General features: G+C 40.7%; 1 pseudogene; it reads left to right on the top strand.

Moving 5' to 3' along the window:
- Nucleotides 1-24,937: 24,937 nt before the first annotated feature.
- LOC144308904 (putative G-protein coupled receptor 160) lies at nucleotides 24,938-26,097 on the top strand (annotated as a pseudogene).
- The last annotated feature ends 40,912 nt before the right edge of the window (nucleotides 26,098-67,009 follow it).

Below are 67,009 nucleotides of genomic sequence, written 5' to 3'. Positions count from 1 at the left end.
TCTGGATAGACCCTTTTAGCATGAAATAGCGTCCCTCTTCATCTCTTACTACAGTCTTTGGGATAAAGTTTAATTTATCTGATATGAGGATTGCTACCCCTGCTTTCTTTTGAGGACCATTTGAATGGTAAATGGTTCTCCACCCTTTCATTTTCAGGCTGTAGATGTCCTTACATCTAAAATGAGTCTCTTGTAAACAGCAAATAGATGGGTCCTGCTTTTTTATCCAGTCTGAAACCCTGCGTCTTTTGATGGGATCATTTAGCCCATTCACGTTCAGAGTTACTCCTAAAGATATGAGTTTAGTGTCATCACAATACCTATTCAGTCCCTATTTTGTGGATGATTTCTTTGGACTTTCTCTTTCTTTTGTGGGTACCCCCTTAATATTTCTTGCAGAGTTGGTTTGGTGGTCACGTATTCTTTCAGTTTCTGCCTATCTTGGAAGCTCTTTATCTCTCCTTCTATTGTGATTGAGAGCCTTGCTGAATAAAGTATTCTTGGCTGCAGGTTCTTCTTATTTAGGAGCCTGACTATATATCCTGCCGGCCCTTTCCGGCCTGCCAGGTCTCTGTGGAGAGATCTCCTCTTTATCTAATATTTCTCCCCATACAAGTTAGGAATTTCTTGTCTCTTGCTGCTTTAAGGATCTTCTCTTTATCTTTGGAATTTGCACGTTTCACTATTAAATCTCGAGGTGTTGAATGGTTTTTATTGATTTTGGGGGGCATCTGTCTATCTCCTGGATCTGAATGCCTGTTTCCCTCCCCAAGTTAGGGAAGTTCTCAGCTATGATTTGTTCAAATACACTTTCTGGACCTCTGTCCCTTGTAGCAGCCTCTGGAACCCCAATTCAACGTAGATTTTTCCTTCTGAGGCTGTCATTTATTTCCCTTAACCTTTCCTCACGGTCTTTTAATTGTTTTTCTCTTTTTTCCTCAGCTTCCTTCTTTGCCATTAACTTGTCTTCTATGTCACTCACCCTTTCTTCTATTTCATTAACCCTCGTCGTTAGGACCTCCAGTTTTGATTGCATCTCCTTTGATTAATTTTTAATTTCAGTCTGATTAGATCTAAATTCTGCAGTCATGAAGTCTCTTGATTGCTTTGCTTTTTCCAGAGCCACCAGTAGGTTTTTGGTTGTGCCCATGATTGCAAATCCGAGAAACCACCAAGGAGCCGACACCGATGCAAGTACATGAGGGTTTATTAACAAGCTGGAGCTTGGGTCCAAGTATACCCGACACAGCAGAGCAGGGACTTGGACCCCGAGGTGGGTTACAGCAGGGTTTTTATGGGCTGGTCTAGGGGATTTCCAGAAGGGGTTGAGGAATTTCTTCATTCCGATATGGGGGAAAGGGTGTGGGAGTTTCTTAAGCTCTGTTTTCATTCTGATATGGGACTTTCTGTCAAGGGTGTTAAACTCTGTTCTCATTCTGATAGGGGCGTTTCTGTCAAGGGCGTTCTGAGCTCTGTTGTCATTCTGATATGGGACTTTCTGTCAAGGGAGACAGTTTTTTCTGCGGTTTTTCCCGTAAAGTTCAGCTCTTATTCACAGGGGACTGAGATGGCTGTACTTGTGCTAATGCTTAACTTGAGGTGGAATGGACTTACTTTTCTCGGCCTCCACATTGTAATTGTGCTTCTGAATTGGCTTTCTGACATTGAATTGTAATCCAAATTCTGTAACTCTGTGGGAGAGAGTACCATTTCTGATTCTTTCTTTTGTGGTGAGTTCTTCTTCTAGTCATTTTGCTCAGTGAAAAGTGGCTAAAAACGAGTTGTACTGGAAAAACGAAGGAAAAAAAGAAAAGAAAGGCAAGAAAAAAAAAGGAGGGGTATCCTCTGGTTCTATATACTGTAAATACCTCTAACTTCCCCTGGAGTTTTCCAGCACTGCTCGGTGAAGAATGTGCTGTTCCCCCGTCTTTCTAGTTGGTCTTCTGGGGGAAGGGCATTCTGTGCTGATTGTCAGGTGTGTGCACCTGGGGGAGCTGCCCCGCACCCTGCCAGGTGCAGGGCTCAGTGGGAGCTGTTTATCCTGTGAGGCCCCTGTTCCCTGGCAGCCCTGCTCCATCCCAGGCACAGGGTTACACCAGAAGGAACAACAACACTGGTGGCGGCCAGCTCTCCAGCTCTCGTGTCAGCTCCTGTGGTAACTACCACAGTCTCCCAGTCCACACTGGCCTGGATGCTCTGGGGGTGGGAGTTGCTGATCTGCACAGCTTGGGGGTGCCTGGTGGATCCACGGCCTGCACTGCTGGCATCGCGCTCCCAGGCACAGCTCCTGAAGGCAGCAGGGCGCAGCCCCCTCTGCCCAGAGCCACCGCCTGAGTTTCTCCTGAGGCCCCACCGGGTGTGGCTCCAGCCCTTTACCGAGCTGGGCCGCGGTGTGTGGTGCACTCTCCCCCGGGGTGCACTTCCTCTTTTAGTGACTCCAGGAGACTGGAGGCTCCACTGCCCCTCCTGCAATTCTGCCCAATTTCCCTGCTGAGCGCCTTTCTGTCCGGGAATAATCCGGTGTAGATTTTTAAAGTTCCTGCTTCTCTGGGACTGGGCTTTCCTGTCCTGGGAGGCTTTCTCTGCCAGGCCTTAGACCGGCTCCTCGCCGGAGCCCCTCCCCCACTTGATTCTTTTTTATTTCTTTTTTTCCTGCCTTCTAACCTTGTTAGCAGTGCAAACTCTTCTCTCTGTAGTGTTCCAGCTGTTCTCTCTTTAAATCTCAGGTCGAATTCGTAGGTTTTCAGGATGATTTGAAAGGCATCTAGGTAAGTTGGTAGAGACAGGTGACTTGGGGACCCTACTCCTCCACCATCTTGCCCTGCCCCCCCCCCGAAAGAGACGAATTTAAAGTTTATTGAAACCTAAACAATAACAACAAAATAAGTATATTTAAACTTCTAAAAAATGTAGTACAAGTAGACTTAATTACACCAATCAGAGGTTTAAAATATCCCACAGTACTTAAAATTTATCAAAGTTGAAAAATTAGTTATCCAGATATTTCGAGGTGGTAATTTTTGAAACTTTTCCTGTATAGGATTGTATTTCTTTTGAATCTTTCTGCTACTGGGAATGAGTAATTAAGTTTATTATCCTACACAGAGAAGGCTTAGTAAAACAACAGTTTGGAAGCCTACTTTGGCAGGTTAAATTATAGAATTTTTATAAATACATACAGAAAACATCCCTGTCTGCCATTAAACCTTAGTTTTGATATTAAGAAAAAAAGATTAAAGGCTATTAAAATGAAAAAGGCCTCCATTCTGGACTAGGAAAACATGAGAAGAAGATAAAAAAGAGAGAGGAAGAGGTTGATAGAAAGTGACAAAGGCAGAGACAGAAAGATTGAGAGAGAAAGGAAGATATCTGAGGGACCTGAATCTCCTTCTCTTGGGAGATATTTTAATAGTTTTGAATAATTTTAAGCAAAGGGAGCCTTTTGTCCATTGCAATTTTTTACTCTACACCAGGTGGATCAAAACAATCTGGTATATTAACTATATCAGTAATTAAATAAGTATCTAATTAGAAAAAATAAACACTCAAAGATCATCAGAATCGTTTTTTTTTAATTGAACTCAAAACACACTTAGGTTAAAATTAAAAATTGGAAAACTGTTCAATTTGCCTCCAGAGACAAATTTCTTACTAGACATAGTAAGAAGTTGTGACAGCTAAGGTCAAAGGTATTACTATCACTGTTCTCCTCTAGATTTTGATGGTTTCCTTTCTTACATTTAGGTCATTCATCCATTTTGAGTTTATTCTTGTGTATGGTGTAGGAAAGTGGTCCAGTTTCATTCTTGCATACTGCTGTTCAGTTTTCCCAGCACCATTTGTTGAAGAAACTGTCTTGCATTGGATATTCTTTCATGCTTTTTCAAAGATTAGTTGACCATGAGGTTGTGGGTCCATTTCTGTGTTTCCTATACTATTCCAGTGATTTCTGTGTCTGTTTTTTCCAGTACCATACTCTTTTGTGACTACAACTTTGTAATAGAGCTTGAAGTCTGGAATTCTGGCATCTGCAGCTTTGCTTTTCTGTTTCATGGTTGCTTTGGCTATTCAGGGGCCATTGGGGTTCCATACAAATTTTAGGATTGTTTGTGCTAGCTCCATGAAAAGTTCTGGTGGTATTTTTATAGGGATCACATTAAATGTATAGATTGTTTTGGGTAGTATAGACAATTTAACGATATTTGTTCTTCCACTTCATGAACACGGAATGCTTTTTTCCCCCATTTCTTTTTGTTCTCTTCCATTTCTTTCATAAGGATTCTATGGTTTTTCAGAGTACAAATATTTCACCTCTTTGATTAGGTTTATTCCTTTGTAACTTGTGGGGTTTGGTGCAATTGTAAATGGGATCAATTTCTTGATTTCCCTTTCCTGCTGCGTCTTTACTGGTGTATAGAAGTGCAACAGATTTCTGTATGTATATTTTATGTCCTACAATCTTGCTGAATTCTGTGTCAGTTCCAGAAAACTTTTGGATGCAGTCTTTTGGGTTTTCTACATAAAGAATCGTGTTATCTGAGAATAGTGAAAGTTTTAATTTTTCTTCCTTACCAATTTGGATGCTTTTGTTTCCTTTCTGTTGTCTGATTGCTGGAGCTAGGGCTTCCAGTACTATGTTAAATAATAGTGTTGAGAAGGGACATTTCTATCTTGTTCATTACCAGAGAGGAAAAGCTCTCAGTTTTTCCCTACCGAGAATGGTATTTGCTGTGTTTTCTTCATGCATGGCCTTTATGATGTTGAGACATGCTCCCTCTGTCATTACTTTATTGCAGATTTTTTATCAAGAATGGATGCTGTATTTTGTCAAATGCTTTTTCTGCAACTGTTGTGAGGATCATACAGTTCTTATCTTTTATTTTATTAGTATGTGTATCAGGTTGATTGATCTGTGAGTATTGAGCCACCCTTGCAGTCCAGGAATAAATCCCACTTGAATGTGCTCAACAATTCTTTTTTTAACATTTTAATTTATTCATGAGAGACACACAGAAAGAGAGGCAGAGACATAGGCAGAGGGAGAAGCAGGCTCCTTGTGGGGACACTGTGTGGGACTCAATCCCAGGACCCTGGGATCATGACCTGAGCCAAAGGAAGATGCTCAACCACTGAGCTATCAAGGTGCCTGGTGAATAATTCTTTTAATGTACTGTTGGATACAGTTGCTAGTATCTTGGTGAGAATTTTTGCATCTATGTTCATCAAGGATATTGGCCTGTAATTATCCTTTATAGTGTGGTCTTTGGTTTGCAATCAAGGTAATGCTGGCATGATAGAATGAGTTTGGATATTTTCCCTCCATTTCTACTTTTTGGAATAGTTTGAGAACTCTTCTTTAAATGTCTGTTAGAACTCCCCCTGGGAAGCCATGTATCTGCCCCTGGACCTTTTTTGCTGGGAGATTTTTTTATTACAGATTCCGTTTCTTTGCTGGTAATGAGTCTGTCTAACTTTTCCCATCCCTCCTGCTTTAGTTTTGGTAGTTTGTATGTTTGTCAGAATTTATCCATTTCTTCCAGATTACCCAATCTATTAGCATATAATTTTTCATAATATTCCTTGGCAATTGTATGTATTTCAGTGGTATTCATGATTTCATTTATTTGGGACCTTTATCTTTTGTTTTTGATAAGTCTGGCTTGGGGTTTATCAATTTTACTAACTCTTTCAGTGAACCAGCTCCTAGCTTCATTGATCTGTCCTAGTGTGTCATTGTTGTTGTTTCTATATCTTTTATTTCTGCTCTAATATTTATTAGCTCCCTTCTTCTGCTGGCTTTAGACTTCACTTGCTGTTCCTGTTCTAACTGCTTTAGGTGTAAAGTTAGGTCGTGTATTTGATACTTTTCTTTCTTCTGGAGGTAAGCTTATATTGCAGATACTTCTCTCTTACAACCTCTTGACAGGTGTGTTCTCATTTTAATTCGTTTCTGCGTATATTTTTATTTCTTCTTTAATTTCCTGGCTATCCCATTCATTCTTTAGTGGGATGTTCTTTAACCTCCACATATGTGTGATCTTTCCAAATTTATTCCTGTGGTTGACTTCAAGTTTCATAGCATTGTGGCCTGAAAATATGCATAGTATGATCTCAGTCTTTTTATATTTGTTAAGGCCTGATTTATAAACCAGTATGTGGTCTATTCTGTAGAATGTCTCATCTGACCTTGAAAAGAATATGTATCCTAGTGCTTAAGAAGAAATGTTCCGAATATATCTGTTAAACCCATCTGATCCAGTATGGCATTCAAAGCAATTGCTTCCTTGTTGATCTTCTGCTTAGATTATCTGTCCATCACTGTAAGTAGGATGTTAATATCCCCTGCTATTACTGTATAGTTATCAATGGGTTTCTTTATGCTTGCTATTAATTGTTTTATATATTGGGTTGATATGAAGTTGAGGGCATAAATATTTACAATTATTAGATCTTCCTGTTGGGTAGACTTCTTTATGATGATATATTGCCCTTCTTCATCTATTGTTACAGTCTTTATTTTGAAATCCAGTTTGTCTGTTTGCATAATAAATCATTCTGCATCACCTCACTTTCAATCTGCAAGTTTATTTAGGACTAAAATGAGTCTTTGGTAGGCAGCATATGGGGTGGGTCTTATTTTTTTAATCCATTCTGACACCCTATATCTTTTGATTGGAAAACATATTGTCCATTTACGTTCAGAGTAATTATTGATAGATATGAGTTTAGTGTCATTGTTTTACAGATAAAGTTGATGCTTCTGGGTACTTCCTCTGTTCCTTTCTAGTCTTTATTTCTTTTGGTCCTTTTTTCCCACTCAAAGAACACCTTTAATATTTCATACGGGGCTGGTTTAGTGGTCATGAACACTTTATTTTGTTGTTGTTGTTTTGTTTTGTTTTTTGGGGAATTTATCTTTCCTATTCTGAATGATAGCCTTGCTGCATAAGGTATTCTTGTCTGTGTATTTTTCTCATTCAGCACGTCGAATATATCATGCTTGCCAAGTTTCTGCAGAGAGGTCTGCTGCTAACTTTATTTGTCTTCATTTATATGTTAAGGATTTATGTCCTTTGCTGTTTTCAGTATTCCTTATCGCTACATTTTGCAAATTTTACTATAATATGTCTAGTGTTGGCCTAGTTTTGTTGATTTTAATGGGAGTGCTCTGTGGCTTCTGAATTTGGATTATTTCCTTCTCCTGATTAGGAAAGTTTACAGCTATAAGTTCCTCAAATGAACCTTGTGCCTCTTTTTCTCTACTTCTTCTCATAATCTTATTATATATGAATATTTTTATGCTTTATGGAATTGATAAGTTCCCTAAATCTACATTCATGCTTCAGTATTTTCTTTCCCTCTTCTTTTCAGCCTCATTATTTTTCTCTAATTTTATCTTCTATACCACATCTTCATTCTTCCGTTTCTTCCATCCTTGTGGTTAGTTTTGCATCTCAGTTATAGCATTTTTTATTTCAGCCTGACTTGTCTTTATCTCTTTTATCTATGTGCTAAGGTATTCCCTGTGTCTTCCATGCTTTTCTTGAGCCCAGCTAGTATCCTTATGATCATTACTAGTATCTGTTTCAGGCCTATCACTTATCTGTTTTGATTAGCTCCTTGGCTTTGGCCTCTTCTTGCTCTTTTTTTGTTTTTTTTTATTTTATTTTATTTTTTTTTTGCTCTTTTTTTGGAATGAATTTCTCTGTCTTGGCATTTTTTTCTTGGTCTCTGTGTTCTGTACGTTAGGAAAGCCTGTTATGTTTCCAGATCCTGAGAATAATGGCTATATTAAGACAAGGTCATATATTTGTCCAGAGACTGACATTTCAGGAAGCTTTCTGTTATAGACTGTGTGTATTCTACTGTTGTGTTTTGTCTGCTCTTTCCCTGAAGTGTTCATGACCCCTAAACCAGCCCTGTAAGAAATATTAAAGGTGTTCTTTGAGTGAGAAAAAAAAAGATAAGTCCTCTGCAGAGTCTGCAGTGGGGAATATTTGGACCTTGTCCAATGTGTGGTGAGTTTTAAGTACGTGTGCATTGGTCTGCTTATTAAAGCAGGTTAGATCTATTTCCCCTAGAGCAGAAGCTTTGTAGCACTCTACAGTCAGTAGGCTTGGTGGGTGCAAGGGGTTTGTGCTGTTCTTCAGGGGGAGTGTCCCACTTCTACTCTGTATCTAAGGCACACTTACCCTAGTAAAAATGCAACTGGAGAGCCCAGGGGTCAGGGCTTGTTGTAAGGTGCTTAATCCCCCTCTGTGGGTGTTGTGCTGCTCACTGAAGTCTGTCTGTGCTGATGGGCACGTTAAAAATGGCATAAGCTGAAGGTCTTGTCCCCATGAATGGGAGATCACACTACCACTCTTTAGGAAGCCCTCCCAGAAGAGCTAACAATATCCCTTCTTTTGTCTCAGGCTTTCCTCAGATCCCTGCCTCCGCCCTGTCTATGTTCAAGCAATCTGCACACCCAACAGCACAGTGCTCTTGTGTTTTACCTCAGGAGTGCCAGCTGGGTTCCAAAATTCCAAATGTTAGATCCAATGTTGTATAGATTTATTATGATACCTGGGGAGGGTCTCATGGCACTGTATTTGGTGCTGGTTTTTCCTAGAAGAGCAGTGGTATGATTGTGCAGGAGCTTGGAGTTTATGGTAAAGTGCAACAAAAGGCCAATGTTCAGGTTAGCTGCCCTCATCTGCTGCCTCTGATCCTATGCTAATGAATGTGTCAGCTCAATGGTGCCTGCTGGCTCTTCTGTCTTCAGAGAGGCAGTGCCACCACTCCCAAATGCACTCAGAAGGGGAGATGTCTCCCAGTGAAACCCAGGGACTTCTCAGACCACACCGTCCATTCCTGGGCCTCTACCCTCCTCCACCAGAGCACCTCCATACTCACCAGGCTCCACCCTGGTGATGGCACAGGCTTCTAAAACTTCAGACTTTGAGCTCTTCTGCCTGTAAATCTTGTGACTGTCAGCTCCTCTCATTTTCCCCATCAATGGTTTTGGGGAAGAGTTTTTCTTGTGCAATGTCCTCTGCCCTGCATTCTCTGTCTGTCTGTCTGTCTGTCTTACTTTCTGCTCTCCATAATCAGGAGTCCATCTCCTCTGCAGCACTGGTGATTCTTTTCTCCCCCAAATCACATTTCTGCACCTCCTACCTTCATTGATGGTGCCATTTTTCTCCCTCTAGGTGTACAGCTTGTGCTCTCAGCCCTCAGATCAATTTCTTGGGTTCTTATAAGATTTTATATTTATCTAGCATGTTCTAGGGAAGAGGCAAACATAAGGTCCTCCTATGATCCCACCATCTTAAATTGGTTGGTCCTCCATCCCTAGTAATGAACTGAACAAAAGAGGTGAAGGACTTGTACTCTTAAAACTTAAAAACACTAGTGTTTCTGCCCAGGCAAAGACATCTGAGAAGCAGTGCAGCAGACTCCACCCACAGAACTTCTGGAAGAGGGATCCCTGGGTGGCGCAGCGGTTTGGTGCCTGCCTTTGGCCCAGGGCACGATCCTGGAGACCGAGGATCGAATCCCACGTCGGGCTCCCGGTGCATGGAGCCTGCTTCTCTCTCTGCCTGTGTCTCAGCCTCTCTCCTCTCTCTGTGTGACTATCATAAATAAAAAAAAAAAAAAAAAAAGAACTTCTGGAAGAACAAGGGAAAATCAAGGTTATCGAACAAGCAACACCAGAAATCCCCAGGACTAAAGGTAAATAGGAAAGAGAACTAGAAGGTCTGGATTTCATATGTTTTTTTTTCATTGCGACTCGTTTTTATATTAGGTTAAAAATTTCCAATATTTTCTCCCCTTTCCCGCCTTAACTAAAATATTTTACCAACTTCGTCCTTAAGCTTTTTTTTTCTTTTTGACTTTCATATTTCTACTATTACATGTCTTTGATATATTTTTCACTTCTCTATTCACTTTAATGTATTCAATTTAATTCTGGTAGATATACGAGATATGGGTATTTTGTATGTTTTTTGTTTTTTTCTCTGTCATGTTTTGTTTTAACGTGGTGAAAGTTAATACCTTCTAACACATGACCAAAATACACTAAGAACCAAGTGCAATACCATGTTAGTTCATTCTGTGAGACTATATTCTCTCTTGCTTCCCACTCTGTCCCCCTCTTTTATCTTGTTGATGTTTTTGTGGTCACTGTTGGGTCTTTATATAAGTATTTTTGGTTTATATTAATTTGGAACTTAGCCTCTTCTAGCATACAGAACAAAATACACTCAAAACCAAGAGGATCACCCTCTAGGGCCCATCGGAGAGACTATATTCTCTCTCCACCACCACTTCCTCAACACCATCATTCCCCCCCCCCCCCATTTTTTCTATTTTTTTCTTTTTTCTCTCCTTTCTTCTGGTTTTTGTTATCTTATTTTTACTATTTTATTTTAAAATTTGTTTTAAATGTTAGTGGTCCTTTTGTTTTATTTTGTTCTGTCCTTTTTCTTTTATTTTCTAGTCTCTGACCTCTTCAGAATCATGTAGGTGGATTTGACTTAGCTTGAGGTTGATATTCTTGACTCAACTCACTCATACAGCCACTCTGCACAGGAAAAAATGACTAGAAGGAAGAATGAACCACAAAAGAAAGAACCAGAAGCAATACTCTGTGCCACAGAGTTACAGAATGTGGATTTAAATATAATGAAATTCAATTCATAAGCACAATTATAACATTGCTAGTGGCTCTGGAAAAAAGCATAAAGGACTCTAGAAGCATTGTTACTGCAGAATTGAGACCTAATCAGGCCAAAATTAAAAATAGGTTAACTGAAATGCAATCCAAACCTGATGCTCTATCTGGTAAGGTTAAGGATGTGGAAAAGACAGTGAGTGACATAAAAGATAAGTTGATGGAAAGCAAGGAAGCAGAGTGGGGAAAAAAAAAGAAAAAACAATTCAGAACCCATGAGGAAAGGCTTAGGGAAATAAATGATAGTTGAGAAGGAAGAATATATGTCTAATTGGGGGATCCCTGGGTGACTCAGTGGTTTAGCGCCTGCCTTCGGCCCAGGGCATGATCCTAGAGTCCGGGGATGAGTCCCATGTCAGGCTCCCTGCATGGACCCTACTTCTCCCTCTGCCTATGTCTCTGCCTCTCTCTCTCTCTCTCTCTCTCTCTCTCTCTCTGTATCTCTCTGTATCTCTCAGGAATTAATAAATAAAATCTTTTTTTAAAAAAAAGAATATATGTCTAACTGGGATTCCAGAAGTAGCTGAAAGAGAGAGATAAGACCACAAAGTATATTTGAACAAATTGTAGCAGAGAATATCCCTCTTCTGGGGAAGGCAACAGGCATTCAGATCCAAGAAGTAGAGGGATTCCCCCCCCAAAAAAATCAATAAAAAATTCAACAAATTGACATTTAATACTGAAATTTTCAAATTTCAAAGATAAAGGGAAAATTATTAAAGCAGCTCGAGACAAGAGATTCTTAACTTATATGGGGAGAAATATCAGATTAATGGCAGACCTCTCCACAGAGACCTGACATGCCAGAAAGGGCTGGCATGATATACACATGGTACTAAACGAAAAAACATGCAGCTAAGAATACTTTATCCAGCAAGGCTGTCATTCAGAATAGAAGTAGAGATAAAGGGCTTCAGGATAGGCAGAACCTGAAAGAATATATGACCATCAAATTGGCTATGCAAGAAATATTAAGGGGGGGGATCCTAAAAAAAGAAACAAGGATTCGAAAGAAACAATCGACAAAAACAAGGACTCTCTAGGTAATATGATGACACTAAATTCATATCTTTCAATAGTTACTCTGAATGTGAATGGCCTAATGATCCCATCAAAAGATGTGCAGGATATAGGACTGGATTAAAAAGCAAGACCCATCTATATGCTGTCTAAAAGAGACTCATTTGGGACTTAAGGACACCCCCAGCCTGAAAATGAAAGGATGGAGAGCCATTTACGATTTAAATGGTCCTCAGAAGAAAGCTGGGGCAGCAATCCTCATGTCAGATAAGTTAGAGTTTATATCAAAGACTGTAGTAAGATATGAAGAGGGACAGTATATCATTTTAAAGAGGCTATCCAAGAAGACCTAACAATCATGAATATTTATTTGCCTACTGTGGGAGCCACCAAGTATATCAATAATAACCAAAGTAAAGAGATAGTTAAATAAAAATACACTAATAGTAGGGGACTTCCACATGGCTGTCTCACCAAATGACACAACTTCTAAGCAGAACATCATCAAAAGAAACAAGGGCTTTGAATGATACACTAGATCAAATGGATTTCACAGACATATATACAGAACATTCCACGTGAATGTAACTGAATACACATTCTTCTCAAGTACACATGAAACTTACTCCAGACTAGACCACATACCTCAGTGTCCATTGAAAGACGAATGGATAAAGATGATGTGGTATATGTATATAATGGAATATTACTCAGCCTTTATTTATTTTTATTTTTTTATTGGAGTTCAATTTGCCAACATGTAGCATAACACCCAGTGCTCATCCCATCAAGTGCCCCCCTCAGTGCCATCACCCAGTCACCCTCACCCCCCGCCCAACTCCCTTTCCACCACCCCTTGTTCATTTCCCAGAGTTAGGAGTCTCTCATGTTCTGTCTCCCTTTCCGATATTTCCCACTCATTTTTTCTCCTTTCCCCTTTATTCCCTTCCACTATCTTTTATATTCCCCAAATGAATGAGACCATATAATGTTTGTCCTTCTCCAATTGACTTATTTCACTCAGCATAATACCCTCCAGTTCCATCCACGTCAAAGCAAATGGTGGGTATTTGTCCTTTCTAATGGCTGAGTAATATTCCATTGTATGCATAGACCACATCTTCTTTGTCCATTCACCTTTTGATGGACACCGAGGCTCCTTCCACAGTTTGGCTATTGTGGACACTGCTGCTAGAAACATTGGGATGCAGTGTCCGGGTGTTTCACTGCATCTGTATCTTTGGGCTAAATCCTCAACAGTGCAATTGCTGAGTCATAGGGCAGATCTATTTTTCACTCTTTGAGGAACCTCCACACAGTTTTCCAGAGTGGCTGCACCAGTTCCCATTCCGACCAACAGTGCAAGAGGGTTCCCCTTTCTCCACATCCTCTCCAACATTTGTGGTTTCCTGCCTTGTTAATTTTCCCCATTCTCACTGGGGTGAGGTGGTATCTCATTGTGGTTTTGATTGGTATTTCCCTGATGGCCAGTGATGCAGAGAATTTTCTCATATGCTTGTTGGCCATGTCTATGTCTTCCTCTGTGAGATTTCTGTTCATGTCTTTTGCCCATTTCATGATTGGATTGTTTGTTTCTTTGCTGTTGAATTGAATAAGTGCTTTATAGATCTTGGATAGTAGTCCTTTATCTGATACGTCATTTGCATATATCTTCTCCCATTCTGTAGGTTGTCTTTTAGTTTTGTTGACTGTTTCTTTTGCTCTGCAAAAGCTTCTTATCTTGATGAAGTCCCAATAGTTCATTTTTGCTTTTGTTTCTCTCGCCCAGAAGCACAATTATAAAGCTACTGGTGGCTCTGGAAAAAAAGCATAAAGGAATCAAGAGACTTCATGACAGCAGAATTTAGATCTAATCAGGCAAAATGAAAAATGAATTAAATGACATGCAATCCAAAAGGGAGGTCCTAATGACAGTGGTTAATGAGGTAAAAGAGAGAGTGAGTGGTATAGAAGACAAGTTAATGGCTCAGAAGGAAGCTGAGGTAAAAAGAGAAAAGCAATTAAAAGACCATGAGGTGGGGATCCCTGGGTAGCTTAGTGCTTTAGCGCCTGCCTTAGGCCCAGGGCATGATCCTGGAGTCCTGGGATCGAGTCCCACATCAGGTTCCCTGCATGGAGCCTGTTTCTCCCTCTGCCTGTGTCTCTGTCTCTCTCTCTCTCACTCTCTCTCAGTCTGAGTCTCTCATGAACAAACAAATATTTTTTTAAAAAAATGAGGAAAGATTAAGGGGAATTAATGACAGCCTCAGAAGGAAAAATCTACATTTAATTAGGGTTCCAGAGAGCACCGAGAGGAATAGAGGGACAGAAAGCATATTTGAACAAATCATAGCTGAGAACTTCCCTAATTTGGGGAGGGAAACAAGCATTCAGATCCAGGAAATAGATGTCGCCCCAAATCAATAAAAACCATTCAACACCTTGACATTTAATAGTGAAACGTGTAAATTCCAAAGATAAAGAGAAAATCCTTAAAGAAGCAAGAAACAAGAGATCCTTAACCTATATGGGGAGAAATATTAGATTAATAGCAGACCTCTCCACAGAGACCTGGCATGCCAGAGAGGGCTGGCAGGATATATTCAGGGTCCTAAATGAGAAAGACACGCAGCCAAGAATACTTTATCCAGCAACGCTCTCATTCAGTAGAGAAGGAGACATAAAGAGTTTCCAATATAGGCAGAAACTGAAAGAATATGTGACCACCAGACCAGCTCTGCAAGAAACATTAAGGGGGACCCTGTAAAAGAAAGAGGAAGCCCACGAAATAATCCACAAAAACACAGACTGAAAAGGTATTATGATGACACTGAATTCATATCTTTCAATAGTAACTCTGAACCTGAATGGGCTAAATTATCCCTTCAAAAGATGCAGGGTTTAAGACTGGATAAAAAGCAATACCCATCTTTTTGCTGTCTACAAGAGACTCACTTTAGACCTAAGGAAACCTCCAGCCTGAAAATGAAGGGGTGGAGAACCATTTGCCATTAAAATGGTCCACAAAAGAAAGCTGAGGTAGCGATCCTCATATCAGATAAATTAAAGTTCATCCCAAAGACTGTAGTACGAAATAAAGAGGGACATTATATCATACTTAAAGGCTCTATCCAACAAGAAGACCTAACAATCATGAATATTTATGCCCATAATGTGGGAGCTGCCAAGTCTGTCAGTCAATTAATAACCAAAGTAAAAACATGCTTCGATAACAATACACTAATAGTAGGAGACTTCAACATGGCACTTTCTGCAAATGACAGATAATCTAAGTACAACATCACCCAAGAAACAGGCGCTTTATTTTTCTTAAAGATTTTATTTATTTATTCATGAAAGACATAGAGAGATAAAGGCAGAGACGTAGGCAGAGGGAGAAGCAGGCTCCAGGCAGGGGGCCTGATGTGGGACGCGATACTGAGACTGCAGGATCTCACCCTGAACCAGGGGCAGGTGCTTAACCGCTGAGCCACCCAGGTGTCCCAAAACAGGAGCTTTGAATGATGCACTGGACCAGATGGATTTTACAGATATAGACAGAACTTTGCATCTGAACACAACTAAATACACATTCTTCTCAGGTGCGCATAGAACTTTCTCCATTATAGACCGCATACTGGGTCACAAATCAGGTCTTAACTGATACCAAAAGATTAGGAATGGCCCTTCATATTTTCAGACCATAATGCTTTGAAACTGGAACTCAATCAGAGGAAGAAATTTGGAAGAAACTCAAACAAGTGGAGGGTAAAGAGCATCCTGCTAAAGGATGAATGGGTCAACCAGGAAAGTAAAGAAGAATTTAAAAATTCATGGAATCTAACGAGAATGAAGATACAACTGTTCAAAATCTTTGGGATACAGCAAAAGCAGTCCTAAGAGGGGAATACGTCACAATACAAGCCTCCCTCAAAAATTTGGAAAAAAAACTCAAATACAAAAACTAATCTCGCACCTAAAGGAACTGGAAAAAGAACAGCAAATAAAACGTACACCAAGCAGAAGAAGAGAGTTAATAAGGATTCGAGCAGAACTCAATGAAATAGTGACCAGAAGAACTGTAGAATAGATCAACAAAATCAGGAGTTGGTTCCTTGAAAGAAGGAATAAGATAGGTAAATCATTAGCCAGCTGTATTAAAAACAAAAGAGAAAAGACTCAAATTAATAAAACCATGATTAAAAAAGGAGAGATCACAACCAATACCAAGGAAATTCAAACGATTTTAAAGACATATTATGAGCAGTTATACACCAATAAATTAGGCAATCTAGAAGAAATGGACACATTTCTGGAAAAACACAAACTACCAAAACTGGAACAAGAAGAAATACACAACCCGAACAGGCCAATACCCGGGGAAGAAATTGAAGAAATCATCAAAAACATCCTGTCACAAAAGTCCCGGATAGGTGGCTTCCCAGTGGAATTCTATCAAATGTTTAAGGAAACAATACCTATTCTACTAAAGCTGTTCCAAAAGATAGAAAGGGAGAGAATGCTTCCAAACTCGATTTATGAGGCCAGCATCACCTTAATCCCAAAGCCAGAGAACGACCCCACCAAAAAGGAGAATTATAGACTAATATCTCTGATGAAAAGAAATGCAAAAATTCTCAACAACATACTAACCAATTAGATCCAACAGTACATTAAGGAGATGATTCACCATGACCAAGTGGGATTTATCTCTGGGATGCAGGGTTGGTTCATTACTCATAAAACAATCAACATGATAGATCATAACAACAAGAGAAAAAGAGGAAACATATGAGCCTCTCGATACATGCAGAGAAAGCATTTGACAAAAGACAGCATCCTTCCTGATCAAAACTCTTCAAAGTGTAGTTATAGAGGGAACATTCCTCAGCATCTTAAAGCCATCCACGAAAAGCCCACAGCAAATATCATTCTCAAGGGGGAAACACTGGGAACCTTTCCCCTAAGATCAGGAAGGCGCCAGAGATGTCCACTCTCACCACTGCTATTCAACATAGTACTAGAAGTCCTAGCCTCAGCAATCAGGCAACAAAAAGAAATAAAAGGCATCCAAATTGGCAAAGAAGAAGTCCAACTCTCCCTCTTTGCAGATGACATGATATTGTACGTAGAAAACCCAAAAGACTCCACCCCAAGATCGCTAGTACTCATACAGCAATTTGGCAGTTTGACAGGATATAAAATCAATGCCCAGAAAACAGTGGCATTTCTATACACGGACAATGAGACTGAAGAAAGAGAGATTGAGGAGTCAATCCCATTTGCAATTGCACCCAGAAACATAAGATAACTAGGAATAAACCTCACCAAAGAGATAAAGGATCTATACCCTAAAAAGTACAGAACACTTCTGAAAGAAATTGAGGAAGACACAAAGAGATGGAAAAATATTCCATGCTGATAGATTGGAAGGATTAATATTGTGAAAATGTCTATGCTACCCAGATCAATTTACACAGTTAATGCAATCCCTATCAAACTACCACGGACTTCAGAGAGTTTGAACAAATCATCTTAATATTTGTGTGGAATCCGAAAAGACCCCGAATAGCCCGGGAAATATTAAAAAAGAAAACCAGAGCCGGGGGCATCGCAATGCTGGATTTCAAGATGTACTACAAAGCTGTGGTCATCAAGCCAGTGTGGTACTGGCACAAAAACAGACACATAGATCAATGGAACAGAATAGAGGACCCAGAAACGGGCCCTCAACATACGGTCAACTATTATTCGACAAAGCAGGAAGTACTATCCACTGGGAAAAGGACAGTCTCTTCAATAAATGGTGCTGGGAAAATTGGACAGCCACGTGCAGAAGAATGAAACTAGACCATTCTCTCATACCATGCACAAAGATAAACTCAAAATGGATGAAAGATCTAAATGTGAGACAAGAATCCATCAAAATCCTAGAGGAGAACACGGGCAACACCCTTTTTAAACTTGGCCACAGCAGCTTCTTGCAACATACATCTATGAAGGCAAGGGAAACAAAAGCAAGAATGAATTATTGGGACTTCATCAAGATCAAAAGCTTCTGCACAGCCAAAGAAACAGTCAACAAAACTAAAAGACAACCTACAGGATGGGAGGAGATATTTGCAAATATATATCATTTGCAGCTAAAGGGCTAATATTTCTCCCCATATAAATTAGGGATCTCTTGTCTCTTGCTGCTTTACAGATCTTTTCTTTATCTTTGGAATTTCCAAGTTTCACTATTAAATGTCGAGGTGTTGGATGGCTTTTATTGATTTTAGCGGGGAGCTATCTATCTCCTGGATCTGAATGCCTGTTTCTCTCCCCAAGTTAGGGAAGTTCTCAGCTATGATTTGCTCAAATACACTTTCTGGTCCTCTGTCCCTTTCGGCACCCTCTGGAACCCCAATTCAATGTAGATTTTTCCTTCTGAGGCTGTCATTTATTTCCCTTAACCATTCCTCATGGTCTTTGTTTTTGTCTTTTTTTCCTCAGCTTCCTTCCTTGCCATCAACTTGTCTTCTATGTCACTCACTCTTTCTTCTACCTCATTAACCCTTGTCATTGGGGCCTCCTGTTTGGATTGCATCTCATTTAATTGATTTTTATATTTATTTATTTATTTATTTATTTATTTATTTATTTATTTATTTTAATAAATTTATTTTTTATTGGTATTCAATTTGCCAACATATAGAATAACACTCAGTGCTCATCCCGTTAAGTGCCCACCTCAGTGCCTGTCACCCAGTCACCCCCAGCCCCTCCCCCCCCCGGCCCACCTCCCCTTTCACCACCCCTAGTTCGTTTCCCAGAGTTAGGAGTCTCTCATGTTCCTTTAATTGTTTTTTTAATTTAGACCGGATTAGGTCTACATTCTGGAGTCATGAAGTCTCTTGATTCCTTTATGCTTTTTTCTAGCGCCACCAGTAGCTTTATAATTGTGCTTCTGAATTGGCTTTCTGATATCAAATTGTAATGCAAATTCTGTAACTCTTTGGCAGAGAGTACTGGTTTTGATTCTTTGTTTTGTGGTGAGTTCTTTTTCAAGTGATTTTGCTCAGGGCAGAGTGGCTAAAAAGGAGTTGTACTGGAAAAAGGAAGGAAAAAAGAGAAAAAAAAAGAAAAAAGAAAGAAAGAAACAACAAACAAACAAAAAAACCCAACAAGGCGGGATATCCTCTGGTTCTATATACTGTAAATCCCTCGACTTCCCCTGGAGCTTTCCAGCGCTACTTGGTCAAGAACTTGCTCTTCCCTGTCCTTCCTGCTGGTTTTCTTGGGGGTGGGGGTGGGGGTGGGGGCTGCTGTGTTGATCCTCAAGTGTGTGCACCTGGAGGAGCTGCCCCGCCCCCTGCCAGGTGCATGGCTCAGTGGGAGCTGTTTACCCCGTGAGGCCTCTGTTCCCTGGTGGCCCTGCTCTGTCCCAGGCATAGGGTGACACCAGGAGGAACAACCCCACGGTGGCGGCCAGCTCTCCAGCCCTGGATTCAGCTCCTGCTCCTGCAGTAACTACCACAGCTCCCAGTCCGCACTGGCCAGGATGCTCCCGGAGACGGGGGTGGGGGGGGGTGGGGGTGGTGGTGCTGATCTGCACAGCTCGGGGCACCTAGTGGCAGAAGCGTCCTTGCTGTCCTGGGCCCTTCCGGTCTCTGCCTGTCCTGAGGGTATTGCAGGATTCTGGGCTGTGTCCCCTGGCACCCTGGCATCCGGGGCCTGGGCTGCTGGAATCGTATTCATGGGTCCGCAGGTTGAGTTGCTCTCGAGGCCCCGGGGAGGGGAGGGCATGCTTCCGCCCTTTACTGAGCTTGGCCCGAGGTTTGTGACATGCTCTCCCCGGGGCGCACTTCGTTAGTGACCCCGGGAACCTGGAGGCTCCACTGCTCTTCCTGGGTTCCTGCCAGAGTTCCCTGAGAGCACCTTTCCCTGTGGGAAGAATCCGGTGCGGATTTTTAAAGTTCCTGCTTCCCCAGGACTGGGCTTTCCTGTCCTGGAGGCTTTTGCCACCCACCACCCTCCCCAGCTCCTCTCGGGGCCCCTCCCCAACTGGATTTTCTTTCTTTCTTTCTTTCTTTCTTTCTTTCTTTCTTTCTTTCTTTCTTTCTTTCTTTCTTTCTTTCTTTTCTTTCTTCTTTCTTTCTTTCTCTTTCTTTCTTTCTTTCTCTCTTCTTTCTTTCTTTCTTTCTTTCTTTCTCTCTTCTTTCTTTCTTTCTTTCTTTCTTTCTTTTCTTCTTTCTCTTCTTCCTTCCTTTCTTCCTTTCTTCCTTTTTTCCTTCCTTCCTTCCTTCCTTCCTTCCTTCCTTCCTTCCTTCCTTCCTTCCTTCCCTCCCTCCCTCCCTCCCTCCCTCCCACCTTTCTTTCTTTCTTTCTTTCTTTCTTTCTTTCTTTCTTTCTTTCCTTTCTCTTTCTTTTCTGTCTTCCTACCTTGTTAGAAGCGCAAACTCTTCTCTCTGTAGCATTCCAGCTGTTCTCTCTTTAAATCTCAGGTCAAGTCCGTTGGTTTTCAGGATGATTTGAATATTATCTAGGTAAGTTGGTGGGGACAGGTGACTTGGGGACCCTACTCTTCCACCATCTTGCCCTGCCCATCTGAGACTTATATTAATTATCTTATAGCAAACTACTTTAACCTGATAACACTAATATTTTTTTACACTTTAACTTTGATCTGATAAAAAAATTCTGCACTCTTATTCCTCCTCATATTCATGTTTTTGATGATACAATATATATTGTTTTATTTTCTTATCCATTTTAAAATTATTTTACTGTGCCTAATTTGAATTATTTTCTTTTTTAACGTTTATAATAGAGTTAAAAGTGATTTACATACAGCCATTACAATGTTGAGTATTCTGAGTTTGACTGTATATCTAAATTTACCAATGAGTTTTATACTTTCATATGATTTCATGTTACTAATTAGTATCCTTTCATAGTTCCAGCCCACCATTAGAGCATCGAGTTAGCTAACTCTGTTTTCATATAGCTCACTGAGCTTCCTTAAAGCAATTATTTAGAATTTCTGTCAGACAATTTGTAGATCTCCATTTCTCTGGGGATCTACTTGTGTTCCTTTGGTCGTGTCATGTTTCCTTGATATTCTTTGTTCTTTGAAGTCTTGTGTTGCTGTCTATATACTTGAAGATGCAGTCACCTCCTCTAGTCTGTACTGGCTCGGTACGGGAGACATATCTTTACCCGTCAGCCCAGCTAAAGATTCTGAGGTGCATTCAGGTCTTTTCCATGGATGCACTCACTGCATGGAAGTGGGGGGAGATAATTCCTAAAATTGTATAACTTTTCTTGATCCCACGATGCCAGGAAAGGTGCTGAGTGCTCCCTGTTTGTTTTCCATGGATCAGTGTCCTGAAGTTCTCAGGTTTGTATGTCTTCTCCCAATGCTGCATAGTCAAGATGGCTGTCTGCATACTCTCTCAAGCTGTCTGCAGAGACTCCCACTCATCAACTGTAGGGTCACACATGGGAGCTGCCCATGGTGAAAGGAGTGGAGTGCCATCATTTGGAAGCTCCGATGGACCAGTTAGGGGAAGGATCTTCCTGATGGGGTCTGTGAAGCAGCTAGTAAAACCCATGGCTCTTTGTCGAAACGGAACCCTGACTTTTGAGTACCTACCCATTTCTCTTCCCTGCACCCAACTTCTCCCATCCACTAAGACATGATGATCACCTCAGTATTCTTGGAAGGGCGAAAAAGAAGTGGGTTTCTTGGGTAGCAACCTGATTGGATGGGGAAGCTCGCTAAGATTTTACTTCCATCCGTGGGATAAATCATGGGCTGAGAGGAGCTCTCTTGGAACTGAGCTGTGCTTTGGGGGAAGGGTGATGTAAGCAAAGTGAAACTGCACTTCTTACCCTCTTCAGTGTGTCTTTTCATGGACTTTAGGCTCAGATAGTGGGCTGGCTAAAGCGGTCTTTCTCAGGTTGAGAAAGTTCCCCTTGTTCATAATTTGCTAAAACTGTTTATCATAAATGGGTGTTGGATTTTGGATTTTGTCCACTGCTATTGCTGCATCTGTATATGATCATGTGATTTATCTTCCTCAGTCTATTGATATGATAGATTCCATTAACTGATTTTCAAATGTTGAACCAGTCTTAAATACCTGGATAAATCCCAAATAGTCACAGTGTATGGTTGTTTTTATAGATTATTGCATTTGGTTTGCTAATACTTTGTTGAGTATTTTGCATCTGTGTTAGGAGAGAGATTAATCTGTAGTTTTTGTATTTTATAAGGTCTGTATTTGGGCTTGGTATTAAGGTAATGCTGGCCTCTTAGACTGAGTTAGGAAATATTCCACCTGCTCCTATCTTCTGGAGTAGATTGTACAGAATTGGTATAATTTCTTACTTCAATGTATGTTAGAATTCAAAAGCCAACCCATCTTGGCCTGTTGTTTTCTATGTTAGAAGGTTATTAAATATTGAATCGATTCTTAAAATAGATATAGAGCTATTTGGAGTGTCTATTTCCTCTCTATTGTTTCTTGTGTGAGTTTTAGCTGAGTTTGTCTTTCTAGGAATTGCTCATTTCATTGGGTCTGTCAAGGTTATGGGTGTACACTTGTTCATTATATTACTTTATTATCCTTTCAATACCTATGTAATTGGTAGTGATCTCTCTCTCTCTCATTTTTTAAAAAGATTTTTTTAAGTAAGTTCCACACTCAATGTGGGGCTCAAATTCACAAACCTGAGATCAAGATTCGCATGTTCTACCAACTGAGCCAGCTAGACACTGCTCTCATTTTTGATATTAGCAGTCTGCATCTTTTCTTCCAGAAAGCACGGACAGAGGTTTATCAATTTTGTTTGTCTTTTCTTTTTTTTTTAAATTTTATTTATTTATTCATGAGAGCCATACAGAGAGAGAGGCAGAGACATAGGCAGAGGAAGAAGCAGGCCCCCTGTGGGGACCCTGATGTGAGACTTGATTCCAGGTGGGATCACACCCTGAGCCAACGTAGACGCTCAACCACTGAGCCACCCAGGTGCCGCAAGTTCAAACTCCTTACAGGGAAACTAGAAAAAGAAAAGAAAAGTAAACAAAATAACAGCAAAGGAAATAATAAACACCAGGATGGAAGTCATATTGAAAATAGGAAAATAGCAGAGAAAAAAAATTAAATGTAGTTTTTTCAAAACTATTACTGAAATGTATAAGCTCTAGCAATACTGATAGAAATACAAAAGAGAGATGGCACAAATCATCAAAACCAATCATTCCAGAGTCTGCAGCCATGATATGGGAATACCATGAACAACTATATGCTCATAAACTCACTAATTTAGAAGAAATGGAGCAATTCCTCAAAACCCAAAAACTATCAAAACTCATAAAAGATTAAACGGACACCTGAATAGCACTAAAACTATTAAAGGAATTGAAATTTTTAATTTAAAAAATCTTCCAAAAAAAGAGTCCCAGGCCCAGATGATTTAATTGGAAAATTCTATGAATCAGTTAAAGAAGTAACACCAGTCTACACAATCTCTTTCAAAAGAAACAAGGAAGAAAACCTTCCCAACACATTGGATGAGGCCAATATTAACCTGATATGTAAACCAGCTGCAGACTACCAAAAAAGTCACTACGTTATCAAATCTCTTATGAACATAGGCACAAAAACTGTTAATGAAATATGACCAAATTAAATCCAACACTGCATAAAAACAAATTATACATCTTGACCAGTGGGAGCTTTTCCAGGTATGCAGTGTTGCTGCAACATTCAAAATTCAATTAATGTAATCCAAATAAACTAAATAGTAAAAATAATATGGTTATATCAAGGAACACACAAGGTTACTGACAAAATCCAACATCAAGTCACAGTACAAACTTTCAGAAATTTAGGACAGTGGTGAATTTCCTAAACTTGATAGCATTTAAAAAACAAACAAACAAACAAACAAACAATCCTACAGCTAAGGCTGTCTACAACTAAGTTTGAAAAGAAGGAAATGATGTCTGATCTCTCTACTCTTGCTCAAACAAAACAAAACAAAACAAAACAAAACTTAGCCCTTAAAATAAGATAATAAAACTAATTAAAAGCATATTGATGGGAAAAGAAGAAATAAAACTGCCCCTAATTGTAGATAATATTGTCTATATAGAAAATGTATTGAGTGACAGGCATTAAGGAAAGCACGTAATGTGATGAGCACTGGGTGTTATACTAATCGAATTTAAATTAAGAGTCTCATGCTCTACCGACTGAGCTAGCCGGGCTCGAATTTAAATTAAAAAATAAAGGGGATCCCTGGGTGGCGCAGCGGTTTGGCGCCTGCCTTTGGCCCAGGGCGCGATCCAGGAGACCCTGGATCGAATCCCACGTCGGGCTCCCGGTGCATGGAGCCTGCTTCTCCCTCTGCCTGTGTCTCTGCCTCTCTCTCTCTCTCTCTCTCTCTCTGTGTGTGTGTGTGTGACTATCATAAATAAATAAAAATTAAAAAAAATAAAAAATAAAAATAAAGAAAATGCCAAGAAATCTACAACAGACACACACAGAACCAACCAACCAAACAAACAAAAAGCAAAAAGAAATGAGTTTCAGTCAGGTCTGAGGATACAAAATCAGCGCTCAGCTTGGCACCTATGCCCACACCTCCTGGCCACAAGCCCTCAGACACTGCTGGCAGCTCTGCCACCCTGTCCTCTGGCTCCTCCTCCAGGGAGAGCACAGGGCGCTGCAGAGCAGAGCAGCAGACCCACGGGGTTCCTGCCTTCTCCCTGGCAGTCAATCAGGGCCCTTTGCTGCAACTGCCTGGGTGGCAATCTCACAACTTGTCTGGTCAGGAGCCCAGCGACAAGGAAGCTGAGTGCCAGTGTGAGCTGCTATGCTTCAAATGGTCTCTGGTGGCAGGGCCCACCCTCCGCATTCCAGAAGTGACCACACACAGCTGGCCTGCTGGTGAAGACTCATTTAGATGGAAACGCTCTACATTGGTCCACGGTTGTGCAAATGACTCAGAACTTACCTGGCATTTTGGTATAGCCAAATGACAGACAAGGAGCTAAAAGTAAGATAATTGAAGACAGTAAAACCTAAATGAAACGTAAGGATTATCAACCAAAAAAAGACCCATTGGAGAAAGCAGAGGATGAAAAATAAAATGAAACTGTTTTATTCTCTGTATTTCATGAGGCTTCATGAAATTTAATAAGAAAATATGGTGACTTTTTCTTCAAAGAACTGTGCTTTTCAGTGCCAGTTACATCAAATCAACCAGCCCCTAAGTGTTAACTCTATACTTGGGAGTATGTTATTAAAGATGCTCACATTAGAATGAGACAGAAAAACACCTATCAAAATGTTATGGTTTATTTTTGCATCTCACTAGCATTCATTGGTCTTTACTTTTGGCAAACATGTCCATTATGTTCTATCTCAGGGAATATTGTACTTTTAGGCATTAAGTTTACTAAATACCACATCTGCTTATTTACTGAAACTATTTCCTTTACTTATGGCTTATTGTATCATCCAGCTTTCTTGATAACATGTGCAAATTATTACCTGAATTTCTCTAAAGCCACCAAACTTTTGACATGTAAAGTTATTTAATTTAATTTAATTTAATTTAATTTTTTATTTGTAAAGTTATTTTATTTCTTCACAGTAATTTTCATTTGGATTTCAGTCTTTGCTTGTGTTTTGGGGGATCCAACTATCCACCAAAGCCTGAAGGCACAGAATGCTTATTCTTACCAATATCCTTTCTACTTGTGTATTCAAAGTCACTGTCTGTCATTTCCCATGGTGATGATTTTATTTATGGCTTTTATAATCTCTTGATCAGAAAGTATGACCTTGGTACAGGCTATTGGGATATCTTCCTATAGGACTGAAACTCTCCTCCATTCTTCTTTTCATCTTTCTAGTTATATTGTGGGCTTTAAAAAAGTACTCCTGACCAAGCTCATTACCTGTTTTCCTGGTAGCTGGTTACCATTTGTCCTCTTTCAAATAATTGTCTTTTTGCTTAAAAAATGTGTGTGTGTGTGTGTGTGTGTGTGTGTGTGTGTGTATTAAGATGAACATTCCCTGGTTATATTTTATCAATAGTTTTCCTATTGCCATTGTTTATTGGCTTAATTGACACATCTTAATTTAAGAGATATCACATTATCTGTGGGTATGTTTATCAACTGGAAATGATGCTTCATTCCACTTACAATTTACAATCTGGAGCAAATTGAAAAGCTTATACTAATCATAATTTGTTATATGTCAATTATATCTCAAAAAAGCTGGAAAATGTTGTTAGTATGCTGCCATAAAACTAATAACCACTATAAGAATCATAATTTTACAAATGGGAAGGCATGATGACTCATAAATCATATTATTTCATTCGTATGTGGGATTTAAGGAACAAAATACAGGAGCACAGAGGAAGAGAGGGAAAAATTAAACAAGATGAAACTACAGAGGGAGACAAATCATAAAAGACTCTTAATCATAGGAAACAAACTGAGGGTTGCTGTAGGGGAAGGGGGGGTGGGGATGGGATAACTGGTGATGGGCATGAAGGAGGGCACATGATATAATGAGCACTAGGTGTTATATATGGCTGATGAAACACTGAACTCTACCTTTGAAACTAGTAACAAACTATATGTTAATTAATTGAATTTAAATTTAAAAATAAAATAATAAAATAAAAAATAAAATTTGAGCACTGTGGAGAAAAAAAGAATAAAGTGGGAGGATTGTAGTTCTGGTCATTTGTTCCAGAATAATGAAAACTATTTTTCACACAGAAATCTGTGCACAAATGTTTATAGCAGCTTTATCTGAAATAGCCAAATCCTGGGAAGGACCCTCTGAAGGATTCAGTGGGTAAATGGCTACACAGATTATGGTGTACGCATGCCATGGAATATTGCTCACCAGTAAGAAATGAACTATTTACATATGCAACTCTATTTGCAGATTGCCAGAGAATGATGGTAAGTGAAAAAAAGCCAATATCAGAAGGTTACATACAGGATTATTCCATTCTTAAAATTACAAAATAAATGTGACACAGGCTGATGGCTGCCAGGTTGAGGAATGTTAAGAGTGGAAAGAAAGTGGGTCCGGTTGTTAAAAAAAAAAAATTAAAAAGGTAATATGACAGATCCCTGTGATGGAAATGTTTTGTAGCCTGCCTATATCAAGGTTGATATCCTTGTCACTATATTATAGTTTTGTGAGATATTACCATTGGAAGAAATTGAGCAGATGGCAACTGGGCTCTCTGTGTATTATTTCTTTCAACTGCATCTGATTCAACAATGATCCAGAAAAGAATAAACTTAAATGAAAAGATTACCATGTAATAAAATATGCTACAAATATTCAAGACAACAACAACTCCTCAAAAAGAATAAAGTGGAAGGAATTATTCTACCAATACATTCATATATTATTGGTATATTATTATTTAGCTCCAGTAATCAAAACAGTATGGTGTTGGCTGAGGGATAGACACTTGCATAAGTGGACTAGTTCAAGAATCCTCAAATAGATTCACACAAAAATGCTGACTTGAATTTTGACAAGAGTGCAAAAGCAATTCAATGGAAGAAGGATGGCGTTTTCAACAAATGGTACTAGAGCAACTAGCACCAGGACTTCCACAGGTCCAAAAAATAAATCATGACTTAAACTTCACACATTATATAAAAGTTCATTCAAAACAAATTATGATTTGACAAAGCAGGAAAGACTATCCACTGGAAAAAGGACAGTCTCTTCAATAAATGGTGCTGGGAAAATTGGACATCCACATGCATAAGAACGAAACTAGACCATTCTCTTACACCATACACAAAGATAAACTCAAAATGGATGAAAGATCTAAATGTGAGATAAGAATCCATCAAAATCCTAGAGGAGAACACAGGCAACACCCTTTTGAACTTGGCCAGAGCAACTTCTTGCAAGATACATCCATGAAGGCAAGAGAAACAAAAGCAGAAATGAATCATTGGGACTTCATCAAGATAAAAAGCTTCTGCAGAGCAAAAGAAACAGTCCACAAAACTAAAAGAAAACCTACAGATTGGGAGAAGATGTTTGCAAATGACCTATCAGATAAAGGGCTAGTATCCGAGATCTATAAAGAACTTATTCAACTCAACAGCAAAGAAACAAACAATCCAATCATGAAATGGGCAAAAGACATGAACAGAAATCTCACAGAGGAAGACATAGGCAGGGCCAACAAGCACATGAGAAAATGCTCCGCATCACTGGCCATCAGGGAAATACCAATCAAAACCACAATGAGATACCACCTCACCCCAGTGCGAATGGGGAAAATTAACAAGGCAGGAAACCACAAATGTTGGAGAGCATGTGGAGAAAGGGGAACCCTCTTGCACTGTTGGTGGGAATGTGAACTGTTGCAGCCACTCTGGAAAACTGTGTGGAGGTTCCTCAAAGAGTGAAAAATAGATCTGCCCTAGGACCCAGCAATTGCGCTGCTGGGGATTTACCCCAAATATACAGATGCAGTGAAACGCCGGGACACCTGCACCCTGATGTTTATAGCAGCAATGTCCACAATAGCCAAACTGGAAGGAGCCTCGGTGTCCATCGAAAGATGATTGGATAAAGAAGATGTGGTATATGTATAAAATGGAATATTACTCAGCCATTAGAAACGAGAAATACCCACCATTTGCTTCAACGTGGATGGGACTGGAGGGTATTATGCTGAGTGAAATAAGTCAATCGGAAAAGGACAAACATTTTATGGTCTCATTCATTTGGGGAATATAATAATTCGTGAAAGGGAATAAAGGGAAAGGAGAGAAAATGAGTGAAAATATCAGTGAGGGTGACAAAACATGAGAGACCCCTAAACTCTGGGAAATGAACAAGGGGTAGTGGAAGGGGAGGTGGGCGGGGGGGTTTGGGTGACTGGGTGATCGGCACTGAGCGGGGGCACTTGGCGGGATAAGCACTGGGTGTTATGCTAAATGTTGGCAAATTGAACTCCAATAAAAAAATTTAAAAGATAAATTATGAACATAAAAGGAAAACATAAGGCAATAACAAAAATTTTAAATAGATAGCAAAATCTTTGAAATCTCAGGTTAGGAAATGAGTCCTTAGGCTTGAAACCAAAAGCATGATCCACAAAGAGAAAAATTGATAAACTGAACCTCATCAAAATTAAACACTTTTGCTCTGTGAAAGCCCATGTAAAATTGAAAAGACAAGCTACCGTCTGGGAGGATGTATTTCAAACCATATATTTGACAAAGGATTAGTATTTAGAATATATAAAGAATTCTCAAGAGACCAAAGTTAAAAAGTATATATGCCAACTAGAAAGTGGACAAAAACATGAACAGCCATGTCACTGCAGAGGATATAATGTGGCAAATAATCTCTAAAAAGATAACAAACACCATTAGCCATTAAGAAAGCATATTAAAATGACAATGAACTAGCACTACATATTTGCCACACCGGCCAAAATAATAACAAAATAATACTGACAATACCAAATGCTGGTGAAGGTGTGGAGAATCTGGAGCACTTATACTCATGTGTATTTCTTGGAAACATAAAATGACATTGCCACTCTGCAATACAGTTTGGTAGTTTCTTAAAAACTAAATAGACAGTAACTGTACGTCCTAGACATTTTACTCTTGGGCATTTACACCATATAAATAAAAATTAATATTTGCCAAAATTCCGTATAAAAAATGCTCATAGCAACATTGTTGGTAATAGCCAAAAACTAGAAACAGCCCTGATGTCCTTCAAACAGATGAATGGCTAAGCAACCTATGATACATCCATTGCACAGAGTTCTACTCAGCAATAAAAGGAATGAACTATTTTTTGTATATTTTTATTGGAGTTAAATTTGCCAACATATAGCATAACATCCAGTACTCCTCCCATCAAGTGCCCCCCTCAGTGCCCGTCAGCCATTCACCCCAAGCCCCGCCCACCTCCCTTTCCACCACCCCTTGTACATTTCCCAGAGTTAGGAGTAACTCAAGCTCTGTCACCCTCACTGATATTTCCCACTCAATTTCTCTCCTTTCCCCTTTAGTCCCTTTCACTATTTTTATATTTTCCAAATGAATGAGACCATATAATGTTTGTCCTTCTCCGATTGACTTGCTTCACTCAGCATAATACCCTCAACTTCCATCCACATCGAAGCAAATGGTGGGTATATGTCGTTTCTAATGTCTGAGTAATTAATATTCCACTGTATACATACACCACATCTTCTTTATCCATTCTTTCGATGGACACTGAGGCTCCTTGCACAGTTTGGCTATTGTGGACATTGCTGCTATAACCATTGGGATACAGGTGTCCCGGGGATTCACTGCATCTGTATCTTTGGGGTAAATCCCCAACAGTGCAATTGCTGGGTCGTAGGGCAGATCTATTTTTCACTCTTTGAGGAACCTCCACACAGTTTTCCAGAGTGGTTGTACCAGTTCACATTCCCACCAACAGTGCAAGAGGGTTCCCCTTTCTCCACATCCTCTCCAACATTTGTTGTTTCCTGTCTTGTTAATTTTCACGATTCTCACCGGTATGAGGGCACATCTCATTGTGGTTTTGTTTTGTATTTCCCTGATGGCAAGAGATGCCGATCATTTTCTCATGTGCTTGTGGGCCATGTCTATGTCTTCCTCTGTGAGATTTCTGTTCATGTCTTTTGCCCATTTCATGATTGGATTGTTTGTTTCTTTGCTGTTGAGTTGAATAAGTTCTTTATAGATCTTGGATACTAGCCCTTTATCTGATATGTCATTTGCAAATATCTTCTCCCATTCTGTAGGTTGTCTTTTAGTTTTGTGGACTGTTTCTTTCGCCGTGCAGAAGCTTTATACGTTGAATAAGTCTGAATAGTTCATGTCTACTTTTGTTTCCCTTGCCGTCATAGATGTATCTTCCATTAAGTTGTTGTCGCCAAGTTCAAAAAGGCCTGTGTTCTCCTTGAGGATTTTGATGGATTCTTGTCTCACATTTAGATCATTCATCCATTTTGAGTTTATCTTTGTGTATGGTGTAGGAGAATGGTCTAGTGTAGTTCTTCTGCATGTGGCTGTCCAATTTTCCCAGCACCATTTATTGAAGAGACTGTCCTTTTTCCAGTGGATAATATTTCCTGCTTTGTCAGATAATAGTTGACCATATGTTGAGGGCCCGTTTCTGGGTCCTCTATTCTATTCCATTGACCTATGTGTCTGTTTTCGTGCGGGAACACACTGTCTTGATGAGCCCAGCTTTGTAGTACAATCTGAAGTCTGGCATTGTGATGCCCCCAGCTCTGGTTTTCCTTTTTAATATTCCCCTGGCTATTTGGGGTCTTTTCTGACTCCACACAAATCTTAAGATGATTTGTTCCAACTCTCTGAAGAAAGTCCGTGGTAGTTTCATACAAATTGCATTGCATGAGTAAGTTTCCCTGGGTAGCATTGACATTTTCACAATATTAATTCTTCCAATCCAGGAGCATGGAATATTTTTCCATCTCTTTGTGTCTTCCTCCATTTCTTTCAGACGTGTTCTGTAGTTTTTAGGGTACAGATCCTTTACCTCTTTGGTGATGTTTATTCCTAGGTATCTTATGCTTTTGGGTGCCATTGTAAATATGATTGACTCCTTAATTTCTCTTTCTTCAGTCTCATTGTTGGTGTCTAGAAATGCCACTGACTTCTGGGCATTGATTTTGTATCCTGCCACACTGCCGAATTGCTGTATGAGTTCTAGCAATCTTGTGGTGGAGTCTTTTGGGGTTTCTCTGCACACTATTATGTCATCTGCAAAGAGGGAGAGATGGATGTCTTCTTTGCCAATTTGAATGCCTTTAATGTCTTTTTGTTTTCTGATTGCTGAGTCTAGGACTTCTACTACTATGTTGAATAACAGTGCTGGGAAAGGACATCCCTGTCATGTTCCGGATCTAGGGGAAAGGCTCCCAATGTTTCCCCATTGGGAATGATATTTGCTGTGGGCTTTTTGTAGATGGCTTTTAATATGCTGAAGAATGTTCCCTCTATCCCTACACCCTAAAGAGTTTGGATCTGGAATGGATGCTGTCTTCTGTCAAATGCTTTCTCTTCATCTATTGAGAGGATCATATGGTTCTTGTTTTTTCTCTTGTTGATATGGTCTATCACACTGACTGCTTTATGAGTGTTTAACCAGCCTTGCATTCTGGGGATAAATCCCACTTGGTCATGGTGAATAATCTTCTCAATATACTGTTGGATCCAATAGGCTAGTATCTTGTTGAGAATTTTTGCATCTGTGTTTATCAGGCATATTGGTCTATAATTCTCCTTTTTGGTGGCGTCTTTGTCTGGTATTGGAATTAAGGCGATGCTGGCCTCGGAGAATGAGTTTGGAAGTATTCCATCTCTTTCTATCTTTCCAAACAGCTTTAGTAGAATAGGTATTGTTTCTTCTTTAAACGTTTGATAGAATTCCCCTGGGAAGCCATCTGGCCCTGGGCTTTTGTGTCTCGGGAGGTTTTTGATGACTGCTTCAATTTCCTCCCTGGTTATCGGCCTGTTCAAGGTTTCTATTTCTTCCCGTTCCAGTTTTGGTCGTTTGTGGTTTTACAGGAATGCATCCATTTCTTCTAGATTGCCTAATTTATTGGCGTATAGCTGCTCATCATATGTTTTCAAAATCGTTTGTATTTCCTTTGTACCAGTTGTGATCTCTCCTTTTTCATTGGTGATTTTATTTACTTGAGTCTTTTCTCTTTTGTTTTTTAACAATGCTGGCTAATGGTTCATCTATCTTATTAATTCTTTCAAAGAACCACCTCCTGGTTTTGTTGATCTGTTCCACAGTTCTCCTGGTCTCCATTTCATTGAGTTCTGCTTGAATCTTTATTAACTCTCTTCTGCTGGGTGTAGGTTTTATTCGCTGTTCTTTTCCTGTTCCTTTAGGTGGAAGGTTAGCTTGTGTATTTGAGTTTTTTCCAATTTATTGAGGGATGCTTGTATGGCAATGTATTTTCCTCTCAGGACTGCTTTTGCTGTATCCCAAAGATTTTGGACAGTTGTATCTTCATTCTCATTAGTTTCCATGAATTTTTTTTCATTCTTCTCTAATTTCCTGGTTGACCCTTTCATCTTTTAGCAGGATGCTCTTTAACCTTCACGTGTTTGATTTCTTCCAAATTTCTTCTTGTGATTGAGTTCTAGTTTCAAAGAATTATGGTCTGAATATATGCAGGGGATGATCCCAATCTTTTGGTGTTGGTTAAGACCTGATTTGTGACCCAGTATGTGGTCTATTCTGGAGAAAGTTCCATGTGCACTTGAGACGAATGTGTATTGAGTTGTGTTTGGATGTAAAGTTCTGTAAATATCTGTGAAATCCATCTGGTCTGGTGTATCATTTAAAGCTCTTGTTTCTTTGGAGATGTTGTGCGTAGAAAAGCTGTCGTTTGCAGAAAGTTCCGTCTTGAAGTATCCCAGCATTAGTGTATTATTATCTAAGTATGTCTTAACTTTGGTTGTTAATTGATTGATATACTTGGCGGCTCCTACATCAGGGGCATAAATATTCACGATATTTAGATCCTCTTGTTGGATAGGTCCGTTAGGTTTGATATAGTGTCCCGCTATATCTCTTACAACAGTCTTTGGATAAACTTTAATTTATCTGATCTGAGGATGGCTACTCCTGTGTCTTTTGAGGACCATTTGAATGGTAAATTGTTCTCCAACCTTTTTATGTTTAGGGTGTAGATGTCCTTAGGTCTGAAATGAGTCTCTTGTAGACAGCAAATAGATGGGTCTTGCTTTTTTATCCATTCTGAAACCCTGCGTCTTTTGATGGGATCATTAAGCCCATTCACGTTCAGAGTTAGTATTGAAAGATATCAATTCAGTGTCATCATGATACCTATTCAGTCCCTGTTTTTGTGGATTGTTTCTTTGGACTTCCTCTTTCTTTTACAGAGTCTCCCTTGTTATTTCTTACAGAGCTGGTTTGGTGGTCACATATTCTTTCAGTTTCTGCCTATCTTGGAAGCTCTTTATCTCTCCTTCTATTCTGAATGAGAGCCTTGCTGGATAGAGGACTCTTGGCTGCATGCTCTTCTCATATAGGACCCTGAATATATCCTGCCAGCCCTTTCTGGCCTGCCAGGTCTCTGTGGAGAAGTCTGCTGTTAATATAGTATTTATCCCTATATGAGTTAGGGATTTCTTGTCTCTTGCTGCTTTAAGGACTTTCTCTTTATCCCTGGAATTTGCAAGTTTCACTCTTAAATGTCAAGGTGTTGAAGGCTTTTATTGATTTTAGGGGATGGGGAATCTCTCTTTCTCCTCGATCTGAATGCCTGTTTCCCTCCCCAAGTTAGGGAAGTTCTCAGCTATGATTTGTTCAAATACACTTTCTGGTCCTCTGTCCCTTTTGGCACCCTCTGGAACCCCAATTCAATGTAGATTTTTTTCCTTCTGAGGTTGTCATTTATTTTCCTTAACCTTTCTTCACGGTCTTTAATTGTTTTTGTTTTTGTTTTTCTCTTTTCTCCTCAGCTTCCTTCCTAGCAAGGATCACCTTGTCTTCTATGTCACTCACTCTTTCTTCTACCTCATTAAGCCTCATCGTTAGGAACTCCAGTTTGAATTGCATCTCATTTAATTGATTTTTAATTTCAGCCTGATTAGATATAAATTCTGCTGTCATGAAGTCTCTTGATTCCTTTATGCTTTTTTCCAGAGCCACCAGGAGCTTTATAATTGTGCTTCTTAATTGTCTTTCTGACATCAAATTGTAATGTAAATTCTGTAACTCTGTGGCAGAGAGTACTGTTTCTGATTCTGTGTTTTCTGGTGAGTTCTTCTTTCTAGTCATTTAGCTCAGTGCAGAGTGGCTGAAAAGGAGTTGTACTGGGAAAAGGAAGAAAAAAAGAAAAAAACAAAACAAAACAAAAAACAAGGCAGTATCTTCTGCTTCTATATACTGTAAGTCCCTTGACTCCCCTGGAGCTTTCTAGCACTGCTCAGTCAAGAACTTGCTCTTCTCCTATCCTTCCAGTTGGGAAGGGGCATGCTGTGCTGATTGTCAGGTGTGTGTACCTGGGGGCGCTGCCCCTACCCCTGCCAGGTGTTGGGCTCAGTGGGAGCTGTTATCCTGTGAGGCCCCTGTTCCTTCCCTGGAGGCCCCGCTACATCCCAGGGACAGGGTGACACCAGGAGGGATGACAACACTGGGCGTGGCCAGCTCTCCAGCCCTGGAGTCAGCTCCGACAGTAACTACTGCAGTCTCCCAGTCGGCACTGCCCTGGATGATCCCGGGGACCGGCGAGGGGGAGGGGGGGGAGCGGTGCTGATCTGCATAGCCTGGGGCCGCCCGGTGGCAGTAGCGTCCTTGCTGTCCTGAGCCCTCCCCTCCTCCACCTGTTTAGGCGGAATGAAGGATCCTAGGCTGTGTCAGTTCGGTGCCCTGGGATCCGGGACCTGTGCTGCTAGAATCGCGCTCCCGGCGGCTCCCGAAGGCAGCAGGGCGCAGCTGAGCTTCCCCTGAGGCCCTGCCAGGCGCTCTCCAGCCCTTTACTGAGCTCTGCCCACTGTGTGTGTGGTGCTCTCCCACAGGATCAGTTCCTCTGTTAGTGACCCCGGGAACCTGGAGGCTCCACTGCCCCTCCTGCATTTCTGCCCGAGTTCCTTGCTCAGTGCCTTTCCATCCAGGAAGAATCCCGTGCGGATTTTTAAAGTTCCTGCTTCTCCGGGACTGGGCTTTCCTGTCCTGGAGGCCTTCGCTGCCTGGCCTCAGCCCGGCTCCTCGTTGGGGCCCCTCTCCCACTTGATTAATTTTTATTTTTTATTTTTTTTCCCGTCTTCCTACTTTGTTAGCAGCACACACTCTTCTCTCTGTAGCGTCCCAGCTGTTCTCTCTTTAAATCTCAGGTTGAATTCATAGGTTTTCAGGATGATTTGAAAGTTATCTAGGTAAGTTGTTGGGGACAGGTGACTTGGGGACCCTACTCTTCCGCCATCTTGCCCTGCCCCCTGAACTCTTAATACATTCAACAACTTGGATGAATCTTCAGAGAAGTATACTGAGGAAATAATAAATATAGCCAAAAGGTTACATGCTGTATGATTTCACTGTTGCATCATATTTGAAATGATAAAATTTTAGAGATGTAGAATCCATTTGTGGTTGCCAGATTAGGGGAGTTAGGGACCATAGCACAGGAAGATGTGTGTCATTAAAAGGGCCATGTGTGTGATCCTTGTGATAAAGGACTACATCAGTATCTTTACTGTGGTGTTGGATACACAAGTCTACACATGTGATAAACTTGTATGGCACTAAATACACACCTACTCCTACACAAATAAATACCACTGGTAAATCTGAATAAGATCAGTGGATTGCATCCATGTCAATATTCTAATTGTGATATTATACTATAGTTTTGCAAAATCTCATCTGTATTACTTCTTACAACTTCATGTGAATCTATAATTCTCACAATACAATTTTAAAATACGAAATAGAAAGGCATGTATTGAATGAAAAACAGTACCAAATTGAAGTAGAGGTGATGAATATGAATTGTAAAAATCGATACTAATATGAGGGAAGGATTTTTGTAATACATGTTGCATTTTCTCAGAACTTTGCATTTAAACATATCTAGATTGATAAATGGCTTCATCACCTGCTGGGTGAATGAATGACTTAACCTCTCTGACCCACTGTTACCTCATCTAAAAATGTGAATAATAATATTATGTTACCACCTCTGTGAAGCCGTTCCTGAAAACTTGAATTCCTTTGTTCATGTTTCAAGCTTCTCTAGCTCACTCCTGCCATGGCTCTCATCATATTTGCCTTTTAATTATTTTCACTGTGGTTGTCTGCTTACTAGACTATGAACTACTCAAGCACTGTTATCCTATAAGAATCATCCCTATGTCTCCATAGCCTGCCTCACCCAGCACCTGGAGCCTGGTCCCCAGAAAATGAGGGATGATGACACATAATGCTCACTCAAAAAACATAGCTATTATTATATTGTCATTTTGTTCACAGGAAATAATATATTGAAAATGAGAGAACGTAGAATGTCTCTACTTGTATGCATGTTCATAAGAACAGGATTGGGGTGGTCTGGTAGTGGTGGCTTTTATCCCCATATCTTGTTCAGAATATTCTGATACCACTGTATTCTCCACTTTTCCCCCTTCATAAACCCAAATACAAAAGAACTGATGAACAGTGTTGGGTTTCAATAAAAACTAGTTGGATGAATACAACACTGCCATCAGGTTACTTTAGTTTTTCAGAGAATAATTGCAGATGTCATTCAGGCTTACTTCAGCATAATCAAGAACGTGAACTCAGTGATCAGTGGCCTTGGGTGAGTCCAGGTGAGCTCTTTCACATTCAAAACAGACTTCTCTCTCTTTTCCTCCTCAGACTTCTCTCTTTGTTTTCCTCTTGCTGCTTTGGCCACAACTCCGCTGTATATGCTTTTCTCACAGGCTTCCCTCCCCTGTGTCCTTTCTTTGCACTTCCGCAGCTTTTCTGTTTATGTTTGCCTAACCAAAATAGTTGTGAGATTCCCAGATGCCAAAGACTATGATCCATTCTTTCATTTCTCACGTCCAGGATATCCCTAAAACATGGTAGGCATTGCTGTTTTCTTACTGCATTTATTAATTTATCTTTGTAATGACTCTGACAGAAGGGACACTCCCTTTATTCTATAAAATCTAATGTAGATATTAATGTGTAGGTACCAGGTAGTAGACAGGCTATTGTAGTGAGTGGTGAATACGTTACATGAGTATAATGTGGAGTTCTTTTCTTTGCCGTCTCACACACAGAGAATCACAGTTTTCAGTACCCAGAATGGCTTCCAGTAATAGTGGTGTGTGGAGTTTGGGGAATTCACTTTCACAGAACACAAGTAAAACAAAATATTGAAAAACAACCACTTCAAAAAAAAAAAAAAAGGAAAAAAAAGAAAAACAACCACGTCATGGTACGGACAGACAATTGAAACCCTGAGAAATGTTTCTTTATGAAAAAACTGCTACAGTGTCAGGTAAGAAGGAAAGTTTGTGGCCTTTTTCCTGGGGGTGTCCTCATTCCCTCTCTCCAGCTCAGATCGTAAAAGTCAACTGTTGTGCTGTGTAGAGGTGGTGGACTCAATCTGGGAATGTTGACAGGCCAACTTAGAGATTTTGCACAGATAGTTTGGAAGTAAAGAGTCACAAAAGGGTTGAGATATCGTATTCTCCAGTGCTTATGGTCTGACTGCTAAATTATGCATCCATGAGGGAGACCCAGGGAGTCAGGAAAAAATTGGAAGTCTTGGATGACTTGTGATGGATGTTGCTATAATTTTTAATGCACTCCTCAACCCACAGGCAACTTGGACGACAGAGAGAGGTAGCCTTACTGGTTTGAGTAGGGCTGCAATATTTAGCAAATAAAAATAAAAATTCCCAGTTAAATTTGAATTTTAAATATACTAAAAATATTATTCATTGCTTATCTGAAATTCAAAAGGCATCTTGTGTTTTACCTGGCAACCCTAGGATTGAGGTGTTTGGACAAAAGCTCCACCCTAACTTTCTGAATACAAAACTGTACAGGTGAAAGGGAGACTGCCAGAATTCCCAGCCAAAAAAAAAAGAGAAAAAGAATGTAAGGAAAGAAAAGAAAAGAAACAAAAGAAAAAGAAGAAGGAAAGGAAAGGAAAGGAAAGGAAAGGAAAGGAAAGGAAAGGAAAGGAAAGGAAAGGAAAGGAAAGGAAAAAATGCTGAGCACAGACATTATTGCCTATACACATCTGGGAAACAGTTTTAGCAGTTGAGTCCAGTTGAGGTCACAATAATTATCAACTAATAGAAAAAAAAAGATGAAGCTAGAAACATTCAGAAAACAAAACAAAATCAAAATCGCTAGAATGTGCCATCTATAAGTTCATCTTTCAATTCAAATTTATTAGATAGGGAAAAAATGGAAAGTATAACTCATTACCAAGACAATAAATGAGTCAGGACGCCTAGGTGGCTTAGTGGTTGAGTGTCTGCCTTTGGCTCAGGGCATGATCCCACAGTTCTGGAATCGAGTCCCGCATGGGGCTTCCCACCAGGAGCCTGCTTCTTCCTCTGCCTATGTCTCTGCCTCTCTTTCTCTGTGTCTCTCTTGAATAAATAAACAAAATCTTAAAAAAAGAAAGGAAATGAGTCAGTGAAATCTGCCTCTATGTAAAACTAGATATTAATTTAGCAGATACACTTCAATGCAACTATTATAAATAAATTTAAAAATTTTAAGAAATAAATATTTAAAAGTTAAAGGAAAATAGAGTGGATTTGGGACAAAAATAGGGAATATTAGCCAAGAAATAAAAATTCTGAGAGAAAAACAATGGAAAATCTAGAGCTGAATAGCGTAATAACCAAAATGAAAAAAAATTCACGAGATTTACTGAGAAGCATAACTGAGATAACAAAAGAAACCACTGCAAAACATGAAGACAGAACAATAGAAATTAGTCAATCTAAAGAACAGGGATAAAAGAGTGAATGAAGCTTCAGAGGTCTGTGCAAAAATATCAAGCACCCCAACATATGTGTAATTGTAATACAGAAAGGGCAAAAGAAAAAGAAGGGGCAGACAAAGTTTCTGAAGAACAAAAGACAAAAAAAAAAATTCCCCAAATTTGGTAAAAGTATTAACTTAAAGATCAAAGAAACTAAATGAGCTCCAAGCAGGAGAAACACAAAGAGAAGCAAAACTCAAAAGCCAAAGGGAGAAAAGGAAATTTTGAAAGCAACAATAGAAAAAAATAATACATCAGAGAAACAGAACATAAAAAAGCCTCATGAAGGGACCAAGCCTGGAACAAAGAACGGATAAAATCAAGTGTGGATACAGTGTACTAAATGAGAGGAGAAGTTGGAGGGGTAGGCAGAAGCCATACAGTCTAGTGTCTTGCAGGCCATGCTAAGGAGTAACGATTTTATTAAAGTTAAAGTGGGAACTCAAAAATTTAACAGGTCCTGACATAATTTGTTCAATATGCTGAAGAAACATGGTGGCTACTTTGTGGACAATATATTTCACAGGGATGAGAGTTGAATAAAGGAGGAAAACTGAGATGTTAATTAAGGCAAGAGATGAGTGACATTGGATTTTAAAGTGGTAGTAATAGATGAGACAGTTGTACTCAGGATATATTTTGAAGATAGAATCAAGAAGACTTGTTGATAGGTATTAGTGAAAAAATATATATATACATAACAAACCCAAGAGTCCATCCAAACAGGGAAGCCATGTAGGTTAGACAAGTCTGAGTTTCAGAGAAAAGAATGGTGCTCAGATATAAATTTGGATGGACTCCATATTTTGCTTCTTTACTAAAATCTATCTACTTTTACCCAAATTTCTGATTCCTCAGGTACACACTCTGTATTTTTTCCAGAGTCTTTAGTTGTAATTAGTGGGAGAGATAGGAGATAGTCAGTAGTGGGTTCTCTCTCTCTCTCTCTCTCTCTCTCTCTCTGTGTGTGTGTGTGTGTGTGTGTGTGTGTAATCTCTAGGGTTTTCTACATATATCATTTTGCCAGTGAACAGAGATAGTTTTACCTTTTCCTTTGTAATTTGGATGACTTCTACTTCTTTTTCTTGCCTAGATATTCTCTCTGGGACTTCCAAGTGATATGTTAAATAAAAGTAGTGAAAGCAGTCACCTTTGTATTATTCTTAATTTTAGAGTAAATATTTCAATCAAATGCAATGTTAACTGTAGGCTTTACATCATGACCTTTATTATGATGTACTTTTCTTTATTCCTGTTTTGTTGAGTGTGTTTATCAGGAAAGGGTGTTAAATATTATCAAATGTAATTGATATCAATTGAGGAGATCATGTGGAATTTTTCCTTCATTATATTCACATAATGAATTGCACTGATTGACTTTTTTGTATGTTGAGGTATCTTTTCATTCCAGAAATAAATCTCACTTGGTTATGGTGTATAATCTTTCTAATATGCTATTAAAGTCTGTTTGTTAGTATTTTGTTGAGGATTTTTGCATCAGTATTGACCAGGGATATTGGTTCTTGTCATGTTTTTGTCTGGTTTTGGTGTTATGGCAATGCTGGCTTTGTAGACTGAGTTAAAAAATGTTCTGTCCTTGGCAATTGTTTGGAAGAATTTGTGGAAGATTCCTGTTAATTATTTTTAAATGTTTAGAAAAATCAGAATTGAAACAACCTGAGTATGTGCTTTTCTTTGTTGGGAGTTTTTTTTTTTTTTTTTTTTTAATTCCTGACTCAGACTAATTCTTTGTGATGCGGTCTTGTTAGATTGTTTGTTTCTACGAATTTATTCATTTCACCAAAGTTATACAATTTGTTGACCCAGAATTGTTTATAGCATTCTTTTATATCCTCTTTATTCCTGTAAAACCTGTTGTAATTTGGGTCCTCTCTCTCTGTCTTTTAAGTCAATATACGTAAAGTCTTGGTGATTTTTTCTTTTTTAGAAACAACTTTGGGTTTCATTGATTTTTCTCTGTTATTTTTTCTGTTACTCATTTAATTTATCTCTAATATTTATTGTTTCCTTCTTGGGAAAACTTAAGATCAAAATATGTGGACTGTTGCAAATTATATATCCAATAAGGGGTTAAGAACCGAAATATATAAAGAATTTACACAACTCAATGCCAAAACAACCAAACAATCTAATTTTAAAAGTGAGCAAAGGACCTGAATAGATAGCTTTCCAAAGAAGATACACAGAGGGCTAACAGACATATGAAAATATGCCCAACGTTACTAATTATCAATGAAATGCAAATCAAAACCACAATGAGATATCACCTTACACCTGTCAGAATGGCTAAAATGAAAAACATAAGAAATAACAAATGTCAGTGAGGATGTGGAGAAAAAAGAACCCTTTTGCACTGTTTGTGGGAATGTAAATTGGTGCAGTCACTGTAGAAAAAGTATGGAGGTTTCTCAGAAAATACAAAAAAAATAGAGAATATGCAATCCAATCATTCCACTACTGGGTATTTACCCAGAGAGTATGAAAACATGAATTCAAAAAGATATATGCATCCCTACGTTTACTGCAGCATTACTTACAATAGCCAAGATATGGAAGCAACCTAAGTGTCCATTGACAGACGAATGGATAAGGAAGATGTAATGTTACATAATATATAATAGGGTATTACTCAGCCATAAAAGGATGAAATCTTGCCATTTGCAACAGCATAGACAGACCCAGGAGGTATCAGTATTACCTGATAAGTGAAAGAAGTAAAAAAAAAAAAAGGACAAACGCCATATGATTTCACTCATATGTGGAATCTAAAAAAATATGAATGAATAACACAAAAAGCAGAATCAGATCTATAAATATGAACAAATTGATAGTTGCCAGAGGCAAGGGGAATGGAGGGGTGGGCAAAATGGTTGAAGGGGGGAGGGAGATACAGGCTTGCAGTTATGGAATGAATAAGTCATGGGAATAGAAGTCACAGGATAGGTAATATACTCAATAATATCGTAAAAGCATTGCTGGGTGACAGATAATAGCTATACTTGTGGTGAGCGTATCATAACATATAAACCTCTTGAAATCATGATGTTGTACATCGGAAACTAATATAAAATTGTGTTTACTCAAATAAAAATAAAAATGAAATGAAATTAAACAAAATAAAATAAGATTTTGTGGGAATAGAAAGCTAAAAACAAAACAAACAAACACAGTTGGCCTCGGCTACAATGGAGAGACTACCTAAAGATCCTAGCCAGGAGAAACACTTGTAAGGTGAGGATGATATCTTATAGCATGAAGCGTGTACTTGGACCAAGGGACAAACATATGGAGCTCCTTCTCCAACAGCTAGAACATATGGACATGGGAATCAAGGTGTGGAGAAAGAGGTGGTACTTTGCACAGTTACATCCTATACCAATTAAGATTTCCATTCCCGGGACAGTTAGCAGAGAGTGAATACCTAAGGATTAATTTTCTACGAGTGGTTACAGTAATGGTTATGCTGCACTGGGGGCTGAAATGGCCACCTCTCCATTACCATTGAGTCAACAGGCAAAGAGAGCATGAAGGTAGTGGCCAGATAATTTACTGTTTACCAGGTGCAAAAGGATCGCTGTTTAACACTGTGGGCTAGGAAAAAAAATGGACAAAGCCCAGGAGATCTTTTGAGATGTAGCTTGCGCTGTGTTGTCATGATTCCTAGGAGAAGAATCACAGTCCCATCCAGATGAGATCACCAAGAATGAAGGTATGAGCCACTCCACCAAGGAAAGTACTTCCAAGAAGTTGAAGTTGAGTAAAAGGGTAATTGTGGCAGATTACAAGTTCCAAAAGTGGCCACGTTGTGACTCCTTCATCAAGAAGTAGAGTCTTTTACCTCTCTTCTTGAACCTGGGTGAGCTTGTGACTGCTCCAACCAAGAGACTACCTTGTGACTCTTGAGACTGTTATACAAGTGACAAATGACTCTTGTCATTTGGGAACTAGACGCTATGTTATGAAGAAGTCCAGGCCATGTGAAGAGGACATATAGATGCTGCTACAAACAGCCGTAGCACAAATCTCAGCCAGCAGCCAATATTTACTAGTAGACATATAATTCACTGGACCTTCAGATGATTCCAGTCTCTAGCTTTTGAGCAACCCCAGCTGAATCTAAGAGGAGTAGAGATGAGCTGTAGCTAAAGAGCCTTGCCCAAATTTCATATACGGCAGCAAAATTAATGTCATTGTTTTAATCCTTGTTTGGGGATGATTTGTTATACAGCCATATGAACTGTAGCAGAGACTATTACTTGTATTTACGTTCTTCATTATAAATGTGATTAATTCCTTCAATTTATTTCTACTCTCTAGCTTTAAAGTACTGTTGGTGGGACTGTATTCCTAAGATTTGGGGTGCCCTCACTCTAGTCTCTGTTTTTCTATTGTATCAGAATGTAATTCTTGGTTGAGGGACAGGAGTGGGGAGTGCATTGTGCCTGAGGGTTGAATCAGTATACAAACAACACAGAATATACATTGTGTAGTTAGTTCAGTGAATGGAATGATTGCATGCATGAGTAAATGGATGGGTAGATGGACTAACTGTTTGGGAAAACATGAGATCTGTGCCCCAATCCCCACACAGAGTCAGGAAAGGTGTGTTGGGCTTTTTTAAAAAAGATTTTATTTATTTATTCATGAGGGATACACAGAGAGAGGCAGAGACATAGGCAGAGGGAGAAGCAGGCTCCCTACAGAGAGCCCAATGCAGGACTCGATCCCAGGACCCCAGGTCATGCCCTGAGCCAAAGGCAGACACTCAACCACTGAGCCACTCAGGCATCCCAGGAAAGGCTTTAAAGATCATAGTTATTCAAAAAGAGAACCCGAGTCAGAAAGGTCACATTCATTAAAGAGAACAATCATTTAGAAATGTATTAGGGCCATCCAAGTATACCTTGTTACTGTGAATCACAAGCAATGTTGTGTGGATGTTCCACTCTTGGAATCTTGGTGGCTATGGGCTCCAGTCCATGGTGTATGTGGTAGAGACTGTCTGTGGTCTTCAATATCCAGTCACTCTTCTTCACAACAGAATCCAAGAGCTTCAGCTACTGCATTATCCAGCCTCTCATAGTGCTAGGTGGGGCCAGTGAGTAAATTCTGGCCCATGACTTGTGAGCAAAGGCAACTTATAGGATCTCTGGGTTAATCCCTTAAAGAAAACTGCAATTTGTTCCATTTCCTCTTACCCCTCCCCGCTGGATGAACTTGGCTGGCATGTAGACCAGGATCAACCATGCAGATGAAAACAGGATTTTAAAGGATGGATAGGTTTCTCTGCTTCCAGACCATCTACCAATACAGGAAGGCTTTATGTGAGAGAGAAATATACTGCAGCTTAATAAAGACACAGTAATTTAGGATTCTGCTTAAGTGACCATGCTGAGATTTTGACTGACCCAGGGAAAACACTCTAGGTTTTATTGTGCTCATCTCCAGGTATCACCAATACCCTTTCCTTGCATGACGCCTCCAGGGCTCCAGGGCTAGAAGGAAAGAAAAGGGTCTCAGGGAGCCCTCTGGGCATGGACACCATGGTAGGTAGAGCATAAAGCACTGTAATATTTTCTATGAGATAAAGCTGGCCCTTGGCTGCTTGGGTGATCAGAAAGGTGGAAATAAGATGTGCTCCCTGTGATATATCAGGTGGGGCTAGATGGCAACTGTCCCCTCCCTTGGTTAGCAGTACTATGCACATTCATCAGGCAATTGGATAGAGGACTCCCACCCCCATCCAGGGGGTGGATGCACTTGGTAGTGCATCCCAGTGAGGAGGTCTCAATCCTTTGGGGGTCACTCATCTGTTATAGATCAAAGCTGTGGGCCTGTGGAGAAGGGAGATGGACTTTTCTGCCTCTGGTAGAGCCCTATTTTTTTCTGGGCTCCATAATGTATATAGTTGAGCCTAACCTGAAGGTTCCAGGGACTTCTTGGGATTCATCTCAGCCAGAGGGTGGCTGAGTTGGAGGATCCCTACAGAACTATAGCCCATAGCCCAAGTGATCCAGGGATGCCTCAGGACCGGTAGCAGTGAAGTTCATGGGCAGAGGACACTACATGACAGTGACTGACAACCCACCAGCTCCTGCCAAGGAGGGTACTAGGACAAGCTGAAGATGAAATGGAGTCTGAGGCCATTGCACTCCATAGGCCTGTTTCATCTCATGCTCACACAGCATCTCTGTAATGAAGATATTAATATCTCAACCTTATAGGTGAGAAAATCAGGGCTCAGAGAGGTAAAAAGACCTGTCCAAGGTCACACAGACCGAGGGCAGAATTTGAACAAGAACTGTGATTTCCAATGTGATTCCAAGATCTACACTATCTGCAATATGCCAGAGATAGCTAGAGAGGAAGGGAGAGAGGGAGAAAAGACAACTTGGATTGATAAGATATAGGAGAGAGAAGGCCTATATTCACATCCCACTGAACAAATTATCTCTTGTCTAACTTCTATGTGTCAACCTGTGTTCTTTCTATCACTCTAAGATACACAAAAGAAAGGCTCAACAATTCTGACCAACCTTTGGGTTCCCCATACATCATGTCTGGCCTGAGGATGATGAGACTGGTTCTAATTTCAGCTCAGCCATGGACTTGCTATATGACCTTGGTGAGGCAAATCCCCTCTGGGCCTGGCCTTCCAAGAAGAAGGAGAGTGAGGTGATGGCTAAAACTTCTTTCCTCTCTAACCCACTGGATTCTCAGAGATATTGTTGTTGTTGCTGTTCATCAGATCAACTCCTTTTCCCTGCCCTTGTCTCATGGGAATATGGGCACCTGGCTGAGTGGACCTCTCAAGCTGGGGCCAGCTTGGGCCCAGCCAACTGGCACAGCATTCAGGTTCCATCTCACTCCAGACAACCAGCCTGAAAGTCACTCTGACACTTGGATCTAGAGTGGAAGGAGGCTCAGAGAGTGAAACAGGTAAGTGACAGCTGCTACCCACATCGGTACTGTCCTGGTGTGCTCTTTCCTCCTGGCTCCCAAGGAACATATCTGATGCCACTCCAAGGCCTAGGTCACCCTTGCCATTGGAAAAGTGCTGGTGGAGCAGGATACTCATGAATCCCCACTTATCTCACAGGAGGTCTGGCCAGCCCTCCCACCCCTGACCTTGAGACTTTCAAAGATCATGCAGTTAGTAGGAAGCAGAAGCAGAACCCACCTGCAATACTGGGAAAGTAGGAGACTAAATTCAGGTCCCACTTCCTTGCAGGAAAGTCCCTTGGTCTCTCTACTCTCAGTTTCCTCATCTGTAAAACGTGGATGATGATCCCAGCCCAGGGAGTCAATACATGAAGCTTCAAGTTCCAACTTGAGCTCAATGTGTGAGGTTCTCCATGGGTCTGGCCCTCTCTGTGACTTGGACTTCCAGGCTATGTAAGGAGAGAATGGGGCCTGTCATCTCTTGGCCCTTCCATTTCTAATACTATGGCTTTCCCTGCCTGCCTTCCTCCACCATCTTACCCTCAGCCAGCCCTGGTTCTTGGGCAGTGTTACTTCTCCTCAAGAGGAAGCTCATTATAAGCCTCTACCAGCAGCTTCTGGCCCAATTCTGACCTGCTTTGCTTGGGAGTATCTTTTGGTTGGTCAGACACTGGAGGGGCCAAGAGCCTTGTCCTCCAGTTTTCCCTCATGATTCTTGAATTTCTGGAGTTCCTCACACCTTCATCCAGGAAGTTAAAAATATAATGTACTACCCAACACCTTCTTTGGATACCTCCAAGGCCTGTATCATGCTGCCTTCAGTCTCTGACAGTCATGGTTATAGACCCAAACAGTTGACTAGCAGCTCTGGACAAGTTACCTGTCCAACACTCTCCAACTCTACTTCTCTCTACCCTGAACAGAAAGCTGTACCCACAGATATTTCTTGAACATGCCTAGGCTAATGAGCTCATTCTCTCCTGAGGCCATGGACTCCTGCTTGCCTTGGGGGCCTTACATTGTCTTTGCAGACCCCTTGAGTGAAGATCAGGTTTTTAGAGGGGAGCCTAAGGAGAGCAATGATTAATCATACCTCCAGGGGCCTATGGGAGAGGATCTGTTGCTTTTGGTGTGGTACATGTCAGTCTGCCTAGCACCCATGAAACCACAGTAGAGGTGAGGTGTTTTCACATCTCCTTCAGCCAGCAGTGACCATGCTTGGATGACTGTGTCTGAGGCAGCTCAGAATGGTATCTGGCTCCAGCCACCACCTCCTGTTTATAGGTTTTCCCCACTACCACTAACCTCTCACTCCTAAGGTGACAGACCACAGGAGAAAGAAAAACCTGGGGCCAGATTCCAGGCCAGACTCTTCTTCCCTTTCCAAGGGTGGCTAAGTCTGGCCTCTGTTCCATTTCCTAATGAATGGACTGGAAACCAAGAAGCAAAGAGTTTCTGATTGTAGAAGCAGCAAGAAGCCATAGGGAGCCTAAACTCAAATTCTGTAATTTCCTAAGTGAAGAAACTGAATCCCTAAGAGGTTCAAATTCTTATCCTAGAATCCTTACAGAGGAAGGGTCATTATAGGCCTCTTCCCAACAAAGATGCCTGTGGGTGCATCTGTTCTTGATGGGGCATACTCATGTTGCCCATGCCTATCATGGATAGTGTGTAGCTCCTCCAGGGTCAACTTTTCATGGTGGAGAGGAATCTTGATTGTCTTTCCCTTTAGCAGAGTATCTTTTGTCATTATATTGATGGCATTTTTCTGATAGGACCTAATGAGCAAGAAGTAGCAACTATTCTTGACTTACAAGTAATGCATTTGCATATCAAAGGATGGGAAATAAATTCCCCCCCCCCCAAATCAGAGGCCATCTACCTCGGTGAAATATCTAGGGCTCAGGTGATAGGGGCATGTTGAGAAGTCTTTGGTAGACCCTGATAGTGCAGGCCTCTAGCATTTTAGAACAAAGTTCTGTCATCATCTATATATAACCACTCTCCTTTTGTGAAACTACTCTTGGCCTATTACTGGGACTTAGCAGAGACTGAAAGCTTAGCCATGGACCAACAAGTTACCATGTGACCTGAACTGGGTGTTATCTGACTCATGAAACCACAAAGTTGGGTGTGAAAAGCAGCATTTCATCATCAAATAGAAGTAATATATACATGACTGGGCCTGGGTAGACCCTGAAGACATAAATAAGTTACATGAAGAAGTGTCCATGGTCCCTACTCCTGATACACTGCCTTCTCTCCCCCAGCCTACACCTATAGCCTCATAGGGATTCCCCTATGATCACTTGACAAAAGAAGAGAAGGCTTGGGCCTGGTTTACAGATGGTTCTACATGATATATAGACAATAGCCAAAAATAGACAGTTGTAGCACTAAAGTTCCTTCCTGGGACAACCCTTAAGGTCAGTGGTGTAGAGAAAGTCTCATAGTGAGCAGAACTTTGAATAGTGGACCTGGCATTCCCTTTGTTTGGAAGAAGAAATGGTCAGATGTGTGATTATATACCAATTCATGAACTATGGCCAATGGTTTGGCAATCTAGATGGTCAGGGACTTGGAAGAAGCAACACTGGATAATTGGTAACAAGGAAAGTTAATGAACCAGTGTGTAGATAGACTTATGAATAAATGAAATGCATGAAGATATTGTGTTCTACATGAATACCCACCAAAGGGTGACCTCAGCAGAGGAAGAGTTTAATAACCAGTGAGTCTCTTTCTCTAGCCACCCCTATCATAAATCAATGGGCTCATGAACAAAGTGGTCATGGTAGCAGGAATGAAGGTTACATTGGGGCTCAGCAACATGGATGCCCATTCACCAAGTTTGACCTGGCTCTGACCACTGCTGATCAAACATTCTGCCATCAAAAGGGACCAGCATTGAGTCCCTATTACGGTACCATTTGCTGAGGTGATCAGCCAGATACCTGGTAGAAATTGATTATATTGAACCCTTTCCATCAGGGAAGGGACAGTATTTTCTTTTTTTAATTAATTTATTTTTTATTTATAAATTTATTTTTTATTGGTGTTCAATTTGCCAACATATAGAATAACACCCAGTGCTCATCCCATCAAATGCCCCCCCCCAGTGCCCGTCAACCAGTCACCCCCACCCCCTCCACCTCCCTTTCGACCACCCCTTGTTCGTTTCCCAGGGTTAGGAGACTCTCATGTTCTGTCTCCCTTTCTGATATTTCCCTGAAATCTGGCATTGTGATGAATTGTGAATCATGCCCCCAGCATGAGTGGGAGATATCAGAAAGGGAGACAGAACATGAAAGACTCCTAATTCTGGGAAACAAACTAGGGGTGGTGGAAGGGGAGGTGGGCGGGGGGTGGGGGTGACTGGGTGACGGGCACTGAGGGGGGCACTTGACGGGATGAGCACTGGGTGTTATTCTATATGTTGGCAAATTGAACATCAATAAAAAATAAATTTATTTTTTAAAAAAGACAATAAAATATGTATGAATAAACTTATCCAAAGAGGTGAAAGCTCTGTACTCTGAAATATATAAACTACAGATGAAAGAAACTGAAAATGACACCAAGATGCTTGGGGTGGAAGAACAAATACTGCTAAAACGTGTGTACTATCCAAAGTAATCTACACATTTAATGCAATCCCTATCAAAATACCAACAGCATATTTCACAGAAGTAGAACAAACAATCCTAAAATTTGTAGAGAACCATGAAAGGCCTTGAATAGAAAAAAACTCATGAAAAAAAAAAAAAAACCCGGAGGGTGCCACAATTCCAGATTTCCAGTTACATTACAAAGTGGTGGTAATTAAAACAGTATGGTACTGGCATAAAAATAGACACAAAGATCAATGACATAGAACAGAAAATCCAGAAATATACCCACAATTACATGAGTCAATTAATCTTTGACAAAGGAGGAATGAATATACAATGTGGAATAGTCTCTTCAACCAGTCGTTTGGGAAAACTGGAAAGCCACATGCAAAAGAATGAAACAGGACCACTTTCTTTTGCCATACATAAAAGTAAATTAAAAACAGATTAAAAGGCAGCCCCGATGGCCCAGCGGTTTGGCGCTGCCTTCGGCCTGGGGTGTGATCCTGGAGACCCTGGGATCGAGTCCCACGTCGGGCTCCCTGCATGGAGCCTGCTTCTCCCTCTGCCTGTCTCTGCCTCCTGCCTCTCTCTCTTTCTGTGTCTGTCATGAATAAATAAATAAAATATTTTTTTAAAAAATAATAAAAAATGAAAACAGATTAAAGAACTTTTAAATGTGAGATCTGGAACCATATAAATCCTTGAAGAGAGAACAAGCAGTAACTTCTCTGACATCGGCTGTAGCAACATTTTTCTAGATATGTATGTCCCCTGAGGCAAGGGAAATAAAAGCAAAAATAAATGATTGGGACTATATCAAAATGAAAAGCTTCTTTTTTCTCTGAGGGTTCATTTTTATTTTTTTTATAAATTTATTTTTTATTGGTGTTCAATTTACCAACATATAGAATAACACCCAGTGCTCATCCCATCAAGTGCCCTAAAATTAGGGATCTGCCCTATGACCCAGAAATTGTGCACTGCTGGGGATTTACCCCAAAGATACAGATGCAATGAAACGCCGGGACACCTGCACCCTGATGTTTATAGCAGCAATGTCCACAATAGCCAAACTGTGGAAGGAGCCTCAGTGTCCATCGAAAGATGAATGGGTAAAGAAGATGTGCTCTACATATACAATGGAATATTACTCAGCCATTAGAAACGACAGATACCCACCATTTGCTTCGACGTGGATGGAACTGGAGGGTATTATGTTGAGTGACATAAGTCAGTCGGAGAAGGACAAACATTATATGGTCTCATTCATTTGGGGAATATAAAAAGTAGTGAAAAGGAATAAAGGGGAAAGGAGAAAAATGAGTGGGAAATATCAGAAAGGGAGACAGAACATGAGAGACTCCTAACTCTGGGAAATGAACTAGGGGTGGTGGAAGGGGAGGTGGGCGGGGGGTGGAGGTGACTGGGTGACAGGCACTGGGGGCGGCACTTGATGGGATGAGCACTGGGTGTTATTCTATATGTTGGCAAATTGAACACCAATAAAAAATAACTCCGAAACTAAAAAGCTGAGTGGGAGAAGATACTTGCAAATGACATACCTGATAAAGGGTTAGTATCCAAAATATATCAAGGATCGATTGATACAACTCACAACCCCCAAAACAAATAATCCAACTAAAAATGGGCACAAATTATGAACAGACATTTCTCCAAAGAAGACATGCAAGAGTCCAACAGACACATGAAAAGATGTTCAACATCACTCATCATCAAGGAAAATATCACCTCATACCTGTCAGAATGGCTAAAATCAAAAACACAAGAATCAAGTGTTGGAGAAGATGTTGAGGAAAAGAACTCTCTTGCACTGTTGGTTGCGAATGCAAACTGGTGCAACCATTGTGGAAAATAGTATGGAGGATCCTCAAAAAAAAAAAAAAAAAAAAAAAAAAAAAAAAAAAAAAAACAGAATGACCCTACAACCCTGTAATCACACCCTTGGTATCTACCCCAAACACACAAAAAACACTCATTCAAAGGGATACATGCTCCCTGGTGTTTATCGCAGTGCTATTTGCAATAGCCAAACTATAGAAGCAGCCCAAGTGTCCACTGACAGATGAATGGATGGATAAAGAAGATGTGATATATATATATATATATATATATATATATATATATAATGGAATAATATTCATCCATAAACAAGAGTGAAATCTTGTCATTTGCAACAACATGGATACAGGTAGAGCATATAATGCTGAGTGAAATGTCAGTCAGAGAAAGACAAATACCTTATGATTTCACTTATAATTGAAATTTAAAACAAAACAAATGAGCAAAGGGTAAAGAGAGGGAGAGAGAGAGAGAGACAGAGAGAGAAAGAGAGAGAGAGAGAGAGAGAGAAACCTAGAATCACTCTTAACTACAGAGAACAAACTGATGCTTACCAGAGGAGAGGTGGGGAGGTGGTGGTAAATAGGGAATGGAGATTAAAGAGCACACTTCTCACGATGGGAAAAAAATAAAATAATAAAATAAAACTTCAAGTTCATCCAAAAAATGCATTTCTTTTGTAAGAAAAACAACAGTTTTATTTGTAAGTAGCAACATAGAGAATGCTACAACAAGACCAATGAAAATGTGCTTTTGGATTCAGTAATTACTCACCTCAATATAAAGACTTAAAATGAACTGTCATGCCATAAATGAGGTTTCCTTTAAACTACTACAGAACATCTAAAACCTCATATCCACTAGCATCTTCTAGGCCAATAATGCTGATTGTTTAATAAGCATAGCCTCCATTATACAGCCCTGGGCTTTGTCACACCTTTTAAATGTCCTTCATATGAGCTATCCCACTTATGAATTCTATCACTGTCAAATTGCTTGGGGTGAAAAGTTTTCTTTTTTATAATGAATGGCTTGGGCACTTGAAACTTCTATCCTAGTACCGAGGCATTTTTTTTCTTACTATACTTGATTTTAGAAAGGGAGCAAATTCGTTTCCCAGAAGAGAAATGAGATTTTTAAACACTTCAAGATTGAGAAAGACCCATCAAATATAAATCCTTCTCACCATCCTCCTGATTCCTCAAAGAACGTTCTCCTCAGCATTCTTATCCTATTTAACAGTTATGAAGCTCATTCTTTTTTCTCTTCATATTCAACATGAGCTTTATGTGGATATCTATGCAAGGCAAATGAGAGCAGGCCCATGCTCTGCAAAACTGAAACCCTTGTAAATTCATACACACAGCAAAATAAACATACACTTATGAAGATTCTGATCAAGGGTCTCTCACTAAATAATATCTTCTAAAGCACTGCACGAAAGTCCTGGGGTCAAGGTCTGTGGGAAAAGTCAGGAGTTTACATTAGTTTTGGCCATAATGAAATCTGTCTGTTTACTCCCTAAACAAAGAAGCTTCAGTTGAGTCCAGCAGAGATATTCCACAGCACATTCTATCTGGGGATAGGCATCAGAGCCATCTGTAGGGCTTTTTGTTGATTTGATTCACATGTACATGCCATAGCTCCATCTTTGAGAGGCTGCCTCACCTAGGCACCAGTTGTTCTGATGCCCAACCATGATCCAAACAGATACTTGTGTGCCTACTATGCACAAGCAGGTGCTTTGCCAGGGATACTTAGTCACTCAACCTAAGCCCAATCAAGAAGAGGTCTTTGAGAACAATGGGCATGCAGCAATGAATGCTGACTGGGGAAATAGGGAAGGCTCCTTAAATTGAGCGGTATCTGAACTGGGCCTTGGATAATGGGGAGAATACTAATAGGAGGGGTGTGACAAACAGAGGGGAAAACAAGAACACAAGCAGGGTGTAGAGAAGTTTTCTGGGAGATAAAGCTAGTAATATGATGTGGCTGGGACCTCTTGGAGAGGAGTTTGTAGGAGACAAAATATGCAAGAGAAGATAGGGCTAGGTTACCAAGGACCTTGAATGTCATGCTGAAAAGCCTATCAGATAACCTAAGAAACATGCTCAGATCTACATTTAGAAAGATTATTCTAATGGATGAATGGAGTAGGAGAATGGGAACACAGAAACCATCTAGGAAATTTTGCAACACATCCAGCGAGAGGTAATGCAAGCTTGAATTGGGATGGTGGAAATGTAAAGGAAGGGATATATTTGATAAACATCAGAGGTAGGATAGAAGGAATCATTGAGGAAATGATAGAGACATGTAAGGTGACCCCAAGCACTCAGGACAATGCTTGGCAAGTGACAGGTGCTCAGTAGGTATTTTCTGAATAGATTTAGCAAGGTTTTAGGTGCTCCCTGACATATATTGTAGCAGGGGAGTAGGTGGGTTTTAGGAAGACAAGTTCAGTTGAGTAGTTGCATGAAGGGGCTGAGAAATAACAGGCAGTGAAAGCAGATTACAGCTGGGTGGTAAAGGGAAGAGAAAAGATCCATTAACTCCAGAGAAAATTAAGGTAGACACAAAATTAGTTAGGAATGGGAAAGAGCACCTCAGTGGGCTAGTGAAAGAACCAGTGGGCATACAGAACCTGAAGATATGAGGAGGAATATTAATTGCAGAGCATTTTCATCAAAGCAGAGTGGGAATGCAGGTATACATTTGCAGTGCAGAATTACGTAACTCTTAATCATAAAAACAGATTAGGCCAGTATTTTATTTAAGCCCTCCTTTCCTTTTCAACTCCATCTCTCCATGCCTCAGAGCTTTTCATCTCTGTGAACCTCAACAAACAAAATGTTCTTTTTTACCCCTAGTACATGTCCCCATCCTTGGAATCATAATATGATGTTTATTTTAAGGCAGCTGCAGAAACCAAATTAAGAGAAACAAATGATCCTAACCAAGCCCATCCAGACACTTAAAGTATGTGCTCCCAAAGTTCAAACATATTTAAAATGAAAGGCCCATGTTCACTAATCTTCTAATGAAACACTGAAATCTTATGGACTATAAGATACCGAATAAGTTTGGCTGCTGAATTCCCACCACTTTCCAAATTAACAAGGCACTGGCATTCATGCATTGACATTTCTGTCAATGAAATAAATAATCTATGTTTTCTGTAGCTCAGTTTCTCTCATGAGATGACTAGACTTTGAGTTCTACATTTACTTCCAACTCAAAACTATTTATAATAGAATTATATAAGTATATAACCATAAAACAACTTCTATGACTTCACCTTGTTTCAACTTAATAAAGGGGTTTTGAACAAACAAATGAAATTAACAGTTATCATCACCTGTAGAAAAACAAGTGTGTGTGTGTGTGTGTGTGTGTCTTCAATACTTTAAAGCAACTGAGAATTGAAGTGTTGGTTGTAACATAAAACAACTTGGGATTTTTTGGTATACTCCATGAACAGAATTTCTTAAAACGTATGCAACAGATTAGGCAATCTTTGGAAGATGTTATCCCTCCATTTTGAATATATCCTTTAAGTACATGTTAATTTCAAAAGTTTTGTTTTGCCGTAAAGTTTGAAAACAGGACTAACAGCCATTGTTTTGTTCAGCAACAGTTTCATCTGTAATAATGTCTCCCAAAGTAGTTCTGTATCTCAGAATGTATTTGGTCAAAGGTGATGAGAATGACTCCAAATCTACAAAGAACCTAAGACAGAGAAAGTGTTTTCCAAACATCATGCCAAATGTTCAAGTTGTCCTATGGATTGACACTACTTTAAACTATGTCTTGACAGAAAGACAGCTTTTACCAGTTGAAGAAGAAGGAGGAGGACGGACGGAGAACAGGAGGAGGGAGAAGAGGAGGAAGAAGAAGGGAGAAGAAAGTTCATAGAATTCTAATTTTAAATATATGTGAGGCCTCTTGTTCTATTTTTCTCTCAATTGCCTTCTTTCTGCTTATCCCTTGGAATTCTAACATTAGGATATCAAACTTTTCCAATTCTGGTAGGGAATAGAAAAAGGCAGAGATCTTTTCCAGGCCAGCCACTTCAATTTGTATCTACACATCTTTTTCACTCTTGATTTCTTGCTACTACTTGGTAATCTGAAAAATAAAAATCAATGGTCTTGGCAAGTAAACCAGACTTGTACAGAAGCATTAGTGCCTTTGTGCTTGCACTTTCCACAAGGCTTAATTAAACCTATGTACACAGGGACAGATTTACAAGAAGAGTGGTGGTGTAATTTGTAAAGATGAAATGTTGGCAGAAAAGAGCAATACTCCTATACATGCAAAGATATTCAATGAAAACTGCTAGCTTCTAAGAAAGCAAGTACATGAATTAAATCTAGCTACAATTTATCTATCCAGGTAGCTGCCCAGGATCTGGGACTATCATTACCTGCATACACGTTCCAGGAGGAAGATGGGGATTGATTATCTTTTCTCTTCTTGTTCACCAAAAGGACAAGTGAGTAGTACTTAGCCATTAACTAGCAGGATTCATCCATGAAGACTTAACAAGTTTGCTTCAACACTCTCCTAGTAAATTATACCTCAATTAAAAAACAATACTATGCTAATAACTACAAGTATTTAAAATTGAAGCTCTTTAATTCAAGCACCATTAAAGCTTTGCAAAACCACCAGCCTCCCACATCCCTAATTTTATTTTCCCTTTTCCTGGCTAGAAATCAACAATCTCCTGCTAGCCAGTAACATATCATTATGCACTTGAAAATTCATTTTCCTTATAAAAATAAGAAGAGTAGGATTATTAATCACTTCTGTGATTGGGGTGGGGGAGTCTAAGACCTAGCTTCCCCTGATTATGTTTTAGCCAAGTCTTTTTTGTGCTTCCTTTCTACTTTCTGTGAGATTTATAAACCATGGCTAAGGGCCCCAGCTCAAAAGTCACTACAATCAAATTAGAATACTATTATGAAGGTTTCTTGGAATAATACTTTTGTTTTCATTGCAGGGCACAAATTGGATAATTTAACTTAGGCGATGGATTAAAATAGGCCATCTGGCCATAATCCCTATCTCTGTATCCAGAGAATCCTGAAAGACAGGGTTTCTCTTACTTCTTTTGGACTGGGAAGGATGGTGGTTGTCTTCTTTATTGTCATTCTTTCTTCTTTTCCTGAAAATAAATTGCAAGGGATAGGGGAATATATTATCCAACAATTGCTCTTTTGGACACTTAAATTGCAAGCCAGTGGCAACATACACGTTTGAGATCTTGTCTGAGAAAATGCAAGTCACCATCTGCAACCCCAATGATTGATTGATTGATTGATTGATTGATTGATTTAGAAAGATTTTACTTATTCATGAGAGAGAGAGAGAGGCAGAGACACAGGCAGAGGGAGAAGCAGGCTCCACACAGGGAGCCCAAGGTGGGACTCGGTCCGGTGTCTCCAGGACCAGACCCTGGGCTGAAGGCGGCGCTAAACCGCTGAGCCACCGGGCTGCCCTACCCCAATGATTTAAAGTCAGGAGCATATATCACCAGGCAGGCACGAAGAGGAAAAATATGAAGCAGGAACTCTAAGAAAAGTCAAGCTGTGAATTTCACCTTAAAACATTAGGTTCTGAGGGTGACAGAACATGAGAGACTCCTAACTCTGGGAAACGAACAAGGGGTAGTGGAAAGGGAGGTGGGCGGGGGGTTGGGGTGACTGGGTGATGGGCACTGAGGGGGCACTTGAGGGGATGAGCACTGGGTGGTATGCTATATATTGCCAAATTGAATTCCAATAAAAAAATTAGGTTCATAAATTTGAAATGACCCCTGGGAATAATATAAGAACAAAGAGCATTTATTAGGTACAATTCCAAAATCTACCTTATTAGTTTCATTGTCTCCATTCCCTGAAATTACAGTTCTAGTTTAAGTTATTTTAACCCCTTCCATATGATAACACTTAGGATAGGTGTGGCTGCCAGTGTCTGTTTACTGTTAATGTTCTTATGAAAGTGGTGTAGGGACAAACACTGGAGACACTTTCTACGTGTGCTGTTATCTAATTATTGTTGTTATGCCAGCTACTATTATGACATAATGGTTACTTCACTAGATTGTCATCATGAGGTTGTGGCTGATTACTAACTTGAAATATTGTCTCTCAAAAACGTTTTTAGTGGTTGGCAAGATGACATCTTCAGCCGCAAGTCCCCTCTCAGGAAGTAATCAGATTTCAGCTTTTGACATTACAACTCCTGCAGACACCCTACATTTGAGCAGACATTCTCCCAAGGCATCTACTTATAGAGTAGTAGATGTTTTGTTTATGGTACTCCTAAGGATGGCTGAGTCTACTTATTTTTATAATTCCATTTCTCTTCAATTTTCCTCTCATCCCTGGGAGACTGAACACTGATCCTGTAGACCAGTGATTTCAAACTCTCTGTTAAAGTGGAAGAAACTCCTTTCTTATATGCAAAATTTGTAATAAATAAGAGTAAAAAAAGAGGAGTTACTATACTTAGAACACAGCCTCTTTAACCATACCCATCCCTGGATCCTCCTCCCTGTGCCACTCACGAACTTAGCCTGACCCTTCGTCTTAAAACTGAAGAAACAGCAGGGCCAGAGGGGCACCTGGGCAGCTCAGTTGACTGAGTGTCTGACTCTTGATTTCAGCGTGGGTCATGGTCTTGGGGTTGTGGGATCAAGCCCCACATCAGGCTCCACGTTCAGCAGGGAGTCTGCTTGGGAGTCTCTCTCTCTCTCTCTCTCTCTGCCCTTCACCCTACTTGTGCACTCTCTCCATTCTCTCTCTCTCTCTCTCTCTCAAAAAAATGTTTTGAGGAAAGAGCAGGCCCAGAGAAGCAAAGTGACTCAGAGAAAATAAGTAAAACCTGGTAGAGCTGGAACTAGAAGACAAGTTCTTTGAGCCCCATCCTAAGGCCCTGCACCAGAGTCTATAAAAAGAAAAAAAAATAGTGAAGAACTGCGTGCTCAGTCAAACAACATCTTTATGGTAAAGCAGTTGTCAATAAAAATTCAGATAATGTGTGCACAGTGCTGTTAAAGGGAAACATGTTTTGTAGGAAATATGTGGTATTTTTTCAGACATATGAGCATGCCAAAGAAACGTAGAAGTATTAGCTGGACTCAGGAAGACAAAGACCATTACAGTCAGATCAGACTTACCATCGTACATACTCACTGTCCAATTATTACCAGCTAGACCCTAAGACCTGACATTTATTGCCCACCTGCTTGTACTCACTAACCTTTCTCTTCCATTTTTCTTTAAGCTCTTCTTCCTGGTTTACCTCATAACTCAGGCAAATGAAACCGGAAACCACCTCTCAGCTGACAGTGAAGGCCCTGACAAGACCTCCTGCTGGCCCAGACCACCCAGACCTTTGGAGCCAAACCCCCAGCTCGTACCTGCACAGATGGACCATGGAGTGACCTCTGGAATGACCTACCATTACCTTTACCTCATTATAATACTAAAATCTCCACCCAAGGAGGATCCTCAGCCTCACTGACACAACACACAATGTATATCAAGGCATGTTTCCTTAAGGCCCATGTGCAACCGTATGCCTACCTCTACATATGATGGCAAGGCTTCCCTGTTGAAATATTCATCCTAACCCTAAGCAAAAGGAATCCATGCATCCTCTCTCCAGGAGTCATGGCTTTGGAAGCCAATCCCCATGATCTAATTTGCTGCAAAAAGAAGTTTTGTGCAACAACTCAACCTGGTGCAGTTTCTGACTCACCAAGTGATGCAAGAAAGATGTTAGGGTCTGAAGCTGACAACCAGGAAAGAATTCTTGAGACGTCTTTGGTGCAAAAAGGTAACCATGAGGTATTAAAGCATGAGGACAGGACCCCTGGGCAGAAAGAGCTGCACTGGGGTCACAAGGAGTGGCCCGTTATATACATTCAAGTTGGGAGGGGGTTAGGGATAGCATAAGTATCTAGTGAATTTTGGAAGGAAGGTTTCCAGGACCTTGAGGGGGCTAGCTATTGTTAGGGAAAGGTCATTTATTACTGTCTAATAAAACCTTAGTCATGAGACCCTTCAGATGCATATCGGTGGGTCATATGCCTGGGGAGAGATTGCCAACAAGTATCTTGGGTGTGTAGAGATAAAGGAAATTTGTTTCCCGAGTAATTTTTATGTGTTAACGTAGACTGACAGGATCCTGGGGGTCCGGCTAAGATTGTCTTTTGCCCTTAGCAAAGCATTAACATTGAGGCAGCTGAGTTCCTAGAGGAACGTCACTCAGCCTATTTCAAGGACTTGTCAGTGGTCTGTAGGTAATCAGGAAATTTTTCTTTTGCCTTTGTTTCCCACATCACAAGGAGCAAACTCACATTGGTTAAGTTACAGAATGACTGTTCCTAATTCCGATAGCTGCTGGTAATTGGACCCCTACCTTCATATTTAGGACCAGAGAATACACTACCAGGGGCCAACGTGGCCCTGGCACTATTGGTGAAGAAGCCAAGGCACGGTGACGGTAAGGACTAGAGATGGAATGATACATGCCAAGTGGCCCAGAGGAACCATCCCTGCCACATCAGCCTTCCCTAATCCTGTCTCCAGAACCATAGCAACAGCAACAGGATGTCAAGGTGCCCAGGAAAAAAAGTGTGACGGGGTGGGGGTGGGGGGGGCAGGGCGAGGCAGTGAGGTCAGTGCTGTTCTCCCCGCCTGATCTGCTGGAGGTTTCCAGACCTGTCCAAGAACCCAGACCTGGTGATATCTGGGTCCTGTCACTCAACTGCCCAGCCGCCCCCACTGCTCCATGTGCATACCTGTACTGATCCCCTTCCTGGTCATTGTCCTCCTGCCCAGCCTGTGAACACGCTCATCCCTTGGGACACTTGCTGTCCTCTTCTCAGCCCTCACTCCTCTGATGCCTCCTGGCCACCTCATGGCTCATGAAGATGACCCGGCCACCCCAGGTCCTCTGCGCCCTCAGGGATATTCTCCTCCTCTACCCTAGCATCCCATGGACATGCCCTGGGCATCAGGAAAACCCACACCCCTGCATGATGTCCATTTCTATCATTCCTCGTTCCTCTCTCTCATCACCCCCAACACCATGCCCTGGTCATAGAGAGTTCCCTCTCTCTAATGCCCCTGTACCAATAGTCTCTTACCTCTTGAGGGCCACCAATCCACAGACTCCACAGCCTTTCTTGCATTTCACCAGGCCCCTCCTCACCCAGCTTACCCAGGGCTATAAACTCCCCCTCAAACACACCTCATATGCTCCTTTCTCCTTCCTCCTTACTCTCCTGGCAATACCACGAAATGGACACACTCTTTGCACCTTCCACCCCTCTATTTTCTTTCTCTTCTACCTACAGTAGCCTTCCACAAGGACCACCACCCCCTTTTCTCATGCTAGCCTATGATAACTCATTGAGAAAATACCAGTAATCTCACCACTTTCCAACACTGGATCTGCACTTGTATTTTCTGTTGCCCCTCTGGAGGAGGTGACCAGATCCCGTTTGAGGTCAGGCTCTTCACTTGGATCCCATATCCCTCCCCCTTCTCAAGGAGCTGGCTTTTTGCCATGATCATTCCTTTCCCCCAAATCATCATGTTCCCCATTTCTTCTGGATCATCCCATCATCCACAAAGTGAGCAGAAGGATGGCCAGGGTTTAGAAACTCAAACTCGGGGTTTGGTTCCTGCTGTGCTGTGGGTGAGATAGCAGGGGGCTTCATTCCCTGAAGGTACAAGGTGGAAATTGGCTGAGTGTAGAGCCAGGGAGGGCTTCTACCATGAAGGAGGCTTAACCTGGATAGGGGCTTAAAGGACTCTTCAGCTGAGGCTGTGTAGTGAGTGCATGGCCCTGCCCAAGGGTGGGGTGGAGGATGAAAACCAGATCCAGAGAGGTCTACAGATCCCAGCAGAGGTGAGCTGAAGCTGACCCAACCAGAAAGCACCAGGTGCCAACCAAGTGGAGAGAGACAAAAGTGCAAGTGTTACCCACCACCCACGTGGGTGGTGCAGGTCAGCAACACTAGCTGGACCTGGGAGACAAGAGTCGTCCTCTCCTCAGAGGATACTCTGAGCAACACAAATATTTCATAAACCTCTCCCCTTCCCACATCACCCAGGAGACTTGTAAACCATACATACCCCTTCCCCATCTTGGAAAGAAATTGGGAGGCAGGGTGGAAATCTGAGACACTGAGCATTTCCACCAAAACAGACTGAACACTTATTCAAATGAACCATTCACATGATAGTGAGAACAAAAGACCAACCCAAAATAGACAGCAACAGCTAGTAGACAAGATGGGAGAGAAGCTAAAATTTTAATCATTTTAATCAGGTCAAAGGAACATGAGTAACAAAACCAGTCAGCACAGCCTGAAGTGACAAGCCTGCACAAAATTCAGCAAAATTCCCCAAAAAAGACCCTCACAATTCCTGCCACCATGCTCTTCAGGGACTGCTACATCCTGAAACTGCTACCAGAAATAGCGAGTTTTATCTTTCTTACCCTTGTGCCCCCTGAAGTTTGCAGTTTGGGACCTGAGTCTTACCAAGCTTGATAAAGGGCACATAACTTGTGGTGTTTGCCTATTTAACCCTGAGCTTAAACCTTCCCCTTTGAAGTGTACTGTCCACTTATAACCGAAGTCTACCTCTCACTGGAGGTAAAGTCTTTGAGTGATGCTTATTCTTCTACTTAATAACCTATAACTTCCACACTGCACTTAAAGTTAACAATACTTAAGAAATATGATATAAAGTCAATAACAGAAGTCCTCAAAATTCATAACAAAATAAGAAAGAAATACTCATGATAATTACAGTCCTAATTTTTGTAACTGGTCTCAGGCTCATTGGTCTTACTTATAAATACCTTCTTCCACTACCCATTGCATAATTTATTTGCCTTCAAGCATTTAAGCTGGTCACAGTTCGATATGTGGTAGGATGATCCAAAGCCTTCATTCCTGAAGGGACTGGGCTAGTAATCATCCTGCCTGGATTGAGTTATGGTAAATTTTTGTTGTCCTTAATCACAGGGCATGGTAAAACTAAGAGACATTGTAAGGGAGCTCCTATATTCCAAACATTCTCTTCTTTACATCCACTGTGAAATAGCCATTCAATTTCCCCTTGATAGAATCAGTCAACCCAACCAGCACAGTATCAAAGAAGCATGAGAAGACCAAAGTCGCTTGGCCACAATATTAAGTTTTAGTTCAATGGAATCATTCTCATGTCTTCTAGTGGAAGCATTCCACTTACAGGTCAGCAGAACTTAAGATCATAGGAAAAATAAACAAAAATTTTGCTACTAGTTCACTAGAGGTAATAACATGTGTTGCCACACCCACTTCACGCCTTGATTCCTGGACCCGTGGCTCCTGGCAGTGGGATAAATGGGACCATAATACGTTGGATTTTGATTCACAGCATATGCAGAGACCCTGGACTAGCCTGGCAAGATATTGTTACCTAGCTGACACTGTGTCTGCGTCTTCAAAAGGCCATCCCATCATCCTATCAAATCAACAGCTTCAGAAACACGGGAAACATGGCATACAAGGAAAGTAAATCCATATTGATAATAAGTGTCTATTCCAGAAAGAAAGACCCCACCAAAAAGGAGAATTATTGGCCAATATCCCTAATGAACACGGATGCAAAAGTTCTCAACAAGATACTAGCAAATAGGATCCAAAAATACATTAAGAAGATTAATCAGCATGACCAAGGGGGATTTATCCCCGGGATGCAAGGCTGGTTCAACATTCATAAAGCAATCAATGTGATTGATCTTATCACCAAGAGAAAAAACAAGAACCATATGACCCTCTCAATAGATGCAGAGAATGCATTTGACAAAATACAGCATCCATTCCTGATCAAAACTCTTCAGAGTGTAGGGATAGAGGGAACATTCGTCATCATCTTAAAAGCCATCTACGAAAAGCCCACAGGAAATATCATTCTCAATGGGGAAGCACTGGGAGTCTTTCCCTTAAGATCAGGAACAAGACAGGGATGTCCACTCTCACCACTGCTATTCAACATAGTACTGGAAGTCCTAGCCTCAGCAATCAGACAACAAAAAGACATTTAAGGCATTCAAATTGGCAAAGAAGAAATCAAGCTCTCCCTCTTCGCCGATGACATGATACTCTACGTAGAAAACCCAAAAGTCTCCACCCCAAGATTGCTAGAACTCATTCAGCAATTTGGCAGCGTGGCAGGATACAAAATCAATGCCCAGAAGTCAGTGGCATTTCTGTGCACTAACAATGAGACTGAAGAAAGAGAAATTAAGGAGTCAATCCCATTTACAATTGCACCCAAAAGCATAAGATACCTAGGTATAAAACTCACCAAAGAGGTAAAAGGATCTTTACCCTAAAAACTATAGAACACTTCTGAAAGAAACTGAGGAAGACACAAAGCGATGGAAAAATACTCCATGCTCATGGATTGGAAGAATTAATACTGTGAAAATGTCAATGATCCCCAGGGCAATTTACACGTTTAATGCAATCCCTATCAAAATACCATGGACATTCTTCAGAGAGATGGAACAAATCATCTTAAGATTTGTGTGAAATCAGAAAAGACCGTGAATAGCCAAGGGAATTTTATTTTATTTATTTTATTTTATTTTATATTTTTATTTTTTAATAATAAATTTATTTTTATTGGTGTTCGATGTGCCAACATAAAGAATAACACCCAGTGCTCATCCTGTCAAGTGCCCCCCTCAGTGCCCGTCACCCATTCACCCCCACCATCCCCTCCCCTTCCACCACCCCTAGTTCGTTTCCCAGAGTTAGGAGTCTTTATGTTCTGTCTCCCTTTCTGATATTTCCTACCCATTTCTTCTCCCTTCCCTTCTACTCCCTTCACTATTATTTATATTCCCCAAATGAATGAGAACATATAATGTTTGTCCTTCTCCGATTGACTCATTTCACTCAGCATAATACCCTCCAGTTCCATCCACGTCGAAGCAAATGGTGGGTATTTGTCATTTCTAATGGCTGAGTAATATTCCATTGTATACATAGACCACATCTTCTTTATCCACTCATCTTTCGATGGACACCGAGGCTCCTTCCATAGTTTGGCTATCGTGGCCATTGCTGCTATAAACATCGGGGTGCAGGTGTCCCGGCGTTTCATTGCATCTGTGTCTTTGGGGTAAATCCCCAACAGTGCAATTGCTGGGTCGTAGGGAAGGTCTATTTTTAACTCTTTGAGGAACCTCCACACAGTTTTCCAGAGTGGCTGCACCAGTTCACATTCCCACCAACAGTGTAAGAGGGCTCCCTTTTCTCCACATCCTCTCCAACATTTGTGGTTTCCTGCCTTGTTCATTTTCCCCATTCTCACTGGTGTGAGGTGGTATCTCATTGTGGTTTTGATTGGTATTTCACTGATGGCAAGTGATGCAGAGCATTTTCTCATGTGCGTGTTGGCCATGTCTGTGTCTTCCTCTGTGAGATTTCTGTTCATGTCTTTTGCCCATTTCATGATTGGACTGTTTGTTTCTTTGGTGTTGAGTTTAATAAGTTCTTTATAGATCTTGGAAACTAGCCCTTTATCTGATAGGTCACTTGCAAATATCTTCTCCCATTCTGTAGGTTGTCTTTGAGTTTTGTTGACTGTATCCTTTGCTGTGCAAAAGCTTCTCATCTTGATGAAGTCCCAATAGTTCATTTTTCCTTTTCTTTCTTTTGCCTTCGTGGATGTATCTTGCAAGAAGTTACTGTGGCCGAGTTCAAAAAGGGTGTTGCCTGTGTTCTTCTCTAGGATTTTGATGGAATCTTGTCTCACATTTAGATCTTTCATCCGTTTTGAGTTTATCTTTCTGTATGGTGAAAGAGAATGGTATAGTTACAATCTTCTGCACATGGCTGTCCAATTTTCCCAGCACCATTTATCGAAGAGACTGTCTTTCTTCCAGTGGATACTCTTTCCTCCTTTGTCGAATATTAGTTGACCATAATGTTGAGGGTCCACTTCTGGATTCTCTAATCTGTTCCATTGATCTATGTGTCAGTTTTGTGCCATCACCACACTCTCTTGTTGACCACAGCTTTGTAGTACAACCTGAAATCTGGCATTGTGATGCCCCCAGCTACGCTTTTCTTTTTTAAAATTCTCCTGGCGGAGGAGGGGCAAGATGGCGGAAAAGAAGTGTCCACATGTCGCCTGTCCCCACCAAATTACCTAGATAACCTTCAAAGCATCCTGAAAATCTACTAATTCAGCCTGAGATTTAAAGAGAGAATAGCTGGAATGCTACAGTGAGAAGAGTTCAGCCTCTATCAAGGTAGGAAGACAGGGAAAAAAGAAATAAAGAAACAAAAGACATCCAAGGGGGAGGGGCCCCGCAAGGAACCGGGCTAAGGCCGGGTCGAGTGTCCCCAGGACAGGAAAGCTCCGTCCCGGAGAAGCAGGAGCTTCCCCAATCTTCCCTGGGTGGATAGGGGCTCGCAGGGAGTTAGAGTAAGATGCCAGGAGAGTGGGGATGCCCTCAGGCTCCTGGGACACTAACAGACACCTGGGGCCCGTAGAGAGTGCGCCGAGCTCCCTAAAGGGCTGCAACGCGCACACCTCTGGACCTGGGAGCAGCTTGGAGGGGCCCAGGTGGCAGCTCCGTGGAGAGGGGGCTTCCCGGCTGGGAGCGCGAATCCAACAGCACATGCCCTGGAGCACAGGGCACCGGGGACACAGCCCAGTATCTGACCTCCTCCGGGACAGGCAGAGGCCAGGAGGGCCCAGGACAGCAAGGAAGCTCCTGCCCGGAGCAGAGCAGATCAGCGGCCCCGCCCCCGGAGCATCCAGGCCCCTGCACACTGAGAGCTGCTTCGTTACAGCAGGAGCTGAATCCAGGGCTTCAGAGCTGGCCGCCAGCCACTCTGGTGTTCCTCCTGGGGCCTCACAGGGTAAACAACCTTCACTGAGCCTCACAGTGGCCTCACAGGATAAACAGCTTAAGTATCTATAGATGACCAGCTCCCCAAATGCGAACACCTGAAAATCAGCACAGCAGCCCCTCCCCAGAAGACCAGCTGGACAGACAGTGGAAAAACAAATTATTGACCAAGCAGCACTGGAAAGTTCCAGGGGAAGTCAAGGGACTTACAGTATACAGAATCGGAGGATACTCCCCCTTCTTTTTTTTTTTTTTCTTTGATTTTTTTTGTTTTGGTTTTTTT

Source organism: Canis aureus, chromosome X, assembly GCF_053574225.1.
Source record: "Canis aureus isolate CA01 chromosome X, VMU_Caureus_v.1.0, whole genome shotgun sequence".
Lineage (NCBI taxonomy): Eukaryota > Metazoa > Chordata > Mammalia > Carnivora > Canidae > Canis > Canis aureus.
Note: the sequence above shows the minus strand (reverse complement) of the source record. Positions and strands in the feature narration are given on the sequence as shown.